The sequence below is a fragment of the Quercus robur genome, chromosome 10 (assembly GCF_932294415.1).
Source record: "Quercus robur chromosome 10, dhQueRobu3.1, whole genome shotgun sequence".
In the NCBI taxonomy this organism is placed as follows: domain Eukaryota; kingdom Viridiplantae; phylum Streptophyta; class Magnoliopsida; order Fagales; family Fagaceae; genus Quercus; species Quercus robur.
In genome coordinates, this window is record NC_065543.1 from 41,865,828 (window position 1) to 41,925,594 (window position 59,767).

The 59,767-nt window shown below is 32.5% G+C and overlaps 5 protein-coding genes across 9 annotated transcripts in view; 3 read left to right on the forward strand and 2 right to left on the reverse strand.

Annotated features, from left to right (window-relative positions):
- LOC126704175 (metalloendoproteinase 5-MMP-like) overlaps window positions 1-112 on the reverse strand; it is an 855-nt gene extending 743 nt beyond the window's left edge. Inside the window, exon 1 of the mRNA XM_050403200.1 lies at window positions 1-112. This exon is cut by the window's left edge and continues 743 nt beyond it. Within this exon, the coding sequence (XP_050259157.1) occupies window positions 1-112 (112 nt within the window).
- A 25,003-nt stretch (window positions 113-25,115) lies between these two features.
- On the forward strand, window positions 25,116-33,623 carry LOC126702159 (uncharacterized). Of its 3 annotated transcripts, none has more exons than XM_050400821.1 (3): window positions 25,148-25,260; window positions 25,811-25,886; window positions 32,692-33,623. In XM_050400821.1, exon 3 carries the CDS (start codon window positions 32,847-32,849, stop codon window positions 33,426-33,428), a length of 582 nt encoding a protein of 193 aa, XP_050256778.1. In that variant the 5' UTR covers window positions 25,148-25,260; window positions 25,811-25,886; window positions 32,692-32,846; the 3' UTR covers window positions 33,429-33,623. The 3 variants fall into 3 exon arrangements, with proteins under 3 accessions (XP_050256775.1, XP_050256778.1, XP_050256776.1); XM_050400819.1 differs by lacking the exon at window positions 25,811-25,886 and adding an exon at window positions 26,734-26,907 and having other exon boundaries at window positions 25,154-25,260; XM_050400818.1 differs by lacking the exon at window positions 25,811-25,886 and having other exon boundaries at window positions 25,116-25,260.
- Window positions 33,624-34,088: 465 nt separating this feature from the next.
- LOC126702283 (NADPH:adrenodoxin oxidoreductase, mitochondrial) lies at window positions 34,089-43,058 on the forward strand. 2 transcript variants are annotated; one of them, XM_050400951.1, is made up of 14 exons: window positions 34,089-34,249; window positions 35,346-35,480; window positions 35,613-35,717; window positions 36,236-36,349; window positions 36,474-36,527; window positions 36,694-36,810; window positions 37,499-37,608; window positions 37,686-37,759; window positions 38,781-38,842; window positions 39,130-39,328; window positions 39,579-39,639; window positions 39,968-40,035; window positions 42,309-42,454; window positions 42,603-43,058. In XM_050400951.1, exons 2-14 carry the CDS (start codon window positions 35,364-35,366, stop codon window positions 42,828-42,830), a joined length of 1,455 nt encoding a protein of 484 aa, XP_050256908.1. In that variant the 5' UTR covers window positions 34,089-34,249; window positions 35,346-35,363; the 3' UTR covers window positions 42,831-43,058. The 2 variants fall into 2 exon arrangements, with proteins under 2 accessions (XP_050256908.1, XP_050256910.1); XM_050400953.1 differs by lacking the exon at window positions 34,089-34,249 and adding an exon at window positions 34,333-34,810.
- Window positions 43,059-44,588: 1,530 nt separating this feature from the next.
- Window positions 44,589-47,970, forward strand: LOC126702580 (uncharacterized). Of its 2 annotated transcripts, none has more exons than XM_050401325.1 (6): window positions 44,589-44,824; window positions 44,934-45,051; window positions 45,849-46,203; window positions 46,805-47,279; window positions 47,368-47,423; window positions 47,638-47,970. In XM_050401325.1, the coding sequence occupies exons 1-6, from the start codon at window positions 44,776-44,778 to the stop codon at window positions 47,683-47,685; spliced, it is 1,101 nt and encodes a 366-aa protein (XP_050257282.1). In that variant the 5' UTR covers window positions 44,589-44,775; the 3' UTR covers window positions 47,686-47,970. The 2 variants fall into 2 exon arrangements, with proteins under 2 accessions (XP_050257282.1, XP_050257281.1); XM_050401324.1 differs by having other exon boundaries at window positions 44,598-44,824; window positions 44,925-45,051.
- A 1,074-nt stretch (window positions 47,971-49,044) lies between these two features.
- LOC126701370 (ubiquitin-conjugating enzyme E2 2-like) lies at window positions 49,045-53,745 on the reverse strand. The gene is made up of 6 exons (XM_050399422.1): window positions 53,509-53,745; window positions 52,622-52,755; window positions 52,459-52,484; window positions 51,327-51,416; window positions 51,149-51,237; window positions 49,045-49,471 (listed from the first exon to the last, which is right to left on the reverse strand). The coding sequence occupies exons 2-6, from the start codon at window positions 52,744-52,746 to the stop codon at window positions 49,343-49,345; spliced, it is 459 nt and encodes a 152-aa protein (XP_050255379.1). The 5' UTR covers window positions 52,747-52,755; window positions 53,509-53,745; the 3' UTR covers window positions 49,045-49,342.
- Between the last annotated feature and the right edge of the window lie 6,022 nt (window positions 53,746-59,767).

Genomic DNA, 59,767 nt, shown 5'->3' on the forward strand with positions numbered 1-59,767 from the left:
CCTTGTGAGATCCCTCAAGATGTTGGAAGGACTTGAAAGAGTGTCCTTTAATAGGCTGTATTACGAGAAGGCGAAGTATAATTGATAAAAGAAGAGAGAGATTTGTAGCCATGGCTATAGTTGTGTCCAAGAAACACACACATAAACCTTTTTCCTCTACGTGAATAAAGTGAAAGAAAATGACTGCCATATATATGCTTGTAATCTTAGTTTTATGGTATCTAGGGTATGTTTGATAGACTGTAATAGGCACGGTAATGTAATAATTATTTCTATGATTTAGTTATTCAATAGTTTGTTTATGTTTTTATTACAGGAAATAGTTATTCATTATGATAGTTGTGGGGCTAGTGAATTCACGGCCCAGGCCCATTCTACATGGGGGCCCAGGGCCTAGGGCCCAAGCCGAGGAGAGCCATTGCCGAGGACGACCTCCTGCTCAGCACCTCACGAAATGCCTGAAGAAAGGGGGAAACTGAGTTCAGGGGCAAGGTAAGGGAAAAAGCTACCAACATCATAATACCAAGCCCTGTATCTGACAAGTCCATACTCTAAACCATACCCTTTAACTTTCCCAACGACTCCAAACCATACGGGGTATGGGTTGACAGGACAGGTCTGCACCCTAGAAAAATGGGATTGACATGTGAACTCGAAGGAAAAAAAAACAAAGACGAGTATAAAAAGGAAAACCCCCCAGAAGGAAAAGGGGGGTCTCTCCCCTGGTAAAATGGAGAAAGGAAAGGATATAACGGTCCTAGGATAGCGTCCGAGGACTGGAGTCCCACAATCCGTACCAATGGAGGGCTTAGCTAGTCAAGCCAGGCCCGCCCATATAAGAATTTCCATAGACGCCACGATCAAACCATTCACCTGTGCCCAAGGTCATGCCTTTCAAGCCTACTCTCTACAAATCATATTGTTGGGGTCCTTTGCATACGAGCCCAACGTCACTCTTGGGCCGTTAAACAAATCGTGTCCCTACAATAGTTATTCTTTAAAATGAGGAATAACTATCCATCTCTAAGGGCACGTTTGGTACACTATAATGATTATTACATGGGAATAGGAATAAGTATTACAAAGAATACATTAAGTTGGAATGTAATAAGTATTACTATTCATTAGTTTGGTGACCATTTAATAATAGAATCCTGAATATGCATCCACAATTTATTAGAGTATAAAAAGAAGGTGTAATTAAATTATTTTTAAGTCAAATTTCTTAAAATACACTTATTTTAAGGTGTTCAAAATAGAGCTAATAATTAATAAGAAGGAAAATTTATTTTCTTTCCTTTTGAAGATGTGGCAACTAATTACTTTTTAGGAAATTTTTTTTAAAAGTTATTACATAAGGGGAAAGAATAAATATTCAGTACTTTTGATAAAGAACAATTATTCCTCATTTTGAAGAATAGCTATTCATAAGAAATAACTATTCATTATAATAAAAACATAATCAAACAATTGAATAGTTATGTCATAGGAATATCTATTACATTACAGTAACTATTACAGTTTACTAAATGTGCCCTAAAAGAGTAGAATCTCTACCTTGTATAAAACAAAAACAAAAAAATATGTAATAGCTATTCCTTAGTAGGTGTATTAATTTCAACAATTAATATATTTCTAAATAAACATACTTTCCATATGCACATAATAATTATGAAAATTAAAAAATAATAACTAATCTCTTTTTCAAATTTAAAAAATATTATTTTTTAGGAAACATAATTATATGAGTATGATATTTCCTTAAATATATTTAAAGTTTGATCTAAAATGCTTTCATTCCATTGTCTTTAGAATTCTATTATTGTGTTGTTACCAAACAAATGAATAGTAATAAGCATTACATTATAACATTTTGTATTCTTTATGATATCTATTCCTATTCTTATGTAATTACCATTACAGTCTACCAAACGTGCCCTTAATGTTGAAAATATTTATAGGAAATTCTGAACTAATTCAATAAGGACGTATCTTCATGAGACATTCCAAAAAAAATGCAAAGACAAACATATCATATGTGCATGTTTATTCACATCATGCTCCAAATCAATCAATATATATTTATATATAAAAGCATAGAACTCATGTGGGAGAGCATTTTCACCTCAAAAGATAAAAACTTATTAAAATTCACATCATAGATAAGCACTAATTAAAATTCAAAAGATAAGAACTCTTTATTTTCTTAAATTCATTGTATCAAGACATTTCTCAAGCACCATATTAAAATTTAAAGGATAAAGACTCTTTATTATCTTGGGTTCATTGTTTCCAAACTTTTTTCCCTCCACAAAGCACAAAACTTTTCGTATTTCCACTTACCATTCACCTCCTGTATTTCTGCTATATATATATACACCTACCTATAGCCTTTTATTTTCTTGCCATAGGTTAGGTGTTTTTATTTTGTTTTAGCCCTAATAATTTATCAGTTTCTTTGTAATTTCTAACTACTATGTAGTGTGGTATTGGTATGAGCATCAATCATATAAGTAAAAAATGATGATTATTTTGGAGTTTTCTTTGTTGTTAATCAAGATTATCTTGACTTCTGTTGCAACCTCAAATTTAGTTGCAGCTATTCAATAATAGTGTGCAAACGCTGTACATACTTAGTCATATTGTTAGTTCTATCCATCAAAGCTACAATTAAGTAGTTCTTCATGTAATTTTTACGTTCATTCTCATGTATCTTTCACATATAGTACTTATCCACCTGTATTTTTTTGATTACTTAGTTGTTAGTGTTGTTAATTACAGTTGTTGCAATTTTTTAGGATTATTTTCAAATTATTTAATTTGTTGTTATGGTTTTATTATTATATTATTATCCATGTTAATTTCAAGTTTGCCAATTGTGTAATCCGTTAGTCATGAAAGCATTTTCCATTAAAAATAAAAAGAACCAAATTGACTACTACTAAAATATAGAGACTAAATTGACTGCGACTTCAAAATATAGAGACCAAAATAGTGTTTTCACCTTCTAAAAAAAACATTGTTAGGATTAATATAATTATAACTAAAAGTGGCCTTACCCATTGGAGCCGCTTCTTTAGGACCACCAAATGATAGCCTTACAATATCAAAACCACCTTAATTTTAGGAGGCAAAGAGTTAACAAAATTTAAATATCCTTAGCAAAATCCACTCAAATTCAAATATCCTTACCGTATCGAAACCATCTTAATTCTAGGAGACAAGAGTTAGCACAATTTAAATATTCTTACCATATTAAAATGCACAATTCAAATATCTTTGAATTTGCTTATTCGCAATGCTTTTAATCTCAATTCAATTGGGTTTCAAACTTTCAATTACACTGCAAAAACATTATAAAAAAAAAATTAAGAATTATGTTTTAGTTTAAAAAGGTTTAGATGCAAAATTACTATGTTAACTTAAAAGGTTTTTTTTTTTTTTTTTTTTTTTTTTTTTTTTTTTTAAAGATTCGAGTTTGGTCTAGGTATCTACATGTCATAAATTCAGGTTGGATTTTGGTATACCAGATCCATAGCCATCCCTAACTAGCATTACTCATTACTTTTTTTTTTTTTTTTTTTTAATACAATATAGAAATTTTACTCTAACATAATTCAAGTATATATGTGTGTGACACTCCTTCTTAGAGACTTGAACTCCAACCCTTAGACATAAGCACTTATACTTATAGAATGACTATCATGCCAAGGGTGCGTAGTGGTAGCATTACTTATCACAAAATGCTGATCAAGTGAAAGGAGCATAAATTATGGAGTGAAATAAGGGATGTGTGGTATAAGAGCTTTTCTTGGCTTTGACTCACATGTGGGACACATGTAGGCTTATGGAAGTACATGTTTTCTAAGTCCACATGATTCTTTCTTCTTCTTCTTCTTCCATTTTTTTTTTTTTTTTTTTTTTGGAGAAAGCACATGATTCTTTCTTTGGTCTTAAAAGTGTATAAAAATCCTCTTTTTGGGCCCTCCAAACCAAATTTCCATAAAATCCCCAAAAAAATCCCTTCAAGTGGGCGGGATGAGATAAAGTAGAAAGAACAATGGTTAGGCCTTGCATGTTTTAGGCTATATTGTTGGCTGGCTTTCAAATGGACCTTTGTAAAAATTTGGTCCGCAACGTAATCAAATCTCCTTTCGTTGCCCATTACTTAAAACACAAAAACAAAACCAATGGCTTTATTAGTTTGTTGTCTAATGCTTTATTCCTTTTGGGGGGCGTCTGGTTCGTCGTAATATTAAATTAAGCCAAAATATTATATTATTGTAATCTCAATATAAAAATATAACATTACTTTGTTTAGGAAGATGATGAGATTAAAATGATTTGATATGTTTTGTATTTAAAATTATGGTTATGCTAGAAAAAATAAAATAAACCAAAAATTTTAATATCACATCATCTTAATGTGCATCACATTAAGGGCACATCACAATAAACCAAACACCCCCTTAAAGCAAAAAAGGTATAAAATAAACTAACCAATAACTCACACAAAGTACGATATAATGTTAACAAAATCTTTGTTTAATTATTTTAATATTGTAGAAATATTTTTCTAAATCCTTTATTTATTACAACTAAAAACAAAAAAGAGTATAAACATTTAATTATTGAATTAAAAAAAAACATGTTAACTTAAAAAAAAAAAAAAACATCCATAAAAAAGGCATTTTTTTTTTCTTTTTATAAGTCATAGAGGGACATCAATATAATCACAAACTTTTAAGAGTGTATATTTTATAATTTGGTTGGGTTTAGATAACATTTGTTGTAACTCTAAACAATATTACACCAACAAATATTTTTTAATTGAATGTGAATTTTGACAAATCGACCGTTGGATTATATAATCTTTGTATATTCTCCATAATTGCAAAATTTCAAGGTGATCAAAGATTGATAATCATGTCATCTATCAATTGTATAAATTTAAGTTTTTGTAGTTTAAAATAATGCATAAAAGATGAGTTTATGGATTGAATGGTAAATAACATCCCATTGGTATGAAAATTGGAATGTATGTTTAGAACATATAGAACATGTAATCCAACGGTGGAATTTTCAAAATATAAATTCATTAACAAATTATTGGGTAGCGTTCTATTACTTAGAGTTATACCAGGTATAACTTGAACCCAACTCTTTATAATTATATCATCTCGAATATTTTAAAATCAAATTATCAAAACGTGTATTTTAGAATAATCATTTCATTGTTTCCTTATTTATAACCAACAACGTTGATAAAAAATACAAAATTAGTAATTGCCCAAAAGAGATATAGTTTATAATAATAATAGTAACTACCAATAACATTGGAGAGTAAAAGAACATCCAAAAAAAAAAAAAACTATTTATTTTCTCATAAAAATTAATCCTATATATATATATATATATATATTTTTTTTTTACACATGAGCACGTGTCTTCTTTACCATTCACTACTCTTGTATCATCTATTGTCCTCTCAGTCTAATATTTTGAAGCCCAAACAAAATAGATCTTTGCAATACTTGTACTCTAATTTTTATTTTTTCTCAATTTAATTTTCAAACTACAAGTGTAAAATAAGTGAAAAATATTATGTTGCAGGTAATAAATGTAGAAAATAAATATACATAACACATGTACAAAGTAAGAAGAATACTTTGCATGCAAATCATTATTAAAAAAAACTCAATGACATGGTAAAAATAAATAAATAAATTATATAGAAAATTCCTCATACCATCATAATGAAATGATTATGCCAGACTAAATGCAAACATTAATAAATTTTATTTATTTATTTTTATATAGAAGAGATATGCTGAATTTTATAAAATTTGGCAATATAAGCTAAAAGTACATCATGAAATTATGGAGGAACATCCTCCATCCACACCAAATAACCACTAACATGTCTTGCAAGCATTATATATTAGATTATGTAATATATACATAATTGATAATACAATAGCTCTTATTCTAAACCATACTTGTAATAAAAGGCAAATATTCTTTCTCGTGGTACCCCTTGTCCTGTTTAATCTCTAAGCACTACAAAAAATTGGACCTATAGTGGTGTTTTCGATAAACGCTGCTATAGGCAAATCTATAGTTGCGTTTGGAGAATTCTATAGTGGTGTTTAAAAAAAAGGGTCTATAGCAGGGTTTTCAATGGCCTATAGTGGCGTTTGTCAAACGCCACTACAGACACTTTTTTTTTTTTTTTTTGGTTGGGTAGGACTTATAATGACATTTGTCAAATGCCACTATAGGCCCTTGTAAGACCAAGACCTATAATGACATTTGACAAACGCTATTATAGGCACTTTTTTTTTCTCGGTTGGGTGGGGCCTATAGTGGCCTTTGGCTAATGCCATTATTGGCCTTTGTAAGAGTAGGAGCTATAGTGGTGTTTGACAAACGTCACTATAGGCATTTGTAATAGTAGGACTATAGGCACTTTTTATTTCAGTTTTTTTTTTTTTTTTTTTGGTATGGTTTTTTTTAATAAGAGCTAGAGGAAAAAAGACCTATAGTGGCATTTGTCAAATGCCACTATAGGTCTTGGTCTTACAAGGGCCTATGGTGGCATTTCACAAATGCCATTATAGCCCAGCACCAAAAAAAAAAAAAAAAAAAAAAACTGAATGGCCATTCAATTTCAGCGTAAACAAATTATGGAATATGCCAAGAATATTCTATAGCATATTCTAGAATATTTGAATAAAAAAAAAATATATATATATATATATATATTTAAATGTATATATTATTATATATTTATATTTAAATGAGAGATGTTACGTTTACAATATTTTTACAAAAAATTATAAGTGCTTAGTTGTTATTAGTTCAAATTTAAACTTAACATTAAGATTACTTTTTTGCTCTAACAATAACAACCAGTAATAACCTGTCACTTAAGATTTATTGTAAAAATATTGTGAACATATCATTTCTCTATTTAAATTTGTATATATATATATATATATATATATGTATGTGTGTGTCTAAAAAAAGCGTTAAAAAAATTACAAATTTCAAAATCCACCTAACCCCTCGTACCCCAACTCACCTTATCAATCCATTTTCTCCACGTCTAGCCAACTTCTTTAGAGTCTTTTATTTTTTTTTTTTCCTGATCTCCACTTCTTTAGACTTCTTTTTATCCCTTGCTCTCACTCACCTTATCAATCCATTTTCTCCACGTCTAGCTAGCTTCTCCACTCTTCTTTTCTCTCTTTTTTTTTTCCTTCTTTCACTCTTCTTCCACTACACGCCTGGATTTATTCTTTTCTCTTCCTCCCCATTTTGATTTTATTTCCCCTATTTTATTTGTGGTGGTGTTAATGTTAGTGGGTTTTGGATTTGAAGATGGCGTTGCAACTTGTTAATTTTGTAAATGGTGTTACTGTTATGGGATTTGTGATTGAAGAAAGAGTGTTATTGTGTTTGATGCCATTAGTTGCATAGTTGCAAGTAAGTATTTTTTTTTTAATAAAATTTAATGATTGTTTTGGTCTTTTCATTGATTAATTTTTGTGAATTCTTTGGCTTTTTATTATTGATAGGTACAGAGATCTTAAGTTTGATAATATCTTTGTTAATAGAACCAAAAAAGTAGTGAAAAATTCGAAATCTATTTGATGATTTCTTATTGTAGGTTGGTCTATGGCAGCTGAATGAGTTGGGGTGGAGTTGCTATTTTTTTTTTTTGGATGTGAGCATATTGTGTTTGATTTTGAATTTTTTTGGTGGGTTTGTGTTTCATTTTGAATTTGCTGGGCTGTAGTGTTTGTATTTTGTATTTTGTATTTTTTTGAATTTGTATTTTTTTGGATTTGTATTTTGTTGAACGTATTTTGTTTTATTTATGCTTTTTTTTTTTGTTTTGCATCTTTTAATTTAATTACAATTTTAATTCAATTAAAAAAAAACATTTGATTTAATTTTTGGTAATCGAAATTTTTTTTGTTGGTGGTTTTCGGCTATAGTGGCATTTGTAGAATGCCATTATTGTACTGTCACTATAGACCTATAGTGGCGTTCTAAAAAGCTGCTATAGCATTTTTTTTTTTTAATTGGTCTATAGTGGCATTTTTCGTAAAATGCCACTATAGATCTATAGTTGTGGTACAACAGTGGCGTTGTGTTTGTAAGCGCCACTATAGCAAATGCTACTATAGCCCAAATGGGCCTATAGTAGCGTTTTTAGTACCTATAGTGGCGTTTTACAAACGCCACTATAGGCACAGTTTTTTGTAATGAAGGTGTGCCATACAAAGTAAGCATGCCATCAATATCATCATGGTTCAATTCTCTTTTTGTCATTCCAAAATTCAGAAAAGGGTACATAACAGCATTTACATCTGTACAATGTTGAAGTCCAAGAATGTGTCCAATTTCATGTGTGGCCACCGATACCGTGTCAATCACCATTTGGTTTATCAATGCTCCAGTTCTCATTGGCATCAAAGTGCGTTTTTTCCATAGTTGGTGGAAAAGCATGAGCAAAAACCTTACCAGGTCCATCAAATGGTTGGTCATCTCCATGCCAACCCCTATAATATCCTATCACAAAGTCAAATGTGGAACTTGGTCGTCCCTCTGCAAATGTAAATTGTGTATGTTTGATCCTTTCTTCGAAACCCTGTTGCACTGTGGGTCCTAACTTTTCCAGTACCTCAGGCTTGACACTTGAATCAAAGGTATAGATGAGATGGTTCTTGTCTCATTTTGGCTTTCCATTGTAGAATGCATAATTCGGACTCATGTTGTCATCATCAGTTTCTCCACATCGTGGAGTCATCATTTTATCGAGGGTACTAGAGTCAAGTCTCCCCATAACATTGAGATGAAAATTCTTCTAGAAAGATTTTATTGTGTGTTCCAAATGTTCATCAAACTCATCTTTTTCTTTTACACTAGCATGATCATATTTGCTCAAACCAATGCTATGGTTTATCTTTAAGTAGCGGAATGCACTGAGATAGTGTTTGATCTCATGTAGCCCTTTCACTGTTTGGCCTTTGTGAGATCCCTCAAGATGTTGGAGGGACTTGAAAGAGTGGCCTCCAATAGGCTGTGTTACAAGAAGGAGAAATACAATTGATAAAAGAAGAGAAAGATTGGTAGCCATGGTTATAGTTGTGTCCAAGAAACACGTAATAAACTTTTTTTCTCTACATGAATAAAGGGAAACAAAATGACTGACCATTGACTAACAGATTTGGAATTCAATCCTTATTTACCCCAAAAACTTATTTGTGTCTTGGTCTGATGATGAAGAGCTACCATCATTCATCAAGAGAGAATATAAAAAGTTGAAACTCTCTTTAAAAAAAAAAAAAAAAAAAAAAAAAAACTACTATATATATGTGTGTGTGAAATCTTAGACCTATGGTATTTAATGTTGAAAATATTAATAGGAAATTCTGAAATAATGCAAGGATGTGTCTTTATAGGACATTCTAAAAAAAATGCAGGGACGTGTCATATATTTGAAAAAGTCAAATCTGCATTCACATCTCACGAATTGCTATTTTTCTTTTTTTCTTTTTATTGGTGAACTGCTTTTTTTTTTTTTTTTTTCTTTTTGTTATAATTGTTCGGAAATTTCCATTGTTGGATCTTTTCTAGCAAAATTCTAAGGAATTGAATGTCACAAAGGAAATTCCCTCACATCCTTTTTGTTATAATTTACATCTTTTTGCCTTTTTTCTTTTTGAGGACTAAACTTATTCTTAGATTTGATTGTAAGTTATAATATTAGAATAAAATTTAGGGTAAGTTACATGTTTAATCTTAACTTTTACTCTATGTTTGTATAGTAATTTAGTCCCTAACATATTAAATGTGTCAATTTTGTCCCTAACATTTTGGTATTGTGTCAAAATAGTCTTTGTCGTTAATTGACGAATGGAAAATGTTGACTTGACTATCAGCCAAAATAAGAAATTATTTCTTATGTCACATATATTGCCACATGAAATTTTTCAAAAAAATTAAGAAAATTAATTTCAAGAATTTGTTGTAATTGTAAGATAAATTTAAAGTTGCGGAATAAAATACACATACCTCCAGCCATAGTTGTTTAAGTTTTTGAAGAAAAGAAGACTCACTATATGATGATAGTGTATATAAAAGAGTCTTCTAGTCTATGGCCTTTACCTCACATATATCCTTTTGATGGAAACACAGGCTATATATATAGGCTAGACTAGGGACCCTTTTAGATGAAGATTTCCATAACTCTCCTTTCATCAAGGAGCTTAAAAGTTGTAACTTCATGGTGGTTATTAACCAAATGGGTTACACCATTTGAGAGTTACTAAAGGATGTTATATCTAAAATGTAACTTTCACAAATAGGAAACTTAAGACATGAAATAAGAAACTTAAGACATGAGTTTCATCTTCAAATGTGGGCCACATAAAATTTTCTTTAAGGAGATATAATCCTACATTCTCCCACTTGGCCCACATGAAATTTAAATAACTCAATAAGTGCTTATCATTATGCTATAGCCACGATATTATCCATGTCACTAGTTGTGAAATGCTCCCACTCAAATAAAGAATCCAATACATGAATCATGGCGGTAATCCCCTCAATTATAACGAGTATTTCTTTCCATGTATTACAATGTAATGTAATCCTTACATGAGTACTTTATGGGCCATTAATTCTTTATGAATGGACTACCTATTAGCCATTCAGGTCCTCCTCTAAGCATCCCCACAGATATATTGTCCTTTATTTATCCCCATGGATTAAATAAACTTTGTATTTTATGTGCACAAAATATATATTGTCTTTTATTTTCTAAGAATAAGCAAATATGTGTCCCAAATACAAAACAACTAAAGGGAAATTAAACATCAAATAAGTTATTAAGTCCCATATGTTCCACGTGGTCCTTATATGGTTTGGTCGACAAACCTTTAGTCATGGGATCAGCAATCATTAGCTTAGTACTAATATGCTCGATGGACACCTTTTGTTTCTTAACATTCTCTCTAACCTTGAGGTACTTATTTCGATATGCTTACTTCAGCTTCCACTTTTATTATTCTTAGAGAAGAAAACTGTAGCCAAATTGTCACAAAAAATCTTTAGAGGTCTCAATATAGAATCGACAATCTTGAGACCTATGATAAAATTTCTTAACCATAATGCCTGTGTTGTTGCTTCATAGCATGCAACAAATTCTGCCTCCATGGTAGACGAAGCAACAAGTGTTTGCTTAGTACTTCTCCAAGATATAGCTCCTCCAGAAAGAAGGAAAATGTATCCTGAAGTAGACTTTCTTGTGTCTACACACCCGACAAAATCCAAATCTGAATAACCAATCACCTTCAATTGATTAGTATGTCTGTAAGTCAACTTGTAATCCTTGGTACCTTGCAAGTACCTCATAACCTTTTCGTAGCTTTCCAATGATCCAAACCAAGGTTACTTTGATATTGACCTAATAACCCCACTATAAGCTCGATATCAAGCCTTGTGCAGACCTGTGCATACATCAAGCTACCTACCATAGATGCATACAGTATGTTCTTCATTTGCTCTCACTCTAATTCATTTTGAGGACATTGATTCTTACTAAATTTGTCTCCTTTCATAATGGGTGCTACTGTAGGTGTACAATCTTTCATTCTGAATCTCTTCAATACTTTTTCAATATAGGCCTTTTGAGACAGTCCTAACACTCTTTGTGATCTGTCTCTATGAATCTCAATGCCAATGACATATGAGGCTTCACCTAAATCCTTCATCTCAAAGTTTTGGGAGAAATTGTTTTGTCTCATGTAACAAGCCCAAATCACTACTTGCAAGTAGAATGTCATCCACATATAGGACTAGGAAAATGCATTTGCTCCCACTGACCTTAAGGTATATACATTGATCAACAGTGTTCTCAACAAATCCATATGAAGCGATAACATTGTGAAACTTTATATGCCATTGTCGTGAGGCTTGCTTTAGCCCATATATAGATTTCTTTAACTTGCAAACCAAATGACTGTCTTTATCATCATAAAATCCTTGAGGTTGGACCATATATACCGCCTCTTCTAGATCCCCATTCAAGAATGCCGTTTTCACATCCATTTGATGTAACTCTAAATCAAAATGAGCTACTAAGGCCATGATTATTCTAAACGAATCCTTCTTAGAAACCGGAGAGAAGGTTTCATGGTAATCAATGCCTTCTTTTTGAGTAAAACCCTTGGCTACAAGTCTAGCTTTATATCGTTCAATGTTATCAGAAGCATTTCTTTTGGTTTTATAAACCCATTTACAGCCAATAGCTACTGCTTCCTTTGGCAACTCAACGAGATCCCAAATTTGATTTTTAGCCATAGACTCCATCTCTTCCTTCATGGCATTATACCAAAGTGTGGAATTACTATCACTCATGGCTTAAGAAAACGAAGTTGGGTCATCTTTAGGCCCGATATCAAAATCAGACTCTTGGAGATATACAATATAATCATCAGTAATTGCTGATTTCCTTATTCTTGAGGATCTTCTTACACCTTCTACTTCTTTTGCATTTTCAGAAATTTCAGCAGTTGGTTTAATGAGCTTGTTCTTGATGGGTTTGTTGCTCCTCAAGGATATCATTTGAGGGTAGCTCAATAAAATCTTATGCCTCCTCAAACTCTATCCTTCTAGGAAAAGCATTCCCACTAAGCTCGAAGTCCTCAAGAAATTTAGCATTTCTAGCCTCAACTATTCTTGGAGTGTGAGAAGGACAATAAAACCTAAACCCTTTGGAGTTTACTACATAGCCAATAAAATATCCGCTAGTTGTCCCTAGGTCTAGTTTCTTTATATGTGGATTATAAATCCTTACTTCAACAGAACAACCCCATATGTGCAAATGATTTAAACTCGACTTCCATCCATGCCACAATTCAAAAGGTGTTTTGAAAATAACCTTAGATGGAACCCTATTTAAGATATACACAGCAGTTTTTAAAGCTTCACTCCATAAGGATAAAGGAATATCGGAGTTACTCATCATACTCCTTACCATATCCATAAGCGTACGATTCCTCCTTTCAAAAACACCATTTTGTTGTGGTGTACTTGGCATTGTATATTGAGCAATGATGCCCTCTTCCTGAAGGAACTTAGCAAATGGAACTGGCAATTGTCCCTTTTCTGTGTACCTACCATAATACTCCCCACCTCTATTTGATCTAATTATTTTAATTTTATTTTCTCTTTGTTTCTCTACTTCTGCCTTATAGGTTTTGAAAGCATCTAGTGCCTCAGCCTTATCATATAAAAGATAGAGATACATATATCTTGTATGGTCATCAATGAATGAGATCAAATATCTCTGACCATTTAGGCAAGGAGTAGCAAATGGTCCACATATATCAGTGTGTATGATTTCAAGAATTTTAGAGCTCCTCTTGGCACCCTTAGTGGTCTTATTGGTCTGCTTACCCTTAATGCAGTCCACACAAGTACCAAAATCAATAAAATCAAACGTTTTTAGAACTCCATCTTTCACCAATCTTTTAATTCTTTCTATGGAGATATGTCCCAATCTCCATGCCATAGCATAGAGGAATTCTCATTAATCAAGCTCCGCTTTATACCAACATTAATATGCATATTTAGATAATTGCATTCAAAAATGGGGTCAATATCAATTTTAAATAAACTATCAACTAAAGTTCCACTTCCAATATGAACTTTATTTTTAAAAATACTTAAAATTGAGTTTTCAAATAAAAATCCATAACCAACAATAACAAGTTTGGAAATGGAAATTAAGTTTTTGGAAAATGAAGGTACATAGAAAACATTATTTAAATCTAATACATATCTAGTTTTTAAAATCATACGAAAAGTCCCAACTCCCTCAACTTTTGAACACATTCGATTTCCTGAATAGATGCATTGTTCATTTCCTTTCGGCTTCCTTAAATTCAGAAAACCCTGCATGGAGTTGACAATGTGAATTGTGGAACCAAAGTCAACCCACCATGTATTATTTGGAGCTTCAACAAAAAAGGATTCATGACACACTAATGAAATGAGATTACCTTTCTTTTCGAGCCATTTCTTGTACTTTAGGCAGTCTTTCTTCATATGCCCTTCTTTCTTGCAGAAAAAACACTTAGTTTTGTTTTTATTGTCATTATGCTTTATGTGTTTTTTCTTCACTTGCAAGGCATTCTTGCCCTTCCTAGCATTTTCTTTAACATGAGTGGCCAAATGAGCATTTTCTTTAACGTGAGTGGCCAAATGAGCACTTTCAACTTTCTCATGTTTTAATCTCTCTTCCTCTTGAACACGCATGGTCAAAAGTTCATTTACTGACCATTTATTTTTAAGTGTATTATAAGATATTTTGAAAGGACCAAATTCAAAGGGGAGAGAATTCAATATGAAATGGACTAGGAATGACTCAGAAATCTCAACTTCTAAGGACTTAAGTTGAGCAACCATGTCCCTCATTTCCATAATGTGCTCACGCACATTCTTAGAATAGTCAAAAGTTTTACTTGAAAACGTTTTCATCAAGATACTTGCCAAAGCCTTATCAGATCTTATGAATTGTTCTTCAATAGCTTTCATAAAATCCTTAACCTTATTACATTCAGGGATAGAACCCCTAATGTTCTTATTTATATGGGATTTGGGATTTTATGAACATTAAACTTAAGCATTTAGATCACTCCCACTGTTCATAGTCAAGTTTATCATTTGGTGCACTTGATTCAGTGGGGACGGATGGTTCATCCACACAAAGCGCCAAATCAAGATCCATGCATCCTAATGAAATATGATACTTTCTTTCCAGTCATTATAGTTGTCACCAATTAGCATTGGAACACGTGAAGAATCAGTTATATAAGCAGTAGGAATTGCTACAATAACCAAGAAAAAAAAAACTTTAATGCTATGAAATATAAACCTTAATTCTAAATCAACCAATGTCAATTTAGTAGTAAATTCCAACCTTCATATGGGTAGAGGTGCATCATACATGAATTTACCTAAATACTTTATTAATATGACTAGTAAATATAAACAATGAGAATAAAATTTTCCATACCTTTGGGCCTCTATATTCTTAATGCCTAATTCACCTTCTTATTCCAATTAAATCATAAAAACAATAACCTCCCTATGGGGCCAAGTTATTGCTTTTCATGAATTAATTACAATTTAGATGTCTTTATTCTTAATGAAGTATTATAAAAATTAACTTGATGTGATTATCATTATGGCTTAAGATGCTATGGCTATTCTCAAGTCATTTTGATATTCACCCCCTTCAAATGACATCATAAAGATAAACTAAACGTCATATTTGTCAATTAAAATAAACCATAAAATGATATTTAAAGACAAGTGTAAGAAACTGTAAATAAACTAAAAATATCATAAATTTTAACTATGTAATGATTAAATTTCCATATATAGTCACAAACTTTATAAAATCACTGCACACTATATGTAAGTCAGACAAGATAAGTTCTTCTAAATAACAAAGAAGCATAATAATCTATATGCAAAGTTATCAATTATCATGACAGATGTTCACTTTCATAAGAAGCTTAAATTTGAAAAACCAATCATAATCTCCACAAAAACATTCGGCCAATACCAAATGCAAAAGGAATAATTTTCCATAAATAGTCATCTATATCCGAAAACTATCCCATATTAAAGCCATCCAGCCCAAATGATGGTAAAAGCTATTTCAATGATAGGCTTCAATACTATATGCTATGACCCACACATGAGATACATGGCATAAAACTTAATTCTATTCCATGCTTCTTAAAATTGGGTTTGTTGATGTTTGTTAAAAAGGTCAGATTTTGATGTTATAGTTAATTTAGTTGAAAGGTCCCACCATAAAAGAATATACAATGCAAATACTTTATATCCTTAAATCCATATGTGCACCGGAAATTTAGCCAAATCATAGAAAAATCTATGAATGAAAAATTACTAAACAACATAGCATGAAGGAGGCTCTGATACCAAATGTAAGATAAATTTAAAGTTGCGGAATAATATACACAAACCTCCAGCCATAGTTGTTTAAGTTTTTGAAGAAAAGAAGACTCACTATATGATGATAGTGTATATAAAAGGGTCTTCTAGTCTATGGCCTTTACCTCACACATATCCTTTTGATGGAAACATAGGCTATATATATAGGCTAGACTAGGGACCCTTTTAGATGAAGATTTCCATAACCCTCCTTCTATCAAGGAGCTTAAAGTTGTAACTTCATGGTGGTTATTAACCAAATGAGTTACACCATTTGAGAGTTACTAAAGGATGTTATATCTAAAATGTAACTTTCACAAATAGGAAACTTAAGACATGAAATAAGAAACTTAAGACATGAGTTTCATCTTCAAATGTGTGCCACATAAAATTTTCTTTGAGGAGATATAATCTTGTAATATCTTAAATAGTTGCTTGGCTCATTTTACTGGGTGGTATACTTCGATTTGAACAAAGCAAGGGAAATCAAGAAAGATAATAATAAAGTGAAGAATTTTAGAAATAATGTGTAAAGCACAGTGAATCAATGGTGGGTTTGATTTATTTTCTCATCGTGTGTGTGTTTTTTCTAATATGTTGTTAGAGTAGTGAATGTGAATCAATTCAATGGGTGAGCTTGATTTTTTGAGACTAGAACTCATGGGGATTTCAATCCCAAATTTGTCGTTTTAGGGACTTTTTTTTATTAAAAAAATTATCAAAACCGTACACCACCAATGCGGCAGCATATGTGGCATAAAAAATAATTTTTTTATTTTTTATTTTGACTATTAGCTATATTAGTATTTTTTATTCATTACTAAATTAATAGTGGAGACTATTTTGACACAATATCAAAAGGTTAGGGATTAAATTGACACATTTGAAATGTTAAAGACCAAATTGATATTCAGCCAAAGGTTAGGGACCAAACATATATTTTACCCGAAAAAAATTTAAGATCTATATTTAGGAAATATTATATTTCCTACAAAAATAGTAATATTTTTTAAATTAGAGAGATAATGATTATTTTTTGTGTAAAATCCATTAACATACACTCAGATTTGGACTAATGCCAACTAGGTTTAAGACTTTTCAAAATTGACCAATTTAATCCCTAAAGCAAACTTAGTTCCTAACAACTGTTAGATCATTTATTCATTTTTCTCAGCTATCTTAGGGATTAAGTTGGTTTTAGGAATCAAATTGATTAGTTTTAAAAAGTTTTGGATCTGATTGGCATTAATAAGAACCTCAGAGTATATTAACAGAATTTACCCTATTTTTTTGATTTATTTTTATAATTGTTATGTACTTATGGCATATGAAAAATTTGTATATTTAGACATATATTAATTTTAGAAATTATTATACTTACTAAGGAATAGCTATTACAACATTTTAGAGACGAAAAATTATTCCTTATTTTAAAGAATATTTTTCCATAAAAAATGGTTATTCCTTATAATAAAAATATAATCAAATTATAAAATAACTAAATTATAGAAATAAATATTATATTTTAGTGTTTATTACAATCTGCTAAGCATGCCTTAAGAAATTGAATATCACAAATACAGTATTATAGGAAATTCTGCATCATTATTTTGCTTTAGTTATAAATTTATAATCCTAAAATTTCAATTTTCATGTATAATAGTATTATTTATAAATATAGATACTTCTTTATTATATATGTGTATGTTTATGTTAGGATTAGTGCCCTTAAATCCTATTATACGATGCATGTATGATATTATATATGACTTATTGTTGTAATTAATAAAATTGTTTTATTATTATCTAAAATAATGGTAACATGAATATTTGGACATTATCATTTAGTCCATGAGATGCATAATATGTGATTTAGTCATAGAAAATATAAATCACAAGTTCTTTGTAAACTCAGAATTTTAGTTCATAGTCGGTAATGAAATTGGGCATTTCATCTGCGAAGATTATAACATATCAATTAAGATGATTTGTCTTGATCTTGGAAGTAGAGTTTTCTAGTTGGTATGTTGGTATATTTTAAGAGTTAAGACAAATTGAACTGGACTATCAAATGAATAATAAATTTCACGACTTCTATTTACATCAACTCTTAATCTTGAGAGAATAATGGACTTGATTATAAAGTGTAGGTTGCTTTGATATATCAGGAGTGAGATCTAAAGTTACGATCAAAACCTCAATATGTTAGCCAGCCACATTTAGTGTTGATGGAACATATATTTTCAAGATGAAATTCGTAATCTCTTAACGAAGATATAAAATATTCCTTTAAAATAAGTTTAATGAGTTTCGTTATTCAGAGTGTTAGGCCTAACCATTTTAGTTAGGAGTTACTAAAGTATATATTTATGAAATTGGATTTCATAAATATATGATGAATAATTTAAAGGATTAAATCGAGTACTCAAGAATTAAGATGTAATAATCTTCAAAGTAGCAGTCTATATTTATGATTTTGTATTACTACGAATATTTTATGAAGGGGTTGCATGTATAATAAAGTTTTGGGATATAATTTATTAATAAGGCCTAGAGTGCAATTATATTTATATGGTGATATTAAATATAACTAATGGTAACTTTAAACTTGTCAGGAGTTCATAGAAAAGTCCAAGGCCCATTGGAGCTAGTATCTTATTTGTTCCCTTTTGGTCCCACTCTAAACCACATACTAAAATCCAATTGGAATAACGAAAAAGGTTAGTCTAATTAGATAATCAGATATAAGGAGAGAAACATACAGAATTTTGTAAAAGAATGAAAATGATTTGTATGTGAGTGTAGGACACTCTTTTATTCTCCCTTAAACACATACATATAAACTGATTGAGACACCACACTTTTTAGGCATTAGTGGAATTGGAGTGAAGATTAAAAGTGTTCCCAAATACTTTTAATCTTTGTTTTTGAAATTCACCATACTAAGGTACACTCTCTTGTTCTTATATTCTGAAATTTACATAGTACATGTTATCAATTGCGAATGAAGTAGATTTGTTAATTTTCTGCTGCATATACTTTGTATGCGATACAAACATATATTTATCCAACAATTTATTCACATCGTGCTCTAAATTAATGGAAGGGATCAAATCTAAAATTACATTTCACGGCTGCAATTATTACAGCCATATTTTTTGAATTATACTTAATAAAATAGTAATATTTGAAAATTAATGAAATATTGCAGTAAATGAAAAAGTGATGTTAATTGTGGGTTTAGATGAAATCAATAAAAATTTGGTTACATCAACAATTTGTAAAAATATTGTAAAATAGTTTGTAGCTGTAGCATAATTTTTAGTGATTAGGCCTATATTTTGACCTAACCGTGTCCCATATGCGTATTATCATCTCCAAATCTAACTTGAAAATAGACGTGTGGAGATTTTAACACTTTTCACGAACATAATAATTTTTTGTTTTCAATTTGCTTAAATATCCATGTGGACTTTAATGCCACATAGAAAATCACAATCCGTGTGCATTTGGAATCATTGCATCTTTTTTTTTTCTTTTTTTTTTTTTAAATAGAGTTTTAACGTATATGGCGTTCACTCTTGATGATGTGCTTTTTACCATCAAACCAAGATAGCAATCGGTCTTTGGTGTATGCAGCAATTGAATCCCAAATTTCTTATTCAACCATAAAAAACTTTACAAATTGAGTTAACGGGTACCCATAAATCGTTGCATCTATAAGTACTATTTTCCATGCACGTGTCACATTTATCTCCTCTATTTTCCATGTTTTTATTTTGTCAAGAAGACTATTTTTCATGTTTCAATTTGGTTCCTAACCTTTACACCATATTTCAATTTGGTCCCTAACTTTTCAATTGTGTCAATTTAGTCCATAACATTTTAGTGTTGTGTCAACTTAATCCCTGCCGTTATCTCATGGATGGAAAAGTTTGACATGTCAAATGGCTTAAATAAAAAATTAAATTATTAGACACATGTCTTGTCACATTAGTTTTTTTTTTAACCCAAATCATTTTTTTTTTCCTAAAGAAAGTTTGCTGGTTTTATTAAGTAGACCCAAATTAAAAACACATATCTCCCTAAAATCCAAAATCCCTAATGGTGAGGACTGTAATCCTTCTCCTTCCGACAGCTTCTCTCTTCCAACAACACTAGTTCTCTCTCTCTCTCTCTCTCTCTCTCTCTCATCCTTACTTCATGTTTGGCTCCCTCAAAATTCAATAATTTAGTCTTTTTCTGCTCCTAATTTCGTAGTTTCATTTGGCTCAGCTTTGTGTATTTTTCTTATTTTTCTACTTCATGTTTTGGCGTTTTGCTTATATATATTCTTTTTTTTTACTTGATTTTATGCTCAATCTTGCTTCAGTGGAGATTGGCCCTATGGTTGCTACAATGAAGAAACTCCATTTTTTTAACCCTTTAGCTTTGTTATTGTCGCAGCTCAAAAAAAAAAAAAAAAAAAAAAAAAAAAAAAAAAAAAAAAAAAAAAAAAACTTTGTTATAGTCCACTATGAATCTGTTTGAGACCATTTCTACCTTAAATGGTTGGACCCACTTGTAGTAATATACACATACAGACAAAAACATTCAAATGAACCTTTGCATGATAAGTCACATGATTCAAAAGATATCAAATTTACACAGAAGAGACAAACCTGGGGCTGTTGGAGTAGAGAAGGCGTCGCTGGAGGGAGAAGGTGCCGCCGTCCTCATTGTTAGGGATTTTGGATTTTAGGGAGATATGTGTTTTAGATTTAATTTAGGTCTACCCCTGTTTAATAAAAGCTGTAAATTTTCTTATCAAACCAAAAAAAAAAAAAAAAAAGATTTGGGTTAAATTAATTTGGGTTAGAAAAAAAAAAAAACTAACGTGGCAGGACATGTGTCTGTTGATGTGGCAATAAATTAATTTTTTATTTAAGCCACTTGACACGTCAGACTTTTCCATCCATAAGATAACAACAAGAATTAAGTTGACACGATACTAAAAGGTTAAGGACCAAATTAATACAATTGAAAGGTTAGGGATCAAATTGAAATATGGTGTAAAGAATAGGGACCATTTATGTAGTTTACCTTTTATTTTATTTTATAGAGTTTTAACATATGACGTTCACTTTTGATGATGTGCTTTTTATCATCAAACCAAGACAACAATCGGTCTTTGGTGTATGTAGTAATTGAATCCTAAATTTCTTATTCAATCATAAAAAAACTTTACAAATTGAGTTAACTGGAACCCAAAAATTGTTGCATCTATAAGTACTATTTTCCATGCTCCTCTATTTTCCATGTTTTTATTTTGTCGAGAAGACTATTTTCCATGTATTAAGATGTTTTTATTGCATCCTTTAATTTCTCCTAATAATAATTTAGAGCTTAATTTGAGGCCCCTTAAATTAGGTAAAAAATTACTCTTAGAGGGAATTGAAATACACACAGGGGTTCAAGTAATTAAGAAATAAATTATACCACCCAACATCCTTAGGTGATGGTCACTCCACAAATACAAAGTTTTTGTGGGGTGGGGGGAGGGAGGCTTAAGGGTTGGTGTTTAAGTTTCTATAAGAGAATTTCACACACATACACTTAAATTAGATTAGAGTAAAAATTTTATCTCAATTTTTTTTTAATTTAATAGAGAGAAATTAATCAATTATTCAATTCTCATGGAAGACCACATTTGCAATGGCTAGTAATTTAATCCAATGTGTCCAATTTAAATGAGTTATTATCCTGATCACATCCTCCAAAATTAAAAATGAAAATTAAGAATAAGAACTTTGTCACTTCACCATATGGAAAAATAATTCACAGTGGCCACCTCAATCCACAAATACATAAAATTAAACTAAAACTAATTCCAATTAAGTAAATACCTCTATTAATAAATTCCAGATAATCGCATAGGATTTTTTTTTTTCCTAACAATTATCCGTTCCTTTATTCAAAAAAACAAAAAACAAAAGCAATAATTTTTTCCTATTTAATGTTGACAATTCCCGTCAATAGTTTGCATGAGTTATTTTCGTAATGATTCTCCTTCGTCAGGGTACGTGATCTAGTTCATAATGTTTGTGATCCCATTCTACCAATATTTATCTTCTTTTTTATTTTCTTTTTGGATAATTCGGTAGTTTTCAATGGGTGAGGAGAGATTTATACCCTTGATGTCTCCGTTATAAATATCAAGAAATACCAATTAGTTCAATAACAAGTGTCTTGGCGCTTTATATATATATATATATATATATATATATATATATATATATATAACTAGTATGTAGCCCCGTGCGGTAGCACGGGAATTGATATATTATTAATCATAAGTTTATTCATATTTAAAAAGCTCAATTAAGTTTAAATTCATATTATTAATCAGAAAATTTCATTAACAACACTTAGCAGTATATATATTTTACACAGAAAGATGAACCTTGGTGACAATGTTTATCCAAAAGATCCATTCACGCTTTTGAATCTTCAATCTCTATTGGTGATTGAAATTTTCGCAGCTTAAAAAATTTAAAAAATAAAAAAACCCTTCAGAGTTGTACTCATTTTGTAGTTTTATGATAGGTCATTTTGTAATATGATGGACATTTGTGTGAAGAAAAAATCTCTGAAGTTCCATGGCTGATAAAAGAAATTCTCTCCAATCTCTTTTTATAGAGAGAGGGGTTTGTGCGTGTTTTTATACATCCTTCATAGTTGTATTATCACGAAGCAGATCCAATGGATTTAGATTGGTACTACCGATTCCCAAAGCATGAGTGTTTAATGTGTTATTAATTTCATCTCATTGGTTTCTGCACATGACAGCAAAATTAAAAATAATTAAATTGTACACGTGATAGTAAAATTGGACTCTAATTTCAGATTCTAATTGAACAATTGGAATGATAATATATGATAGTAACAACAATAGGAAAATTCAAATAAAATTTCAAATTAAATTGTAACAATCTGAATAAAAAATTCCAGTAGAAAGACAGGGTGGAGTGATCCACTCCAAGAAGGCGACCAAATTTGCATAAATATAGAATAATAAATCTCTCTCCGAAAAATTTACATTGTTCATAACCTTTACCTTCACTGAACATTTTAAAAACATAGTGACTCACATCTGCCATCTAGACATCTATAGCCGGGTCCTTTCTAATTCGCGTGAGATTCCATTGATCACTAAGTTCCTCTGCAGCTTGCAAAAAGTATCATCCATCGGTCCACAGCAGTGCTTTTTTCATTTTATAGGTGCCAAACCTGAACAAAAAGCCAAATATAAGGATAGTGAATTTTAGGCATAATGTGCATCTAATCACATATTAGCAATTTATAACAAATGTAAAGATGCAAACTTTGTAAGTGAATAGTAAACAAAACTCAATGTCAGAACCAAGAAGAAAACACTTTAATCCGAAACTCAGTGCAAATGTAAAGATACAAACTTTGTAAGCAATTTATAACAAAGATGAAAACTCTGGCTTTGCTATCTTTTTGGAAATTATGCAATGTACCCAAATCAAGTTCTTATCACCGATATTAATCTCTTTGGTTTTCGCGTTTGACTACAAAATCAAGAAAAAACTTAATTAGCATAGTAACTCACTTGACCCGATACATAGAAGTGGTTTTAATGAGAATGAGCTCACATACATTTAGCCACATGATGCAAAATTCAACTTCAATTTCAGATTCTAGACACATGGCACAAAATTAGAGTTCTAATTTGGAATTCAATTTCACACTCTCTTTGCTTCACCTATTATTTTATATATAGATAATGTGTCTTGGCGCTCTCCCAATATTTCTCAAGTATAAGTTAGAGCACAGTAATCATTTACAAAAATTACAAGCTACACAATTAATGGTCTTCAATATCTAAAACAAAAAACATCATATCTCCCCACATATTCTAAGTTATGACAAAAATATAAGAACCAAGATCCAATTAAATTGCTTTTAATCTCTCCTATTTAGTAGATAAAGAGAAGGAATCAATCATGGTCCTTTGGTTAGGGAAATGGAAATATGAGAGGATAAAAAAGATTTTGTTTTATCTCATTTCTGTTTGGTTGGAGGAGTGGAAAAGTGGAATAATAGAAAAATTTTTTGTTTGATTAAGAAGAAAAATGAAAGGATAAAAATTGTAATTTGTATAAATTTACAATCATATCCCTGTTAGATAAAGTCATAAAATAAAAAATAACACTATTTTTTTTTATTTTTTTGTTAAAAAATATATATGAACTGGCACTTCATTTAAAAAAAAAAAAAAAAACAGCACAAAAAATTCAAGAACCCAAAATTATTTTCTGAAAAAATAAAAAGCCAAAACTTATGCAAAGAAAAACCAATAACGTCTAAAAAAGCAAAAGACCAAAACTGGGCAAAAAAACAAAAGAAAGAAAGAAGCGTGTAGCTCCTAAAAATACAAACCAAACAAACACCTCCCAATCCAACACCAATTTTCTCTCTCCCTCCCCTTCCCAAACAAACACCTCCCAATCTAACATGACTATTGATGATAGCAAAATATTTAATTTTGATGGCATGTGTTTCTCACGTAAAGTTAGGGAAGTTTAAAAAAAAGGTCATCCGAATTTATTTGAAATATAAGTAATTTTTTGATATTGTATCAAAATAATCTATATCTCGAAAAAATTTAAATTTAAATTTTTTTTATAGATGCCACGTGTGTACCACGTGACCATAAAAAAAATACTCTAAACTCGTGTATACATTTGGATGCACGTGGGGGGCAAATTTTGATCAAAAATGCCTAGGGCCCGTTTGGTAGGGCATTTCAAACACTCATTTTCAGTTTTTAAACAATATTACACATATTTTCACATATATTTTCACCCACACGTATTTCAAAAAATTACAAACAACACTACTCAAACAACACTACCAAACGGACCTTAGTGGTCTGTTTAGATGACATAAATTTAAATTTGAATTTGGATTTGAAGGCCCAAATCCAAATCCTTTGTCTGGATAACTTAAAAGAATTGGATTCGGATTTGGCCCAAATCCATTTCAGGGGTCCAAATCCATAAATTTCAAATACCTTCACAAACCCAAGAATTTAGAAATCTCACTCTCACTCTCACTCTCACGCACACTGTTTCTCTCTGGGCTCTCCGTGTCTCTCTTCCTAGCCGTAACTCACAAGCTCTTCTTCCCCTTCTCTCTCGGCAACTTCAGGTTTGTTCCCTCAACTCTTATCTTCCTCTTTAACCTCTCTAATTCTCTCTTTCTACTAAATCTAAATCCACAGAGGATGTGGGTTTTTCCGATGGATTTTATTTGATTTATTTTGTGGGTTTGTTTGGGTTTAATTTGATTGTTTGTGGGTTTTGTTTGATTTGTTTGTGCATCTTGTTTCATCGTATTTTCAATGATATGTTTTGGGTTTGTTTTTATTTTCTATTTTTATTTTCATTTGTGGGTTTGTAATGCAAATTATGTGTTTGATGAAATGCTTCAATAAACTGTTTATGAGTTGTGAAGTAATAAGTGAGAGAATATTCATTTGAAAAAATGATGTTGTGATGATGGAAAGTGAGGACTACTGTCATAGTGAATGCTTATGCATCCCATAAATTTTTTTCATTCCATTTGTTGCTTTAGCTACAAAACTTATATCATCATTTGTCCATCACTTGTTAAATATTCCCTTTATAGCTCTCGGTGCTTGTTGCCAATTCTTTCATACCTCATCAGTTTTATGTCTTCTTTCTCTATTTACCACCAGATTATCATCATGTTGCCAAGTTACCTATGCTGCTGACTGTGTACCTTGTACCTGCCTGTCAAAGACTTGATCATTAGTAATGTTTCCCTTGTAGAGCACATTTTTTCCTTCATGCATGTACCACTTTGACTCCTGTGGAACCACAATGTCCACGAGATTACTAAGCATAATATGTATTCAAAGTAGAAACTTGAGCCTGGTCTTAAATATTGAGACTAATCAGATTTGACTTGGCTGGCCAAAAGTCCAGTCTTGATTGATCTTAAAGAATCACAATGCATATGCACGTATTTGTCTCTTGAAAGCCAAATCAGTACCCCTATCAGATCGCTCTTGAAATATGACAATTCGAAAATAAATTTACAAGTTAAGGATTCTTCACATCTGAGTTGCAAATTTCACACGTTTTCACACCCACTTCAGCTCTAACAGGGCTGTAAATGTCGTTCTGCCCTCTGACCAAAGAAAATTCAGCACAAAATGCCCATGTTTTTTTGGAATTTGGCATGTTCAAAATGCATTTAGCCTGTTGCTTTTCATAGAGAATAATAATCAAAGTCCACGCATACATAAGCTGTTTCAATTGCTCTCTTTCAAATTTAATTTTCCTAAATAGGCTTATGGTATCGGTCAACATTGAATTCTTTTTCTAAGCTGCCTTCTGGGTTAGGAACATAATTTGGCTACCTTCTCATTTTATGCTGGTAATTAGAATTCAAAGGTAACCTTAAATATAAAGGTTGCACATGTACAGTCTACTTGAAAGTAGAAAATCTCTTTGAACCTTTGGAACAAAATTTTGCTACCTTCTCATTTGAGTTTTTTATTCTTGTTAAAATCTTTTAACAAATGCATTTCTAATAGTTCAAGAATGAGCTGTGTGACCAATGAACTCTAGCTAAAATCGCACTTCCTTGTTATAGTCTTGTGTTGGAGTAGTGGATGATAGAGATGGATTATAAGAGTACCATTTAGAGCAGAAAAGGTAATTAAAGAAATTGATGAGGCCGAGTGCAGCTAACAACCAATAAAAAAGATCAAGCCTGTCCTTGTTGAAGTCATTGTCACTAAGCCATCCACCACTTGAAGAACTTGAGGTAATTTTGTTCACTAGGGAAACAAGGAGTGAGCTTAAATAGAAGTGGGAACGTGGAGGTTCCCCCAACATTTGTGCTTTTAAGTCCACCCCTTGTCATCTTTCAATGAATCCCCATTTCTTCCGTTGTGATATGTTACCAACAATTCAGACAATCTCTCCTAGTAGGAGCAGGTCCATACACAAGTCTAATTAAGTTATAGTTAGTTTTTGAATCACCTTTGATTAGAATTGAGGTTGATGGCATGGTTTCTTTTTTTTGGTTTGAATATATACTAATTGATTTTAATAACAAAATATATAAAAATATTAATTGTTTTACTGTATGGTGTGATTATTTATCACTGGCAACATCATCACTGGGCTGCTTACCTTTAGTTGTGTTAGTTATTTATTATTCATATTTGTAGTTGCAATTGCATTGATTTGTTTGGTGTGATTTCATGGATTTTCTTTAAAATACTGACATCACCTCATCATGGTCTATAAATTGTTTGAAAATTTCCTTGAAATAGATTAATTTGAAAAGAAAAAAAATAGAGATGAAAACTGTCCGGAAATTTACTTTCTTAATAGTTTGAGATTTTGAATTTTATGAAAACATCCATGCATTTGGGTTCTCTCTGGTTGATATAAAAATTTTAGTTGTCAATAATTGGCAAGATATTTTTTTAGTTGTTTATGACTAAAGATATTTAGTTATTATCTTGTCAATTGAATTATTAATATTACCTCATGTATTTATTAAAAATGTTACTACAATTAAAATGTAGAAGGATTAAGAAAAATAATAATTAAAAAATATATTTTATTGATCTTAAATCCAAATCCAAATCCAAATCCAAATTTAGGTATCCAAACAATGGAATTTGAAATGATGAATTTAAAATCCTTCTTTGTTTAAAAAGATCCAAACAAGGAATTTTAAAATCAAAGGATTTCAAATCAAGGCATTTTAAATCAATGGATTTCAAATCCAAATCCAAATCCAAATGTTGCCATCCAAACACAACCTAGATATCTATAGACACTGACACAGAAGTGGACTTGAGTGTTAGGGTGGAGAGAGAGGGAGTTTTGAGAGTGGACAGCGAGACCAGACTAGGTGGCGATAGGTGGAGACGAGCTGAGATCAGAGCATTTTTTGAACAGTCCATTACTGAGTTATTATATGTAAGGTGTTTGATATAATGCCTTCAAGTTTAAAACTTTACTTTCTGCTCTCATATATATTGTCTGTAAGGTTTTTGAAGAAATGCCATCAAGTTTAAAACTTTTTACTTTTCTGTTATCTATGTATTGTCTTTTTTTCAAAGGAGTTTGGTGTCTTTCATTTAGCTTATGCTTATCTTTTACTATTGATTTTTAAGGTTGCTTATAATTAGTTTATGCCGAAAATTCACTTTCTTTCTTTGAATGAAAAAACCTGAAGTGCGTGAGTTTTGAACAAGAAAATTTTGTACTTTGAAATATTTGGGTAAGGCTGAAACTTTATGGGAATAACTATAAAGGCAATGGAAAATGCTGATTTTTCTCTTTGTACTAAGGATGACATTGATGGGTCTAAATAGACTAGAAAGTAGAAATTACTGAATTGGGAATGGGATGAGAATTTCCCAATGTGAAATTAGTAGTTCTGGAACTCCCCAATGGGTTAGGAAATCTGGCACTTTTTTGAGTTATCTACACTTTCCCAGACATTTACTTGTTAATTGCATTTGGGTAATATTGGTTTGGAATTATGCAAGGTGAAAATTGAAGGTTATGGTTTTGGTGAGAAGTGGGTGGGTTATCTTTCAGTGACTTGGTGCTTGACTTTGGAGTTTGGATGCCATGGCAACGGGGAAGGGAGGAGCTGATATTTTGGATTGTTATGGGTTTATTTTGAGGATTGCAATGGAAGTTGACAAAGAATGGGGCTTTTAATATCCGCTCGTTTTACAATAAGTTGAGAAACCCCTTGCCCATTATCTTCCCTTGGAAAGGTGTTTGGAAGGTTAAGGCTCCTCGGCGTGTTTCCTTCTTTGTGTGGACTGCTGTATGGGATAGGATCCTTACAGGTGACAATTTGAGGGGTAGAAGGATGATTTTTGTTGACTAGTGTATCATGTGCCGTTGTAATGGGGAGACGGTGGATCATTTGTTACTTCATTTTGATAAAGCTTATCGATTGTGGAGTTTGGTGTTTAGATCTTTTGGGATCTTTTGGGTCTTGCCAAGATCAGTTGCGGATACTCTATTTGGTTGGTGGAATTGGCCTGGAAAGCATGTGTCTAGCATTTGGAACTTAGCTCCATTATGCTTGATGTGGTGTCTTTGGAGGGAGCGAAACAGGAGGACTTTTGAGGACATGGAAAGTTCGGATGACCAATTATTGGCCTCTTTCAGTGGCTCTCTGTTTGACTGGTCTAGGGCCTGGGGACTCACCTCTAGTGATTCCCTTGTTCCTTAGTTCTCTCCTATATAATTAGTCTCCTCTCCTTTCTCTCTTTTTTCTTTTTTCTCTATCTTTCCAATTGTACTTTTCTATTTGCCTTATGTTTTTCTGCATAAGGTAGTTTCTTCAATATATATCTTTATTACTTATCAAAAAAAAAAATTTTAAGGCTGTCTAAGAGCTTGGATGAGGAGACATGTTACCCTTATATATTTAATTATCAAATCTTAGTTTGCGTGGTGTTGTGAAGATTAGAGAAGGAAGGGTAAAACAGGAGCTTATGTGGTGAATTTTAAGGTTAAACGATGATCTAGGGTTGACAAAAGAATTGGGAACAAAGGGGATTGGTTGGAACCAAACTTATACTATATTGAAATCCCTAGGGGTCAGGGTCTAACTTTGGTCATGGCTTTATGACAGAAAATTTAGCATTTTACTATATTGTTCTTGAATCATGAGAAAGTATCTCATGTTATGTTGTGTTTGTTAGGGAGATAAAAACCTTGGGGAGCTTCCTTGAATAATTAATATAACATATAAGGCTTAAGCCCAATGGGTATGTGCTCAATTATGTTATATTAACTACTCATTCTTCTCATCATTATTCAATGTGGGACTTCACTCACATGTGTAAACCAACAGTGTTGGTGTACGCATTGATATCCTTTTGAACTCATCCGGTCATCCTTAGGTTCTAACTAGTAAGTTAGAGTGCATGAGTGTTGGGAACATACTGTGCTGCTTAAGGTAAGTAAAGTTTATTAACTCGGGATTTTTCTAAAGATATACAAGTCTTTTCAAAAAAATTTATTTTGTAAGGAAAATAAGTGTTACATGAATTTGAATACTTTACTAAGTATCTTTTTATGACGCAAGATTTAGGAATTATTTACAAATAGTTCTTATGGGACGAGCTAGAACTTATAGTATGGGTACATTGAGGTATATATGCGCATGTTTCTAGAAACTTGTTGTTCAATCTGCTTATGAATTAGTATGAGGAATTTATTGTTCATTTTACCCACGATACTTTGAGAAATTATCATGATAGGTGATGTTATATTGAGATGTATGCCTTTTGAGAAGTAACTATTTAATTAATCATGATGTTTTACATGTAATTTGATGTTTATATTATTTTGTAGTGGTTGGAAGGTATCATGATTTTAAAGTATATATTTTGCAAAGATAGTACTGGAATACTTTTAGAATGATTAATCTTGAAACACATTTTACTATGAGAACATTGAGAGAATGATTTTAACACCCTAAGGCTAGTTGTGATTAGTGGCATGGTACTGTAGGACTGTAGGTAAGTCCTAAAGAGGGGACAACCCCAAAGAAGGATGGTGCACTTTTTGTAGCTCCAAAGACGGAGCATTTTTAGTGATAGTTCCAAAGAAAGAATTTTTGTTGGTCATAGGTTTCAAAGAGAGAGCCCAAAAAGTCATAGGTTCCAAAACGGGGGCTGCTCTAAAGAGGGGGTCCTAGTTCCAAAGAGAGGACTGCATAACCTTGTCAACAGGGCAAAAGTGTTGACCATAAGTGGTGAAGCCTAGGGTTATGGTTTGTGTATATAAACTTAGATAATTTTGATGTAATTGCCCACTGTGAACTTTATTCTAAAGCATCTTGCTCTCTTTTATGCTACTAGCTGTGCTAACTGCTAAGTTATGTTTCCTTCTTATTGACGTTAAGTTACATGATTTCCAAACTATGTTGCATCTTTCTTATAACATTTTTGGTTTATGTGAAATCTTATACTTCGGAATTATACTGTTGTGAATCACTTAAACTATTAATTTGAACTACCTTTGATAGATATATAATCACAAAATTAAGTGTTTTAAAAATAAAAAATAAAAATTTAACTAGCTCTTTTCCACACTCAAGTTTGTAAGTCCTATTTACTGAGTTAGCTTAATCCCCCCTCCCCTCCTTTTTCCCTAATTTTTTCTTTTTATCCAAATACTTGAGATACCATTGATTAGATGTTCTTGGGTATTGGTGAATTGGACCTTGTTCTCTTTGGAGATTTTCTTTTTATTTGTCAAATGTTATCATTGTGGAGATAATTTTGTGGACATAGTTTATCTTTGAGATTGATCATGTTTGAATATTGATGTTATAAAAAGTTCATGAGAAATTTTGACTCTATGGGAATAGTTTTGTTGATGTGGAGTCTGTGTTATGTTGTTCAGAGATTTTGATATCTAGATTGGAAAGATATTTGGTTATTTTGAATTAGAACTCTCACAGTCATTACAGAAGATCTCAAATAAAACAGAGAGATGTGTACATGTTAGATAACTTAATATCTCATGTCCCTAGAGTCATGACCTGGTTTGGGGCATGACATATCACTAAAATTATATGTGGATGCTTATTTGAGTCACCATATAGTGGGTTGGAGGAACTTTCCTCTAAATTGGAGGGGAAAAGTTTGTACATCCATATATATGTATGTATGTATGTATTTTATACATACATATAGATTTATATATACATCTATATATACATCTATGTGCATGTTATTATGTTAGTGATCATAGGGTAAATGGGTGGTCTGGTGGGTAATGGGCCTTTATTATTTAATTAAATGGATACATGTATATCTGACCCATTTATGGCCTAATCCAAAGCCCGCACGATAACTAATTTGCCACCCCTAATAGTCGCTGGAATCGTTTGAGGGTCTTTTAGAATGAAATTTTGTGTGCTTGTAAAAAAAGGTTTGTGCTAATTAGTCATTCTAGAAAGATTAACTTACTAGTCATTCTAGGAAGATTAACTGATGTTAATTTTTTAAATCTAGTTATATAGTGTATGAGAGAGCAAGGGAGTCGAGATCGTGAACAATAGATTACCTCATTCACTATGGTTTGATTGAAAAAAATTTTATCCATTAAAAAATTAATAATAATGTTCCTCACTTTCCAGTGTTTGTAAATTGGTGAACTTAATTGTCATTGCCCTTGTAATTTCTTTTTTACTTTGTTGTGTTGGTTAATTGGTGGACTTGATTATCACTGTCCTTGTAATTTCTTTTACTTTGTTGTGTTTGTAAATTATTCAACTAGTAAATTCTTGTTTGTCATTAAGATATGCAAAATATAGCTTATGCAATGCAGTTGATGTTAGGTGAGCATGATATTCAGGCTTGGTGTTTATGGTTTTCATTGACTATATTATTGCGTAGAAGTCATTCTTTCATATGATGAAACATATTAATAGCCATTGTAGCATCTATCTTTTGTTTAATACCCACATATTTTGATTGCCTTTCCAAGAAATGGAAGGACATGCTTTCTCTTCTGCGCTAGTTGATATTATTTTTTTTCTTTACAGCCAAGAGTTCTCAGCAGACTCCATGCAGTTTGAATTGTCATAAAGGAAAGGGTTTCATTTGCATCCAACGTTGCAACTACTTGGTTAAAGTATATAACTTCTTTTTAAATATATGTATTACATGTGCCGTCTTTTGCACTGAGTATTCAAAAGCCATGAAGCTTATCACGCTTGCTAGATTCACTCGTGTCCGTCCCACTCTCCCTGAAATAACTGGTCCTTTGCAGTTTCGTTGCTTCCAGCCTGATTTTGTTCCTAGAGATCCTAATGCCAAGCCGAAAAGGTACAAATATCCACCATTCTATGATCCATATGGTCCAAGACCCCCACCATCTGATAAAATCATTAATCTTGCTGAACGAATTGCGGCATTACCCACTGAAGAACGCAGACAAATTGGTCCTACTCTCACTGACAGGCTTAGGCATCCAAAGCTGCAGCCAATTTCTGTAGAAGGTATCGATCTGGGCCCACAGGGAGGGGCTGCTGGATCTACAAAGGCTGAGGAGAAGAAGGCAGAGAAAACGGCATTTGATGTGAAATTGGAGAAGTTTGATGCAGCTGCGAAAATCAAGGTGATCAAAGAAGTAAGAGCCTTTACTAGTCTTGGATTGAAAGAGGCTAAAGAACTGGTTGAGAAGGTTCCTGTTTTGGTTAAACAAGGGGTCACTAAGGAGGAGGCAAATGAAATAATAGAGAAAATAAAGGCTGCTGGAGGAGTTGCGATTATGGAATAAGACTCCCAGTTTGCTTGATTCTTCTTTAATGGGCTTTACGATTTTGCAGTGTATCCATTGTTCAAACATATGAATTTTGTAATGTGGATGGATAGTCATCACAGGAGATATTGAAGAGCAGTTAGAGTTGAACTTATTATGCTCATGCTTGATTTGAATCGAGTTTATAGTTGATATTGCAAGATTAGTTACTTATGTTGAATATTGTTACATGTTTCAAATGTTACTGCCTGATTGAACCATGGGTACTATACTGTAAAACATAAATCATATACTGTAGTACTATACTAAGGTTGAGGGAATTTATGGACAATCTCAATGTTTTGTTAATTGTGATAATTTTAATTGGCTTTATTAACGCATGCTCTTAGGACATATGTTACTTTTTGACAACTTTTTCATTAAAGGTTTTTTAAAATGAATAATTAATATTACCTTCATTTTTTTTTTTAACATTAATACTACCTTTAGAGTATACATTAATTATCCATTTAATTTTGTTACGGTTAATAATATGAGCTGAACCTAACCTAAGCTTGAAAGAGTTATAAGATCCAACACAACAATTCCATTCCGAAATTTAAGATTTATATGGGCTTGAGTGCAAATCCGTACCCATTAACCCAGCCCTTTCAATACAAAAAGAGGCTGCAGAGAGAACCCATATGTCATATTGATATGGGGATTGTCTTGTGTGAGCCCCACATTTAGCATACAAATATTGTCCAACCCATTTCATTCACACGACGACGAGTCAAAACAAAAACTTAAAAAAAAAAGGCACTCACCTTCAGTCGGCTCGGCATCAGTTAAGTTAAAAGGTACTTTGAACTTTCTTATTATGTACGACAAAATTTGATATGGACTGCTTACTTTTGATTTATAGGTATGTAGCCTAGACTTGGTTTTGATTAAGGTTTAAAATTTTTAATTGGTTTGAGTGAGAGAGAGAGAGAGAGAGAGTTAGAAAGATGAGAAAAAGATTGGAGGATGATTCTGAAAAAGGTTGCCTGCCATGTGTTTGATGAAATTTCTCTTAGACAATAGGTGGTACATAAATAATCCTTTGATTGATTCAATTCTTTCTTTTTCCCATATTGATATAAAATATTTGGCATTTTGTCGGATTCACAAGAGTTGTCATCGATTTCTTGGCTTGGTTGGTTTTACTGGTTTGTTTGTTGTTCAATTCTAAGATTTCCAACATAATCAAACAAAGCAATATGTGGCACTGGTATGAAACTAGGAAATATTGGCACACCTTTGGGGTTTGTAATTTGGAACACCGGATTACAAACCATGCTGCAGAATGCGATTTTGGGTGTAGGTCCATTCCTTGAAGACAGTGCGTGGGGTTGTCTTGATCTTAATTCATTGTGAAGGTCAGAACCTTAAGTTCATGAATTCCGCTTCATAATTTGCCAAAAACAAAATCTGTTTTGTAACATTGCCCTGGAACTCATTCAAGACTGATTATAATTTATAATGCAGTTTCCCTTCATACTGATGATCCATTATCAATCACATGACCATATATAAAAGGCTATGGAACTTGATGAATTGATAATGAATGCGTCTTTCTAATTGTTTTTATGATAAGATTTTGATGCCATTTTTCGATATTTGGCTGTGTTATGATTGGACAAGTCGTTCTAATAGTTGGTGCATGTTAACAATTAATTGATTGGCTTTCTACAACATGTGAGAGTTAGTCATGGTATTATTAGAAGGGAAAAAAGAAATTTGAAAGTGTGGGTTATACATGAAATCAAATAAAATACAATAAATCTGTCTTTCCCACTGCCTCCTGCATCAACTTCTCAGAGTAATAGTCTAATTGTTTTTATTCCGTTTCTTTCGTCTTCTTCCATATCACAACATTGGAATTGAAAACCTAAACTCAATACCTGCATAAAGCTCAAATTCTCAACAAAAATGGCAATCTTCCAAGCGAGGACCTGGCTTTCCAGAAGTTTTTCAACTCTCTCTTCCCATCCGTTGCGCGTTTGTGTCGTTGGAAGTGGACCCGCTGGATTCTACACTGCTGAAAAGGTAAATCTCTCTCTCTCTCTCTCACAAAATATATGCTTGTATGTATGTAGGTTTGGTTGCTAAGAAAGTAAAGGAATGCATAATTAATTACGAGCTTCTTTATTTTTCTGTGTTTGAATTGCGTGTGAATAGATGCTGAAGGCACATCAAGAAGCGGAAGTTGATATCATCGATAGATTGCCAACGCCATTTGGACTAGTACGGTCCGGTGTAGCACCTGATCATCCTGAAACAAAGGTGAAAGTATTTCAATTTTTGCTTCTTCACGATTTTGTAGTAATTATAATTAGATAAAATATCATGTGGATTATTTATTGAATTCTCAATGAATGCACAAGTAAGGTTACATTAATACTCTATTAAATGATATTTTTTTTTCAACTTATCATTTTTTTTTTAATTAATATTTTTCAAAAACTATTGTCAAATTGTGCATAAATATTAAGACAATTTGAAAAGCACACAAAACAACAATCAATTTGTACCTGCAAACTAATTAATTATTTGACAGGTGTATTTTTTTCTTTTTGAAAATTTTGCATCACAGCTCATAATTGATTATTTATTATTACTCCTTAACTTGTACAAATAGGACACTCGTAACAAGACCCTTCTCAATATAGTCATGTGGGTCACAATCTGTATGTCTTGGAGATGATTCCAAGTTCTATTGAGGTGTTTAGTCAAATTATTCTAAAGTTTGTTATTAAATACTTGTTTTAATTGAGCTTAGTTTACCAGAAAACTTGCAACAGATTGTCATCAACCAGTTTTCTCGGGTTGCACGCCACAACCGGTGCTCATTTTTTGGAAATGTGACCCTTGGGTCTTCAGTTTCCCTTTTGGAGCTTCGTGAGTTGTACCATGTGGTGAGAATGCTAGCTCTACGCTGCTTTACTGTGCAGGAAACTTTTTTAATTATTTATCTTTTTTGTGGTAAATATGGTTCTGAATGTTAAATTTGTTTGACTAACAGTTTAACAATTTGATCAGGTTGTTCTTGCCTACGGTGCTGAAAGTGACAGAGAGCTTGGTATTCCAGGAGAAGTATGTTTAATAAGAACTAGAGTATGCTTGGTTTTTGTTTCTTTAGTCTGTCAGTGCTCAGTAGGATAGCTATCCTTGAAAATATCTTATGTAGAATCTTGGGTTTGGATGAAACATGGAAGATTGGAGTTTGCTTACTGTTTTTTATGTAATAAACTTTTTCTAGGATCTGGTTGGCATTCATTCAGCCAGAGAATTTGTTTGGTGGTATAATGGGCACCCAGATTGCAAAAACCTAGATCTCGACTTGAAGGACACTGATACAGCTGTCATTCTTGGCCAGGTAAGTTCATGTTTTATTGATTGTAAGGGAGCAACGTATTTATAGATCATTGTCCAAATATTCCTTTTTATAACACAATAAGTAATCACATTTAGGAAATGCATTGCAAAACTAATAGGTAGTGCATGGTCCCAGTTAAGAAGCCCAACTTAGGGACAAGGAGGAATTAGTTAGAGTGTGGTTACAAGTGACAACAACAACAATAGCAACCAAGCTTGAATCCCAAAATTTTTTGGGACGAGAGTGTGGTTAAGTTGCAATAATGTCATTTTGATCTGTATTCTGTAATCGAACTGAAAGTATGATCCTAGATAGGCCAATGAGCTCTAGCTTAATTGGCACCTCCTCTTGTTGCAAGTGCTAGGTGGAGGGTTGAGGTTGTGGATTTAAGATTTATTGGGTGCGTTTAACTTAACAATAAAAAAGACCCTAAATGGAGTGAACTTGCTTATTTTGTTTAATATGACCTATACCAAATACTTTGGATTAATTTCTGTTTAGTTAAGTAGAGAAATGATATGTGAATTGGAAAACAGATACGTAGAAACTGTGCTCTAAGATTGATGTGTGAGAGAACAATAAAACATGGATGGAAAAGCATATGACATGAACATGAGATTCCAAAAGTATGAGGTTGTAAATTAAAGATATTTGTTGAAAAAAAAAAAAAATTTCTCTTGACTTTCAGGGTAATGTAGCTCTTGACGTAGCACGTATCCTTTTACGACCAGCAACAGAATTAGCAACAACTGATATTGCAAGTCATGCTTTGGCTGCTTTAGAGGAGAGCTCTATCAGGTCTTTCTTGTCTTGCCATTATATAGCTCGATAAACTTATGACTTGTGTTGTGTTTTTAAGTTAACAAATAATGCAGGAAGGTGTATTTGGTTGGAAGACGTGGACCAGTCCAAGCAGCTTGTACTGCTAAAGAGCTCCGTGAAGTTCTTGGTAATTCTTGAATTTACTTGTTTTGGCACAATGTTAACTTATATTCATTTCCCTTTTCTATATTACAGTGCATTTATTTTTTGGTGTAACACTGAGATAAATTATCTCATGGAGAGTATATTCTTGCCAAAAGTTAAAAACTAAAAGAAAACCATATGCAGTACATCTGAGTTTTTGACAGGCTTTGTCAGCTGCTTTAAATCAGAAGTTCTGAAGTTTTATATACTACTAGTTTTTTATCATTCATAGATAGTGACCTGATCAGTTTAAATCAAGTTCCACTGTTCAGTTTTTATCCACTCATTGTCCTCTAAGTAAGGACTAGAGAACAACAGATTGATTTAAATCTATCTTTTCCTCTCTCTCTCTCTCTCTCTTCTCTCTCTCTCTCTCTAAACATACCATGCTCATAATCATCCACAAATCATGTGCCCCATTTAATGGGTATATGTATATAATATCTTTATTGAAGTTGCTAAGAGCCTTGTAACTTAGTGGCATTGCCTGGTCTCCTTTATGAGGATAACTAGGGTTCAAAATCTCCCCTCTCCTATGCTAGAAGCTTTGAGGAATGTGAACGCTCTATGTTAGAGATTAAGTCTTTGTTTTTACACACTCTCCTTGACTGGAGTGTGGTCTTTTGTCATTTTTCTTGTTCTTCTCTTCCTGTTTTACTTGATCGTTGTAATCTTGGTTTTTGATTTATGCCCCCATAGTACATTCCCAATGTACTTGGGTTGGCTGTTTTTTGTTTTTTAATAAAATTTTCGTTACTTATCAGAAAATCTCCCCTCTCCCACGTAAATAATATTTTGATTAAAGTCTTACCTTGTTCAATTTAGTATAACTGTTTGTGCAGTGTGTAAATTTTCGAGTGTTCAGCATTTTGTTGCATCTAAAAATTATATGACTTCATCATACAATGAGTAACAATTGCTTCTGATTATTTGCAATTGATGTTGTAATAGGAAGTGCTCCTTTAAAATGTGAAGTTAATAGAATAATTGGCATCTTATTGCAGGTATTAAAGATCTTTGTATTCATTTACAGGAGGCTGATCTTCTTAAAACCCCAAAAGATGAGGTATATCTCTACTTTCAGTTATTTCTTTGTGCTATTCACAAAATTGAATAGGGTATATTTGTTACAAAAAGAATAAATAAATAATAGCATGACAACAATAGCAACCATAATAATAATAATGGTGTTTATGATGTTAAAGTCCTTTTTACTACCATTGACAATATTAAATGCCCTTGTTTTAGCGACTCTTATTTATTATTTTGTTTTATTTTTTTTCATTTCATTTTTAATACTTGGTCCTTTCTATTGTTTTTATATATATCTTGTGATGCTGCCATTTGGCAAAGGAAGAGATAAAGAATAATCGAATTCAGAGGAGGGTTTATGAGTTGCTCTCTAAGGCAGCCACCACAGGGCCTTCCCATCCAAGATCTGGTCAACGTGAACTCCACTTTGTTTTCTTCCGGAAACCAGATAGGTTTCTAGAGTCGGATGAAAGAAGAGGTCATGTTTCTGGTGTGCACTTTGAGAAGACAGTTCTTAAAGGTAGTAAGCCTTCTTGTGTCCTACAACGTATTGTGGCTGCAATAATTGTGTCTATTCGACACATTGAACAAACTTTTGTAGATTCATCATCATTAAATCAACTGGTTATGTTCCATTCTTCAGAATTACAAGATGACTTGTGAAAATGTCATGGAAAATAGGATCCTTTCCAAAACTACACAATCATTATGTGTCTATGGTTTGCCCAAGTGTGCATAATTACATGGAATTTATTCAATATTATTTGTAGATGTTGGTGATGGAAAACGTGTTGCAGTTGGTACTGGACAATTTGAAGACCTTGAATGCGGGTAATTTCTGCTAGAAGCTTTGAATCTTCATATAGTTCACATAATAAGCTATTAATAATTCTACTAATACTCTCTTGAGGTTTAATTGTAAATATTACAACTTTTTTTAATAAAAATATATATAATTCCAGATCATGCTGTGCCATGTCATGGTTAGAAAGGCAAACCATATAAATTACTAGAAGATGAATGAATTCCTTTATTCTTGGTGATGATGAGTGAAACCAACATAAAGAATAAACAAACTAAACTGTGCCTACTATATCTTCTGACCAAGTCATTGAAATGAGGTACTAACTCTATGGCAATGTGCCCTCTCTTTATGTAGGATGGTGCTAAAGAGCATTGGTTACAAATCAGTTCCAGTTGATGGTTTACCCTTTGATCATCAGAAAGGTAAAACAAAAGGATGGATGCACCAAGTTGGTCTTCTCATTCTTCTCTATTCTCATTGCTTGCAATTTGTATTTGCTTTAGGAAAACTACGTAAATTTTTGAGAATTTACATGAATTCCCAGATCTGTGAGATGCAAAAATAGAAAGAAAAATAACACACACACACAAAAGCAACCACACAACACAAGAAATTACATGATTCCACAATTTTCCTACGTCCATGGAGTGTAATGATTTTACTATTTTCGGGGAAATTAAACAAAAAGTGTGGCAATATAGTTTTCTCTCTTAAACAACATGACCATTATCAACACTAATCTAAAACAACGGTATTTATATCCCACACAACAGATTCACAATGGGCTAAAAAAGCGGCCAAAAAGCCAAAGTGTTCATGGACTGAGTCTCAGAAAACCCTCATTAAAAGCCATAACACTTTTATATTGGGTTGGGTCATAATTCAGATCAAGCACAAACTAGGCTCCACTTAGCCCAATCATAAATGTCATTATATTAAGAGCAGTGTTCTCCAAATTCGCTCTTAATTTTTTTCCCAAAATATGCTTGATAAAAAATTTAATTAAAACATGTATGTAAAGTCTTAGGGGGAGACTATCTTTTATCTCAAAAAAAATAAATAAATAAATAAATTTGCCAATTGAACGTGTGTGTGGCCAATCCAAACCCTTCCTTGGATCTTGTAAAATTAGGACTCAACATGGCAGGGATATGACAATTAATTAATTAATATATATCTTTAGGTCTTGGATTTGGCGTTTTACACAATGTTTTTCCATTTTTGATTTCTTACAAACTGTTATTTCTCCTTCTTGATTTGTTTGAAACTGTTTCAAGTACAATTTGTTCACTATGGTGAACACGATGTACTTTTTCAATAAAGCTTTTATTACCTATATATATGTGTGTGTATATATATATCTTTAGGTTTAGGTATATTTTGTATTAGCAGAGGTGGTTGGTGCTCTGGAATTATTAAAGGACCTTACAGGGTGGATTTGTGAAAAATCATCAGAAATGGTTGGACTAAATTTGCTTCATATACACACTTTGAGGTGGATGATCACAAGTGTAAATAGCAATTGAATTTTCAGTTGCACGTTCCTTGAGTTATTCGGATTTGCTAGAGATACAAGGCCTTGATTTTGGATTATATGGAGTGGGTTAACGATCGGCAACATTGGAAGCCAGTGTTTATCAGAGAGGCTCAATATTGGAAGAGAGAATCCTTGGCACATTTCTTTGATGATTAATATGCAGTAGGTCACCCCCACAGGAGGTGATAAGTTGGTGTGTGGCTTCCATCACCAACAAAAGGATTCCAAGTTAAAAAGGTTTTATAGAGAGAGCTCCAAGCAAGAAATGTAAGTTCCACCAATTTTCCCTAGAAATGTATTTGGAAAACTAGAAACCCACCTAGAGTCGCATTCTTTATTTGGACTGTGGCTTTAGGGAAAATGTTTTTCGATAAGTAGATTTAGGGAAAATCTTGACAACGGATAATTTACAAAAGAGGGGCATCCTCATTATTCTTTCTCATCATGGACTGGTGTTGTATGTGTAAGGCTAATGGAGAATCAATGAACCATCTCCTTTTACACTGTCCTATTGCTAGAGATTTGTGGGGATTATTTACTTTGCCTAGTTGGACTCAACTGGGAAATGCCAATTCTGTTCTTGCTATGCTGGAGATTGGAGGAGTGAGGTGCTGCTCCTATATGTCTCAGGTGGTGCATTTGGAAAGAGAGCAATCATTCGAATTTTTGAAGGAAATGAACTATCATTGCCAAATCTCAAGTTCCTATTTCTAAAGACTCTATGAGTGGTGTCTCACGTCCTTTACTTTCTTTATGAATTCTTTTTTTGGATTTCGTAGATACTTTACTTATTAGCCAACAAGTTTTCATCCTGTATATATTTCTTTCTATGTTGCTTGACTTCTTTCCTTGTTTTAGTGTTGTATACTTCCTTTATACAAGCTTTGAGTTTTAATAAAATTCTTTTACTTATCAAAATATATATCTTTAAGTATATTTTATTTAAGTTTTAAAATAAATAACAACTATCAAAATCTTTAAACACGTCTAAAATCAAAGGAATTTACCAAAAAAAAAAAAGGAGCTTTCCAACATGCATTTAGAAGTGTCTCTGGACACACCAGAGAAAGTGTCTGTGCCTCTTAGCTTGTAGGTCACCTGCTGCACAACTTCACAAATGAATTCATATGCTAATCCATGCAATGACTTTGTATTCAGGCGTGGTTCCCAACATCAGAGGTCGAGTTCTACATGATACTTCAGGAGATCCAACTCTGCTTGAGGAGGGATTGTATGTATGTGGATGGTTGAAAAGAGGACCAACTGGGATAATTGCTACAAACCTCTATTGTGCCGAGGAAACCGTAAGTGATCTATTGTGTTACATAGAATGAAAGTACAACTTTTTATTTACTTATAAAATAAAAAAAGTACAACCTTTTATGAGAATTTAAATTTTGTCTATCATATATCTTTTTAGAGGTCTGCTAATCTGTTCTATTGATATGGTAGGTTGTGAGTATATCTGAAGATCTTAATCTATTGACATCAAAAGCCAGCTTGCCCAAGCCAGGCAGAGAGGGTCTACTCCATTTATTAGATAACCGGAAAGTCAAATTCTTGCAGTTCAGTGCCTGGGAAAAGATAGACTCTACAGAAACTAGGCTTGGGAGTCTTAAAAACAAACCAAGGGATAAATTAACTACGTGGGAGGAGCTAATCAAAGTTGCCAGGGAATAAATTAACACCCTTATCGTAGGAATTTTTTTTTCTTCTCTTGCTTGAATAGTACCTCCCCCCCCCCCCCCCCCCCCCCTCTTTTTGTATCACAGAAAATAGAATAAAGAAAAAATTATAGAGAAGAATTTATTATTTTTCCTGTTGGAATGCCCTGTTGAGCATCATGTTTGAGCCATGAATTCTTTTGGGCCAAAAAAATTATAGAGGGATTCATTCTTTTTACCTTCTTATTTTGTTGCTGACTTAGGAAGTTCTGCTGTCGGTTAAACTGACCTATTTGCATGTCAACTACCAGCTCATTTCCATTGTATGCACTGAAATGCTGGAGCAGCATCACATACACAATCTAGAGAGAGTAGTTAGAAACTTATAATTACATGAATTCGTGATGAAATAATATAGAAAATAATGGCTGATGGAAGAGTTGCGATTATGGAATAAAACTCCCAGGTTTCTGTGTATCCATTGTTCAAACATATGAATTTTGTAATGTGGATGGATAGTCATCACAAGAGATATTAAAGAGCAGTTAGAGTTGAACTTATTATGGTACTGCCTCATTGAACCATAGCTTATTTTGTTGGATTTACACAAAAATTAACTAACACAAAATAATCCCAGAATTAAGGACTTGTTCTGCATGCATACTATGACACTCAAAAGTGTTTCATTATTCTTATCTGCATTGTTTTAAACTTCTTATTCTCATGGAAATCAGTTAGGGCATGTTTGGCAACTGTTCTCCCTCCCTAGCAAACTAACTTTAAATTTACTTAACCGTAAGACATAAAGATGGGCTTCAGTTACGTTAATGGGTAAAATCTTTTATCGAAATTCTATTGTATATCTAAAATTAAAGAAGACAAATCATTTATAATGTACGATACTAAAGTTAAGAGAGTTCCTAAACAATCTCATTTTGTTAATTTTGAAGTGAAATAACAAAACTTTATATAATTTCAAATTTGTTATGGTTAATAATAATGAGTTTGGCCAATTACTTGACCTCGAATCCAACCTAACCTAAGCCTGAAAAAGTTTAAAGATCCAACACAACCATTCCATTCGCATTATTCAACCAATAAAAACATCAGTCCGAAAACGTAAGAATTTTTTTTTTCTTGGTCAGCCGAAAATGTAAGAGTTTTATAAGCCCAGCCCTTTCAATACAAAAGAGCCTGTACAGAGCACCCATGTGGGAGTAGTCTTGTGTGGGACCAAAGGGCCCCACATTTAGCACACAGATTGTCCAACCCATGCAGACGACGAGACAGAACAAAACTATAAAATATAGTAAAAAATCCAACCCCTCCAAATTCTTTTGACAAAAGAAAACAAAAAGCAATCTTATTTCTCCTATTCCTAAATTCCCATCATCTCCCAACCGTAAAAGCAGTTTCTAACGGCACCTGATTCGAAATTTGAAATTTCAAAACCAAGAGAGCGTCTCTCATCTCAAGTGGGCCCCCCAGCGCCAGCCAGCGTTAGCCGTTCAACTTTCAACCCCCAAAAAAAAAAAAAAAAAAAAAAAATCATCATCCATGCACCGCTCTTTATTCCCCAAATTCTAAAAAACTCTCAAACTTAGCATCACAAACCTATTCTCTCTATTTTTCCTCCACGTGTCGTATTATGATTAAGTGTCAGCCAATAAGAGCGAGTAATGTGCATATTTTACACTCGCTGCGATTTGTGTGAATCTCAATCAAACCTTTTTTTTTTTTTTTTTCATTGAGTTTCCCGCCCAATTAGCGAAGACAATATTAACAGCTATAGGAAGAGGTTAGTTTTTAAGGATATATATAAAATCCACTCTGTCAGAAGATTTATTCCTTAAAACGTCATTTGGATTTTGAGCGTGTAGTTACTTCAGTTTTCTCCGAAACAATCCCGTATTTTTTGCTCTGTGTGACCAAAAATAGAAAAAACAGCCATAGCCATAGCCATGGAAGACCCAGTCAAGGAACAGACCCAGACTCAGACTCCACTTCCTGGTACATAACAACACCACCTCTCTCTCTCTCTCTCTGTTTTATTTATTTATTTTTTTATTTTTATAGTGTTTTTGGGTACTGAGGTTGTGGTGTTTGGAAGACATTGTAGGATCGGGGAAACCGAAGCTTCAGCGTTACCCATTGCGTTCAGGGACTAAACTAAAGGAAGAAAAGCCACCGGCCCCTGAGTTATCAAACCCTTCTTCTACTTCTGTATCTAAGCCACGGTACAATTTACTTGTTCTTTTTCTGCAGATGTTTGGTATTTGGGGTTTTGATGACTGTTTTAAATATGTTGTTACATGGGGATATGTGATTTTTTTTGAAAATTTGTTAAAAATTTTGGTACTTTTTGCAAGATATGGTTAACATGGCAATTTTACTTTTTTTTGAAGTGTTTGAAGATCAATTATTAGTAAAATGATTTATAAATTAGATTCATTCATAAGTCTAATGTTTAAAATTTCTGAGTTTTATAGATAAGTTATTACATATTAGGGTTAGATGTAAAGGAGTGATCTTTCATGTAAATTAGTGAAGAAGGTCTCATAGTGGATTCAATTTTTGCAGTAAATAAGTGTAGGATCAATGAGTAATGAAATCTCATTCTGTCTCTATTGGTTCTGCTTACAGTAAAAAGATGCATATATGATCTAATTGACATTTTGTAAAGAAAGCTAAAAGTGTCTCTAATGTTTTTGGGTATCATAAGGTGTCAGTGGGTAATTGAAAAGTAGTTTGTTTTGAGAACCCTTTGTGCAATGTGTAAAGAGGTAAATAACAGTTAGAATTATGGTTATATGATTAAATTTACCATTTTCTAACGGCTGAAGTTTTTGAAACAATCAGTATTTTTTCATGATATCAAAACAGGAGATCTTGAATATTCACTATTGATAACCATGATACTTCAAACTTTTAAATTCAGATTGGTGTTTTATGTGTGTGTTTTACTATGTGATTCTCTCATTCTCAAATAATATCTTGGAGTGGCAACTGGCTGATTTTCTCATTTATTTTTTAGGGTGAGACTTACATCAAGTGTAAGTAAAAGTGTCAGTGTTCTTGATCTTTCTGGCAAGGACAAGTCTGCAAAGCCACCCAGGAGGCTGTCTATTCCTGCCAAGTCTATTGTCAGTCCAGCACCAAAACCGGCTGGCAACATCACTCCAATTTCGGAGGCTAGACAGAGGAGAACTGTTGCTAGTCAGGGGAAAAATGATACACCTGTTTCCGATGTTTCCAGAACAACAAGAAAGAAATTCAATGTTTTGTCCTCGGCATCATATTGGCTCTCACAGATTAAGCTCTCTGAATCTGCTGCTAAGCACTCAATTTCACTTGGCTTTTTTAAATTAGCGTTTGAGGCAGGATGTGAGGTATTATTACAATTCATGTTTTTTCAAATTCCTCATTGATTCTTCTTACTTCTGCAATTGCAGGATTTAGCCAACTCTTTGCAGAAACTTCTTACAAAAACTAGTCTTCTATTTGTGTTGAAACAAAAACCTAGCTAGTTAATAACCCATAATATTATAACTAAGAGGAATGTAGAAGCAATGGTTGGCAGCTATTTTCTGTGTCAAAAGGTAGGTGGAAACTTGGACCTGGATAGAATTTGAGCAAAATGCATGATTGCTACAACACACTCTCTCTCTCTCACCCTTTTAATTGGGAAGAGTTTAGGCATGTGTTTAGTCATAAACATGAACTCTTATATTCATTAAAATTTGTCATCTATACAAAGCATAGGGGTAAAAGCATCAAGGTCAAGCACATACTCTTTTCCTCCTTACCTAAGGGTTGATTTGCATGTCTTTGTTGTTTATATACTCAGTTTTGCATGCCCACATGTGTTTTCATTGAACACATGGACTAGCAAATGAACTTTAATTTACTTTCTTTTCCTTGAATCTATGCAAGACTTGATTTTGACCAGTTTCTGACTTTTAATTTTTCCTTAAAAATAATATCAAGCAGCCTCTTCAGCGAATGCGAGATGAGCTCAAGTCCTACACTCAGCGACATGACCTCAGTGAACTTGGGGAACCTGTGAAGGAATTATTTGAAAGGTATAACATATCAGAAAACACACAGCAGGTGCAGGTCTCTGAAACCTTTTCTCAGGTGCCTGAAGAGGGAACTCGATCATCTGATGATGACGTCCACAGCTCTTCTTCTACTGGGGGAAGTAGGAAGTTGAAGCCCAGGTCTTTGAATGCTGATGCTGATCAAACTTCTCCAGTCACTGAATCTGCCAAGAAGAGAACTATACAGAAGAACAATTCTGCAATCAGGACTAGGGGATCTTTGAATAAGAACTCAGCAAATTCAAAACTTGTTTCAGAGACTGGGGGTCGTAAGTCGCTAAAGAAACCTGAGAAGCCAAGTAAGCTGGATTCTAATAGAGAAAAGGGCAAGACCAAGCAGGGAAAGAAATCTGCTGCTGAAGCAGGTAAAGCATAGTTAGATATTTGCCTATTTCTCTCTTAAATAATATGGCTTGGGCAACTTAATAGAATTTGATTCACTGTCATTTGCAGTTCCAGTCAGCACTTTGCCTGTCGAGGATGTGCTCCAAGAGAACAAAGAAAATATGGTATAGTAATTTTATCAACATTCATTTGGGTTTATTCTAATTTTTTTTCTTCTGTGCACTAATCTATTTACATTTTCTGCCAGTGAATATTGTGCATTTTATAAATGGTCAATGCTGTACTGTAAACATGCATTTCAGTATATCAGAATGCTCTAGCTTTTTTGGTTTGTTTTATGGTTTCTATTAATTTCCTCCTATTCCTCTTCTCTTGTAGGATGCTCCCCCCCCAATGGAAGAGATCAACTTGTCTGAGGTAGTGTAGGCATTCTGCAACAAAGCTGCTGGATCTTTTCATTGTCAATCTCTTGGGTTTGTCTTCAGTGTTTTTAAGTGGGGGCTTTTCCTTTGTATAGAAAAGGGTTTAAGGTGGAAGTGTTTCAGTCTGGTGTGGAGGATGATTTATATTTCTTTTATTGGTGGTTTAATCTTGGATTGTTTGTGTAGTACTATATAGTTGCTGGTGAAACCAAAGTGTATTTTGACTCCTTAAATTTATTTAATATTGGTCCAATATTATGTAATTTTTGCGGCCATAAATTTTGGTTGACATGCTCAGTAAAAAGAAAAAAAAAAACATATTGGTTGTCATAAACCATCTGATATCATAGAATGGCGATGAATGTTGTATTGTGTGGCATATCTTGACATAATTGTCTTCAAGATATGGGACTTTTTAGTGTTTAATAAGTCTTAATACTTAGTGGGTTTAGTTTATTATGTAATTTGAGAAGCATTTAGTTCTGTTATCATGCATTCCCTGCTTGCATAAAGTCTCCAACAGTCCAACTCACAACTAAATTTCCCCTAAATATATATACATCTCTATATATTTATATATATTATTTGGTAATAAGTTATATTTTAAAGCATGGTTTCAAATGAAAGCTCACATTTTTTGGAAAGTTCAAATTGGATTCTGTACTTTCCAAAATATTTTAATTCTTCCATAAAAAAATTAAAAAAATTAAAAAAAGAAAAATAAAAATCAATTCAAACCATCAACAACTGCATTTTCACATATAATAATCCTGTAAGAGGTTCGCTGTGTGAAATACGGTTGCTTAAGTGACAATAATGAGATGAAAAAATAGAAAAAGTAAATAAACAAAGGATCCCATTCAGGAAAGAAAATCCCATTTCGATTATGTCAAAATGCCGACAACCAATTGTCCACACCTCTTTGAATATATATATTTTTAAGTGCACGCTTCTATCTTCATGCCTATTTAATATTATTATTATTATTTCTTTAGCCACCAAAATGGTTTCTCTTAAATCTTGAGTTTATTTTTCTTCTATTAGTGTCTCGTCTACATGAGTTAATTTTTTTGATAAGCGTTTACATGAGTTAATTGTCTCATCATTTTATCGCTTTTGACCAAAATGACAAGTTACTCACCCAGCCAAAATTTTAGAGACAAGAAACTGATTATGATTCTCAAAAAAAAAAAAAAAAATCCTGATTCTATTTGTCGAACCCAACAGACCTGAATTCACTTATGTCAGAAGAGGAAAAAAATGCTAATTGATCTTAAAGAAGTCTATGCCCCAACAACCATTCACTTGCTAAGCTGCTCTAATTTATCTACTTATTTATTTATTTATAACAACTCCCCACGCGTCAGAATTTCTTGTATCTATAATGAAATCATCCAGCAACTACAACGTTTATGTTGAATCAAATTCATAACAATTCAATGTAATGTGATAAGTAAATTCTATTTTACATGAGGATCAACAACACGCAATGCAGCAATTCATATTCAAATAAAACATTTGCTAGGTTTGTGATAGAATGACATGTGACATACAAGACAAAAGTTGATAAGTTTGCCCAATGTTTTCTTAGAGAGCAATGTCATTTCAAACATGCCATCAAACGGACCCATGAGTGCCCCGACTAGTGCCCCATTATGGAGTTAGTCTGCCGTCCAGCTCTGCTCCACAATTTCCCTCACTCTTCGGTTGTACTCACGTTTGTTCTCGCTAAACATCCGAGCAGCTTCTGAATTTGCAGGAGAGTTGGGGTTGGGGTCACACAGCAGCGACTGCAATGAGATTATGAAAGCCTTTAAAATTCTATCAATAGTTCTCTATAAAATGTTTGTGTTAGCAGCTTCATCAGATGATTTCTAATTACCATTTTAATATTTCAACTGGAATTGCCTGCTCATTTTAAATTTTAAATGACATTGTTCCTCAACCACCGCCCCCTCCCCACCCCAATAAAGAAGACTTTGAAATGTATGCATTGCATGACAGCAGGCATATATTGTGGTGAGAGGGGGTCAAAATTCAATGTCATATCCATCATTGCTGCTTGCATTTATTACATGGTCCCAGCAATGCTATATTTCTAACAATGGGGTCGCAAATGTAAATATGGTCACAAATGGAGGAACATGTCCTTCATAGAGGTCCCTTCCAATAAATGACTCCTATTCTGAAACTGAATGCTTGCCCCTCCTACACGTCTTTCAAATTTGAAGCAACTTCCAAAGGTAATGACACATAAGAGGGCAATGGCTAGCAGGCTAGCTTGTATGACTCACGTATCAGTCCTACAACTATTTTACTTTTAAACTATGAATTACTTCAATTTTTTACCTCTAGAGTGCCCAGAGTTTAGCTGAAGTCCTAATTTAAATCTTACACAGTCAAGCATTCTGTGAAGGTACTGTTTCTTTTTCTTTTCTTTTTTATGGGTAGATGGTGGGGGAGGGGGAGATGGTCAGAGAAACACTAACGAAATTGTGAAGTTATATATAAACACTGATGACAGCTCAGATTTAAATCTGCCTGAACAAAAATGGGTGAGGTGAGAAAAGAATCTAAAACTCTATACATGGGCCTGATGAATGCTATACCATGACATTGGTCAACCAAAAAAACAGAGAATATGTGAAAAGAGCCCAAAGTTGTCAAGATATCAACAAAACACCATATTTAAGAAGGATCAACAAACCCTTTAAATGCAAAAAAAATCTATATCATCAGTAACATATATATATCAGTAACATATATATATATATTAAAGCCCCTTTACTTCATTTTTTGATAGAGCTCCACATGGAAGAAGGATAAATGAAATGGGGATCAGGTTGAAATGTCAGAATACATGTTGATTGCACAGATGAACATGCAAAAAATGCACAAAGCACATGGTATGGAATACTTTTCACTTAACAATAAAGTCAATTGAGGAATTTTATAAGAAAAAAGGTCAATTGAGGAAGGCAGCAGCAATTGTGTGGAGAGGAACAATCCCAGTGCTGATCCTAAAACAGAAGGGTCCCAGGAGGGGTGATTTGCACATGGTTCTAAACTTCAAGTCTTCAACAACAAATTACAATGTACCCATGCATGTTTTGTAAGCATGCCCGTGTCCACATACATTGAAACAGAAAGAAACCTACAAGTCTTGCTCACTCAACAAAGGCATAGAAGCTAACTACTGAATGGCATCTTTTAAAATTAAACCAAACTTCATGATTTATGTAAGAAGTGCATCTGCTTTGCTTATCAATAAGCTTAGAGTAAGATGGAAAGTCATGCATGGTAGATGATAAAGTGGTCTCAATGGTGAGCCCAAATGAGAACCAATAAAAATCTGCAGCTCAACCATTGTGAAATGTTGTGCCTATAGCATTACTCTTTGCTTATTAATAAAAAAATATCAAATGGGAAGCAATACTACAACCACAAGATTAAACATTATACCATACCTGGATAGATGTGAGTATAGCTGCCACATCATATATAGGACTCCACTGATTTTGTAAAATGTCCAAACAAATACTTCCATCAGCATAGACTGACCAAATTTTCAAAAGAAAAAATTGAAGTCAGAAACCCTAACTTAGGTAGGATATAATATGTAAGACAGTTCCTCATCCAACTTACTATTTGGATGAAACATTCGAGAAACAAATCGCACTGTAGGTGGTTTGTTTGGGTAGTCCTCTGTGAACTGCAGAGTCAACTTGAACGTGCCTGAATAACTCAAACAAAAATTCTTTTATGTAGATTTAGATGGCTTTAAGATACTTTTAACAGAAATCAGCATAGCTCCCACTTTCACAGAGGGAGGAGGAAACCAAACAGATACACACTCACAAAAATACCCCTCCCCCACCTCCCCCCAAAAAAAGGGAAAACCAACCAGAAGATCATTCTTGTTCTATATTAAACATATGGATAATACAAATGATTCAAGAACAGAAAGCAACTGGCCTACAATTAAATTATCTACAATGATCTAGCTAACAAGCAATATAAATTTAGTAATATTCCATTCAACTCTATATGTGCACTTATCTGCACTCTATTTTTAGCATCCAATATACAGGATATGGCACTAGCAACACAATAATGTTGGTCAAGTGATACTTCTATTTTTTGGTCATATGACCATACTGCCACATAATTATGCACTCTATTTTTAGCATCAAATATACAGGGATATGGCACTAGCATCACAAGAATGTCAGTCAAGTGATACTTTTATTTTTTGGTCATATGACCATATTGCCACATAATTATGCAACTGTGCACCTCACAAATTGGAAAAACTAGCACTCACATACTGCTCTTCATACGCCATATATACTTAAAAAGAATTATTCCAAAAACCATTAGATTAGAATCCAAATATATGCAATACAATTAATTATAGATAAAACCATCATCAATTTAAAAGCAGACTACAGAAACACAAACATATATCATATGCTGCTCAGTGACAAAGGCTATATATATTAAAGGGCATTTAGCATTCTCTCAAATATGAATTATTCGACTGTGTAAAACATTGGCTGAATAATATGGATTGTAGTGAAAAGTAGTAATCAACTATATAACTTCACATATATAATGAAAAGTAGTAATCATTTAAATTGTATATCAACAGTGTAGATTTCCACAGGATGTTGAAACATTTAGGAAATGTATCAAATAAAATACCACAGATGTAACCCATTTCACAAATATACTGTAATCTTTTCAACAAAAACCTTCGGTGCAAGGATTTACTCACCTCCATCCCATGGTGTATCATCAGGACTGCAATCCAAACCAGACAAGAAACCAGAAATGGTTTATCCAACCGTACTTAAACATACTTGAAAAATGAAAAGAAATAGTTAAACAACTTAAGAAGAGAACAAGAAGAGATTTTATGCACATTATCCCCAGCTTACCCAAAAATTACAGCATTCCAAAGCATTATATTGTTATCTTGGGGTGCCCCGCTGATTCCTGCGGGTGGGTCTTGTTGCAATCTCTTAAAATCTCTCATCAGCCTCTTCCTAGATGGAGTCGACATCGTTAACACCTAAAATCCCACCAAGCAAAGAAACAATAAACAAACAAAACCCAGTTTAGTATAAGTCACCCAAACAATAATTTTTTGTATTAGCCACATTTACAAAAATGACTCTCAAATACATGACTATGAAAACTACACAACAGTGCATCTCAATTTGACAGCAACGCAAAAGAGTAATACAGTAAGGCTTTCGTTAATGGGTGCTGAAGTGCAAAAGTTAATAAACAAAAACCCACGCGAGTTCCTTAAAAAAGCTTATCGATTTCAATGAAAAACTTAACCTTAACCAATGCATTTCTTCGGCACTCGTTAACCGGATCCATACAGTAATTACATTTACATATTATATAATTTTCCCATTCACAAAAATCACAAATTGACCATGACAATAGAATTGAAACTAAGCTGCACATACAAGAAACCCAGTACAAAACCACGATTTGATAATTTTGATTGTACAAAAGGAGCTCCAAAATCAGATTTTTCAGCTGAATTCATGAAAATTCTTTACTATTAACCCTATAAATTAAACATATTTAAAAAGTAAACAAAAATAAAAATAAAACCCTACTACTACTCAGGTAAATTAGGGTTTTTTTTTTTTTTTTTTTTTGAAGATTATGTTCAATAAACACGAAAATTAGATCACTTTCTGTGTTTCTCTCTCTATAATCATCGTCTACTAAAGCAAGCAATTGAAATCGAAATGAAAAGCGAGTACATGAGAAATTATATGCGAAAGAAATTGAAGAGTCAGACCTGGGAATCGAATGGAAGAGAAGCTTGGAGAAACTAAAAAAAGCTAGGGTTTGCGATCCGTGTGTGGAGGAAGAAAGAGCAGTAGATCGTTAGGATTTTTCGGAGCTCGATCAGATCGAATCGAAGCCACAAAGAAAGAAAGAGAATCTAAGAGAGAGAGAGAGAGATTTGTTAGAAGAAGGAAAATAGAGATGTGAGTTGGGGTTGTCCCCACTTGGCAACACTCTCTCTCTCTCTCTCTTTTTCTTTTGTTTATTTATGGCCGACGTATCTATCTCTCTTTTTTTTCTTTTTCTTTTTTTTGATAAAAGACGTATCTATCTTTTTTTTTTTTTTTTTTTGGAAGAGAAGACGTATCCATCTCTCTATCTAAGTATTAGTATATTTTTACTTTACTTAGTAATTGGAAAAACGGTACATTTGGGCGGTGTGTTTGTGTTTGTGTTTGTGTTTGTGTGTGTCTCACTCTTACCCACTTACGTGCTGTTTTATTCATGATAATGACATTTACAACAGATATTTTTTATTATATATTATTATTATTATTATATTGTGGAGTGTATTGCATCATTTTGGCATACATCCAAAAAGTTTATTCTAAATTTATAAATGAATTTGACTGAATGGATTATTAAAATTTTATGCCTAAAAAAAAAAATATTAAAAATTTATGATTTTTATTTAATTGTATTTTGAATACGAACCAAAGTTTAGTTTATAAAAAAAACAAAAAACTAAATTATATGTCCAATTTTAGTTTTTTTTTGTTTGAATCAGAGCTTGTTGCAAATTATTAGTAAATTAACTTATTCTTTCTTATAAATAATAAATATCATGGCCAAGAACCTTGGATCTCATTTAGCACATTTAGGTATTTCCAATAAAGATGTTTAAAGTTCAAGTTTTTTCATTATAAAAAAGTTTTTTCATTATAACTATTGAATTTAACAAATATATATATATATATATATATATATATATATTTTAAATACCATGAATAGAACATTTTACTCCTTCAAATAGCTATGTTAATAGTTAATAATTAAATCATAATTGAAATTATATTATTTTAGTTGATTAGTTAGAATGATATTCGTTCATAAACATATAAATATTTTTTTTATCAACCTTGTACTATTAAGAATTATATATAATTTATAATACAAAATGGGTTATTTATTTATTTATACATACCTATATATTAAATTAAGGCTCATATTTGTGAGTTGTTCATGAACACATTATTACAGTTGAACTTGGCTCATTTAACACGAAAATTAGATAATTTTTTGTGTTTCTCTCTCTATAATCATCGTCCACTAAAGCAAGCAAATGAAATCGAAATGAAAAGCGAGTACATTAGAAATTATATGCAAAAGAAATTGAAGAGTCAGACTTGGAAATCGAACGGAAGAGAAGCTTAGAGAAACTAAAAAGCTAGGGTTTGCAATCTATGTGTGCGGAGGAGAAAGAGCATGCAATATTGAGAAATTGTTAGGATTTTTCGGAGCTCGATCAAATCGAATCGAAGCCACAAAGAGAGAGAGAGAGAGAGAGAGAGAGAGAGAGAGAGAGAGAGAGAGAGAGAGAGAGAGAGAGAGAGAGAGAGATTTGTTAGAAGAAGGAAAATAGAGATGTGATTGGGGTTGTCCCCACTTGGCAACTCTCTCTCTCTCTTTTTCTTTTGTTTATTTATGGCCGACCTATCTCTCTAGTCTCTCCCTATCTATCACTTAGCCTTTATTTATTTTGGACACTCATTCGTATTTCAACGTGTCTTGTAAATTGGCCGTTGGACACAAGTGCCACCCTTATTTTTTTGGACTTAATTTAGGTCCAGTGCATCCAATGCACTAGATTCGGTTAGATGGTGACACGGGTTTAAAAGTGGATACATGTCATCATCTCAATAGGTCCAGTATTACTAGACACTGAACTTAAGCCTAACCCTATTTTTTTACTTTACTTATTAAGTAGTAATTGGATGGGCCCACCTCTACGCATCCGCTTCTGATAATAATATTCTTCTTTATCATCAAATTAAGACATTAATTCATTTTTTATGTAGGTAGGAATTGAACCCTAAATCTCTTATACTTTACTATTAAACTAACTCATACCCGTAATACCTTTTAAATATAAATGCATTGGAAATACGGTACATTTGGGCAGTGTGTTTTAGGCCTATTTAGATTCTGTCTATAGCCGACAAAACCGGTCTGCACTGATCCGAACCACACCCATTTAAGCTTTACCAGAGGTGTATGGCGCGGTGGTCGGAGACGATTTGCGAGTAACGACGACAACCGATGCGACGAGTGGTTGTGGGTTTTGCATTCCGATGTGTAACCGAACCGACTGCCATGTATGTATATCTATATATATAGTTTAACATATACGTATATGTATATGTAATCATGTTTCAGTTTTAAAATAAAAGAAATTTCTAGAGAGAGATATAAAGTACCAGTGCTGTGTAGAAGAGAAAAGAGGCGAGAAAGTGAGAAAGGAGAAGGTAGAAGAGAAAAAAAAATAGGGTTAAGTTTAGTGATTTAAAACGACATCGTTCCATTAATTTTTTTTTTTTTTTTAAATCTGATACAAAACGACGTTGTTTTAGTTTGTAGGTTAATTTTCTGAATCTCTTTTAAATGTTGTCTTCTCTTATCTCTAATCTTTTGTTTGCCTCTCCCCCTTTCCCCCTCTCTCTCTCTCTCTCTCTCTCTCTCTCTCTCTCTCCTCAGCCCCTGCCTTCGCCACCAGCCCACCACCGTCGTCCACTGGATGCCACCATTTCGAAGGTTTCCCCTCTCGTCTCTCCTCTTTGTCACAACTATTATCTAGAAATTTCAAGAGAATGTTTTGATGCTTAATACCTAGCTACTATGGTTCTCCTTCCTATGCTTTCTTCCAGGTATGAAAATTTATATAATGCTCAATATATACCTGCTTCTCCTTGCAATGCTTTTTAGAAAGATGGAGAATTTGTTTGAAAATTTTGTGAAAGATTTTGAACATGTTTGTTTGTTTGTTTGTTTTTTTTTTTTTTTTTTTGAATATTTGGGTTGTTTGATATTTCTATGTGGGTTGCTTGATGATTCTTTTTTTTTTTTTTTTTTTTTTTTTTTGCACCGAATCAACCATACTGCCCCGCTATGGTCAACCGAACCTAATGTAAACTGGTTCTTGCCCTTCATATGTGAGGTGCGGTCAAGCATGAGGGCAAACTGCACCCAATAGGTGTGGTGCAAAATTCCCCCCCATAAATAGCCGCACTGCACCATGTACAGCCCTAGTGTGTTTGTGTTTGTGTGTGTCCCACTTACGTGCTGTTCTATTCATGATAATGACATTTACAACAAATATTTTTTTCATATATTATTATTAAATTGTTAAGTGTATTGCATCATTTTTGCATACATCCAAAAAGATTGTTCTAAAGTTATAAATGAACTAGTATTATGCTCATGCGATGCACAGCTTAATTAAAAATTATATATGTTGAAAATTGAAACTCTATTAATAATTTATGAGTCGCATGATAAAAACAAATTAATTTTGCAACATGTGTGCATAAATATATTGAGTCACTTTGTGTATACATGGTGTGTAGTATATAAATTTTACATATTAAAACATAAAATTATGATATATAATCAAAATATTTAATTTATTTTAAATTACTTGAAACATTTAATAGAATTTGAGGTAAAAGACGTCAACTCAAGTCGTCCCTCTCTACCCATTTTTTGTTCATAAAAAAACTACACACACACACACACACACACATATACACATAAAAATTATATATTCAAAACAATAGCGAGAAACCTATCAAATTTTGATTAAACAAATAACATATTTCTATCATTCTTACCTCTTCTTCCATATTAGAAAGTTGCGTTGCAAGTACTTTTCTCTCTCTTTGTCTCCCTTGTTTTTGTGCCTTGCATTTGATTCTTTGGCATATCTTTATGCTTATTTAGACTTACATATTTGCAAATTCTATTGTGTCTCCAACTTGCATGTCCAGCATGTATTTGAAATATTATTTTTCCATTTATATCAATTAATATTTATATAAATTCAAAGTTAACCAATAGTAAATATATATATTCAAAGTTAACCAATGGTAAATGTTATCATTCTAACATAAATCTCAATATTAACAAATAAAAAATAAAAAATCTAACCTATTCTTTTTCAATCTTTATAAAGGTCAAAATTAACAAAATGCAATAACTCAATCTTTTTCTCTTTCTCACCAAGGTTGAATTTGGATTCTTCAAAACTGTATTGAAATACAACATATTAAAATAGTTTATTGCTAAACTATTTTAGTTCACAAAATACTAATTTAAGAAAATATAAATTGAACTATTAGAAATAAGAAGTTCTAAAATTGTACTAACCCTTTTCTTTTTGTTAGCAATAATCTAACATCAAATTAATGTCAAGATTAAATATATAAATATATATATATATATATATATATATATATATATATATTATATTATATATATATATTATGTGAAAGTAAAAGAACTTTAATGAAAATAATTAATAAATTATAACAAATACATAAGCCAAAAAGAAGATTGTCCTCAAAATCGAAATTGAGGGGATGGAAACAACATATCAATTTTAAGGAAATTAGCTTAAACAAAAGCAACAAATACATAAAACCTATTCAATTTGATTATAATAAAAAAAAAAATTAGAGTAAACAAATACATACTTGTGAGGTTGTAAGTGTTGTAGGTACAAGGTTATCAATTTCGTACCGTATCGGCCGGTACGGCCGGAATATACCGTACCGGCCAGCAATCTGGTACGCTCGACCCCCCTGTTTCATACCGGAAAAAATACCGGCCGTACCGGCGAAATCCGGCTGTACCGACCGATAATTGGATACCGGACCGAAACATGAAATATACCTTCTTTTTTTTTTTCTTTTTTTCTTTTAGTTGATGTTAAAGTTTAAAACTATGAATTATTTGTTCTTAATTGAAGTAATGTTTTATGGTAAACATGAATTTTTGAGGTATTGTTTTATGGTAAATAGAGATTTTGTGTGTGTATGTGTGTGTGTGTATATATACATATATTAAATATATAAAATAGCGGTAAACTCGAAACGGTACACTGGTATTGACCGGTATCCGAAATATATCGTACCAATGGCCAAACCGGTATGGCCTCTGGTACGGTATTGACATCCTTGGTAGGTACGTAGAAGGAAAGACTAAATCAAAAAACCGAACAATTGGTAAGAGAATGAAAAAAATACATCAAATAACCATGTGTGTGTGTGTATATATATCCTAAACTTATTGAAGAAGTTGACATGAAAAAAAAAAAAAAAAAAAAAAAAAGAGTCCAAAAAATCAAAAAGGATATAGAACTTCTCATATCAAGAAGTTCATATGGAAAAAAAAAGAAAAAAAAATGAGTCCATGACGTTAATGACATTAAATTATATATATATCCTAAAAAAAGTCCATAAAATCAAAAAGATATAGAACTTCTCATCTCAAGAAGTTGATATAGTATAAATAAATAAATAATAAAAGTTGATATGGAAAAAAAAAGTCCATTATGTTAAATTAGAAAAGATATAGCTTGTTAATTTAGTTTTTGCTATTCATACTAATTAGGTCTCTTAGGTATAGTAGTTATATGCCACCAAATAACAAAATTTAATTTTTTAAACAGAAATTTGATAAATTTTCTGCAATTTGATGCAGCCACTTTAAACAAAATAAACTAAAGAAAAAAAAAACAAATTAAACACTACGTTGCTGTATTTTTATCCACTTAGAAATATAACAAGTGTAATTCAACTTTAATCAAATTAAGATTTTTATCCACTTAGAAATTATAGTTGAAGAAAACTTATATTTTTTTTTCTTTGTAAAATCTAAGAAAATTTTTACAATTTGGTGTCGCCACTTGGCGCAACCACAACGTCTAAACCTAATTTTTATTATATAAGTATATGATTTGACTAAATGGATTATTAAAATTTTCTGCCTAAAAAAAAGAGTATTAAAATTTATGATTTTTATTTAATTTTATTCTAAATACGAACCAAAGTTTAGTTCATAAGAGAGAGAGAGAGAAAAAAAAAAAAAAAACTAAATTATATGTCTAGTTTTATTTTTTATTTTTTGTTCAAATGAGAGCTTGTTGCAAATTATTAAATTAACTTATTCTCTCTTATAAATAATAAATACCACGACCAAGAACCTTGGATCTC

Excerpts from the sequence above, each read along its gene's own strand:
- LOC126702159 (XM_050400818.1), top strand. The coding sequence starts at position 32,847 with ATGAAGCTTATCACGCTTGCTAGATTCACTCGTGTCCGTCCCACTCTC.
- LOC126702283 (XM_050400951.1), top strand. The coding sequence starts at position 35,364 with ATGGCAATCTTCCAAGCGAGGACCTGGCTTTCCAGAAGTTTTTCAACT. Across the intron at positions 36,528-36,693 it reads AGCTTGGTATTCCAGGAGAA|GATCTGGTTGGCATTCATTC; the intron begins GTATGTTTAATA and ends AACTTTTTCTAG. Across the intron at positions 38,843-39,129 it reads TTAAAACCCCAAAAGATGAG|GAAGAGATAAAGAATAATCG; the intron begins GTATATCTCTAC and ends CATTTGGCAAAG.
- LOC126702580 (XM_050401324.1), top strand. The coding sequence starts at position 44,776 with ATGGAAGACCCAGTCAAGGAACAGACCCAGACTCAGACTCCACTTCCT. Across the intron at positions 45,052-45,848 it reads ACTTCTGTATCTAAGCCACG|GGTGAGACTTACATCAAGTG; the intron begins GTACAATTTACT and ends TTTATTTTTTAG. Across the intron at positions 46,204-46,804 it reads CGTTTGAGGCAGGATGTGAG|CCTCTTCAGCGAATGCGAGA; the intron begins GTATTATTACAA and ends AATATCAAGCAG.
- LOC126701370 (XM_050399422.1), bottom strand. The coding sequence starts at position 52,746 with ATGTCGACTCCATCTAGGAAGAGGCTGATGAGAGATTTTAAGAGATTG. Across the intron at positions 52,485-52,621 it reads TGGAATGCTGTAATTTTTGG|TCCTGATGATACACCATGGG; the intron begins GTAAGCTGGGGA and ends TTTGGATTGCAG. Across the intron at positions 49,472-51,148 it reads CTATACTCACATCTATCCAG|TCGCTGCTGTGTGACCCCAA; the intron begins GTATGGTATAAT and ends ATCTCATTGCAG.